At 34.7% G+C, this 72,089-nt stretch overlaps 5 protein-coding genes across 7 annotated transcripts; 1 reads left to right on the plus strand and 4 right to left on the minus strand.

Annotated features, from left to right (window-relative positions):
- Nucleotides 1-6,623: 6,623 nt before the first annotated feature.
- Nucleotides 6,624-8,830, minus strand: LOC144556003 (uncharacterized). Of its 2 annotated transcripts, none has more exons than XR_013512171.1 (4): nt 8,305-8,830; nt 7,737-7,806; nt 7,257-7,393; nt 6,624-6,905 (listed from the first exon to the last, which is right to left on the minus strand). XR_013512171.1 is itself a non-coding variant. In XM_078304472.1 (4 exons), the coding sequence occupies exons 1-3, from the start codon at nt 8,731-8,733 to the stop codon at nt 7,338-7,340; spliced, it is 555 nt and encodes a 184-aa protein (XP_078160598.1). In that variant the 5' UTR covers nt 8,734-8,830; the 3' UTR covers nt 6,624-6,905; nt 7,298-7,337. The 2 variants fall into 2 exon arrangements, 1 of the variants encoding a protein (XP_078160598.1); XM_078304472.1 differs by having other exon boundaries at nt 7,298-7,393.
- Nucleotides 8,831-9,741: 911 nt separating this feature from the next.
- Nucleotides 9,742-16,400, minus strand: LOC144555746 (uncharacterized). Its single transcript, XM_078304161.1, has 9 exons — nt 16,103-16,400; nt 14,989-15,149; nt 14,776-14,899; nt 14,563-14,689; nt 14,372-14,436; nt 11,031-14,295; nt 10,858-10,935; nt 10,644-10,754; nt 9,742-10,047 (listed from the first exon to the last, which is right to left on the minus strand). Exons 1-9 carry the CDS (start codon nt 16,255-16,257, stop codon nt 10,003-10,005), a joined length of 4,131 nt encoding a protein of 1,376 aa, XP_078160287.1. The 5' UTR covers nt 16,258-16,400; the 3' UTR covers nt 9,742-10,002.
- Nucleotides 16,401-18,027: 1,627 nt separating this feature from the next.
- Nucleotides 18,028-21,217, minus strand: LOC144555457 (U2 small nuclear ribonucleoprotein B''-like). Of its 2 annotated transcripts, none has more exons than XM_078303795.1 (6): nt 21,021-21,217; nt 20,610-20,782; nt 20,150-20,237; nt 19,569-19,636; nt 18,444-18,602; nt 18,028-18,348 (listed from the first exon to the last, which is right to left on the minus strand). In XM_078303795.1, the coding sequence occupies exons 1-6, from the start codon at nt 21,091-21,093 to the stop codon at nt 18,208-18,210; spliced, it is 702 nt and encodes a 233-aa protein (XP_078159921.1). In that variant the 5' UTR covers nt 21,094-21,217; the 3' UTR covers nt 18,028-18,207. The 2 variants fall into 2 exon arrangements, with proteins under 2 accessions (XP_078159921.1, XP_078159922.1); XM_078303796.1 differs by having other exon boundaries at nt 18,444-18,596; nt 21,021-21,208.
- An 11,350-nt stretch (nt 21,218-32,567) lies between these two features.
- SDR2 (NAD(P)-binding Rossmann-fold superfamily protein) lies at nt 32,568-34,498 on the plus strand. The gene is made up of 3 exons (XM_078304054.1): nt 32,568-32,894; nt 33,014-33,511; nt 33,940-34,498. Exons 1-3 carry the CDS (start codon nt 32,725-32,727, stop codon nt 34,277-34,279), a joined length of 1,008 nt encoding a protein of 335 aa, XP_078160180.1. The 5' UTR covers nt 32,568-32,724; the 3' UTR covers nt 34,280-34,498.
- A 30,346-nt stretch (nt 34,499-64,844) lies between these two features.
- On the minus strand, nt 64,845-67,583 carry LOC144555855 (TLR4 regulator/MIR-interacting MSAP protein). The gene is made up of 9 exons (XM_078304287.1): nt 67,369-67,583; nt 67,205-67,231; nt 66,813-66,892; nt 66,523-66,595; nt 66,200-66,257; nt 65,905-65,956; nt 65,514-65,538; nt 65,343-65,434; nt 64,845-65,132 (listed from the first exon to the last, which is right to left on the minus strand). Exons 1-9 carry the CDS (start codon nt 67,492-67,494, stop codon nt 65,099-65,101), a joined length of 567 nt encoding a protein of 188 aa, XP_078160413.1. The 5' UTR covers nt 67,495-67,583; the 3' UTR covers nt 64,845-65,098.
- Between the last annotated feature and the right edge of the window lie 4,506 nt (nt 67,584-72,089).

The raw sequence follows: 72,089 nt of genomic DNA on the forward strand, positions 1-72,089 counted from the left end.
AGAAAAAGAATACTATTACTAGCCTAGAGATAGACGGGGTGTCATGTACAGACCCAACAGTTCTGATGAGACATGTTACAACTTTTTACAAGAGTCTTATGAGTTCCTCTACTCCTAGACTCTTGCACCTCCAATCTAATTTATGGCATGATTCAGAGAATCTGAACTCAATTCAAATTGCTTTCTTAGATGCTCCATTTACTTTAGAAGAAATTAATAAAGTAGTGTTTAATTGTAATCCATCTAAAGCACCTGGTCCTGATGGGTTGCCATTTCAATTTTATCAATCCTTTTGGGATATATTGAAACCCGATCTTCTTAAACTATTTCAAGCTTTCTATGATCATAATTTAGATGTTTCTAAGTTTAATTTAGCCAGTATTTACTTGATTCCTAAAAAGACAATGCAGTTACAGTTAAGAATTTTAGACCAATTAGCTTAATTAACTGTAGTTTTAAATTAATTACAAAACTTCTAGCTGATAGACTGGCTTGTGTAATGGATACTTTGATTGATTCCTCTCAAACAACTTATGTTAAAGGGAGATTAATCTTAGATAATGTAGTCTGTGCTCATGAAGTGCTTCATCATGTTAAAATTAAAAAACAACAGGGAGTTCTGTTCAAATTGGATTTTGAGAAAGCATTTGACCATGTTAACTGGGACTTTCTGTTGGAAATTTTAGAATACAAAGGTTTTAGTCATAAATTTATTACTTAGATTAAATCAACATTAGAAGGTAGCAGAACTTGTGTGAATCTGAATGGTAATTTAGGTCCTTACTTTTCTTGTAAAAGAGGAGTGAGACAAGGAGACCCCCTGTCTCCTTTTCTTTTTATTCTTGTTACTGATGCCTTAAATAAGATCCTCACAAAGGCCATGGCTGAGGGTCTTGTTGTAGGACTTGGAAATTTTTCAAATGTGGGGAATGTTCTTAATCTCCATTTTGTAGATGACACTTTATTATTTTAAAAAGCAGACCCTCAGGTTTTGTTACATATTAAATGGTTACTTGTAGGCTTTGAAAATCTGTCAGGTCTCAAAATAAACTTCGACAAAAGTGAAATGTATCATCTCAATATACCTGAGGAGGAAATTAATGTACTTGCCTCAATATTGAGTTGTAAGGTTGCATCTTTACCTCTCACTTACTTAGGTGTGCCAATTAATAACTCTAAACTATCTGTTCTTGATTGGCAACTACTCATTGATAAAATAGAGAAACAATTACAGGGTTGGAAGGGTTCCTTACTCTCATTGGGAGGAAGAGTGACCCTTTTTAAATTATGTGATATCTGCAATACCATTGTATTGGTTATCCATTTATAAGATGCCAGCTAATATTAGGCATAAGATAGATAAAATTAGAAGAAAGTTTTTGTGGCATGGTGGTAATTCCACCAAAAGAAAATACTCTTTAGTAGCCTGGAAGGTGGTATGTAAAAGTAAAGATCAAGGAGGTCTCGGTATTCTTGATTTAAAGTTAATGAATCAATCTCTTTTAGCTAAATGGTGGATTAGATTTAATGATAATTCAGTTCATGGCAGATGGAAGGATATTCTTCTAAGCAAATATGGTGGTAGAACTTCTCCTTCCATTTGCTCACCATTCTGGAAATCAATTCTTAAAGATTATATGGTTATTAATTTGGGTATCAATAAAGAAATAGGCAATGGTCTTATCACGGCCTTTTGGCTTGATAGATGACATTCTGAGAATGCATTGCAGCATCTCTTTCCCAATCTGTTTTCTATAGCTATTGATAGATTCATATCTGTTGTTGAGGCTTTTGCCTCCTCTTACCTATCTTTGTCTTTCAGGAGACAGCTGACAGGAATTTATTTGGAAGAATGGAAAGCTTTGCACCATGTGTTTCAACACTTTACCCTTTCTTCTAATTTAGAAGATAGGTTAATTTGGAGATGGTCCCAAAATGATTCATTTACAGTTCATTCTTTCTATAAATGGATGGAATTTGGAGGTTTTCCAAATTTTGAATATAAACATATATGGGCATCCCAGATACCTCTGAAAATTAAAGTCTTCTTATGGTTGTTAAAAAGAGATAAACTTCTCACCAAAACCAACTTAAGGAAAAAAGGTTGGCCTGGTGAGGTTACCTGTGCATTCTGTTCTGCACCTGAGAGTGTAGATCATTTGTTCGTAGAATGTTCCTATGTTCAATGCATCTGGAAATGGATTGCTTCTCATAATAATTTTGTCTTTAATGGTGTTAGTTTAGATGACCTTTGGTTAATTGAGGCTTGTATACCGTTGAAAGATAAACATACCCTAGCCTTACTGCTTGCCTCTGTCCTTTGGACAATATGGTTAGAGAGAAATAGGGTTTGTTTTAATCCTGTAGCCCCCTTACCTATTAAATCAATTGGTGCTAAGGTTATATCCTTAGCACATTTATGGTGCACTTCTATTCCAAAAAACTCTTTACTTAAATTAAGCCTAATGATGCCGTCTGATCTTAAGGATCTCCCAGACCAAGTTCCGGTGGAAGATTCAAGCAGCCTGGACACTGCTCACACAGTGGACCTGCTGCTGTCTCTGGCAGATGCACCCAACAATACACCTCGGGGTGGTGGCAGTGGCAACCACCTAAGTCCAACGTCTAGAAAAGACCAAAATGAAGACGATGGCGTAGATTGGGAAGCCTTGGAGTAGTTTCTGTTACTAGTTTATAGTTTGTATGTTTGGATAGTTTTTCTGCTTTTCTATATCTGGTTTGTATGCACGGTCTGTTTTTACTTTCAATATTACTGTCTTTTTGTATGACTCTATACTTCTAAATTTGATATCCATTTTGGGTACCATGTTAAGAAGTATTTTTGGTTTCATATATGAAATCGGTGGTAATCCACTACTTTTCAAAAAATGTAGTTAGTATAATTTTATTCGACGAAATAAAAATTATAAAGTATAAAAGATAAAATTGCTAATTTTTAGTTTATGAGGGTGGTTGGGTATAAACTTAAATTTAAATTTGAAATTAATTGCATGGCGTATATTTCTTTAGAACAAACTTACATGGCATATAAGCATATTTGTTTATTTGGTTGAGTGTATGAGAAAGGCATAATGGTTTGCAAGAAAGGCAACTGATTATGTGAATTGTTTTCATAAATTATTTATTGGTTTAATTATATTATCAAAAATTAAAGAGCAGGAAAAGATGAGACTTTTAAACTCGGATATGTAGCATACATTTAATTATAAAGTTTTAATCGAAACATTTTCAATAACAAAAGTATTAATAGGCATGTGCTCAATTATTTCAATATTTTTGGTGAAAACTAGTTAACATAAGATATTGCGTATAGAGAGAGAGATGGGCTATGGTGAGTTACGAAGTAAAGGTTCTGTTTTACTTCACGCGCATATTTTTTATATTTGAAATTTCAAATAAATGATTTGAACCGCTCAACATAATTTCCATATTGAAATGTGCTAAAAGACCAAATTTTACATTTTTTTTTCAAAATTGTTTACTTTTTTTTTTAGAATATTTCAAAATCACTGTTTTTTATGGTCTAGAATCCGTCCAAAAATAACGGTTTTCTTCCTATCTAAAAAATAGTAACAAATTTTCCAAAAAAAAATTAAAATTTAGTCTCCAAGCACATTTCAATATAGATATTATGTTGAACGGTTCAAATCGACTATTTGGTCTTAAAAGCGAAGATATGAACATGAAGTAAAACAAGATATTTAATTCGTAACTTACCATGGCCTATCTCTCTCTATATATTATCTAATTTGCAAGAAAATTTTCTCCTGACAATTTGAGCTATAGATCGTCACTTGTTCTGATTAATAAGTTAAATTGCATATATAGATAAATAGATTGGCATCTTGACGTATGAGATCGATTGCCCATGAGTTACATATCTTATTTTATTAATTCAAACCATAAAATATTTGAATTCAGTAATAAATAAAAATGATTTTACTCAAAAAAAAAAAAAAATGATGTTAGGCCAGGTCAAGTCAGATCTGCTGACTGAGTAATGTTTTGCATTGTTGATCTTGAACAACGGAAGGCATGCATGATGATGAGGCTCGTCTAGAAGCAACTTTTCGACCGCGGATTCTAGATGAAGATCAATTTTGTCTCAACGCTCACACGGTTTACCTCGAATTCACATCCATAAAATAATATTGCTCTCCACGCTAATCCGAATCAATCTCTAAGCGACTAAAAAGGATACTAAAAGTAAACCTCAAATTGTAAAGTGAAGAGAATCTTTTACACATTGGAGAGGATACTTCTGTTTAATTAGCTCGTGTACTGCTGGATCTGGATGAACAGATATAATGACGTAATTTAGCACTGAGAACTCTTGGCAACTGATTTTGGAGTAAAGATCAGAGGTTAAGTTATCCAACGGTTTAATATTTACAGAGAATTTTTTTTATTTAGATTTTGAATATGTAATCTCTCATACGAAGATAAAATTTGATGCTAATTTAATTATTCATCGAGTATCTTAAAATTATTTAACAATCTTTTATAAAATATCAAATAATATTCAATTTATATAAATAATAAATTCGATTCATGGCCAATATCTAAAACAGTGGAATTTTCATGCATGTCCCACAAAATTCTTGAAATTACGTATTTTTCTATGTAAAATTTATAATATCATATTTTTTTCTTTTAAATTTACAAATTTCACAAATTTATTAAATTTATTCTTTTCTATTAAAATTTATTTTGGATTTATGAAGTTTCCATTTTTTCTTTATTAGTAAAATAGAAAAATATGTAACGTGTGTAAGATTTGTTTCGTCTTCTAATTGGTCGGTATGTAAAAACAAATAAATTTATTTTTCTATTTGTGACGCACACACAAGCATATACTTAAATGTCATTGTTTATGCATCAAAATGATTCTCTCATAAACAAGCAATTATATTTGTAATGCATGCTTACATATTTTTATTTTTTTAATGAGTAAAATAAAAACTTTATAAATTTAAAATGAGTTTTAATAAAACAGATAAAAAAAAGTTGGATAAATTTGTGAGATTTTGAGGGTAAATATGATATAATGAATTTTACAAGGGAAAATACACAATTTCAAGATTTTTGAGAGGTACATATGACCAGTGTTTTAATAAACGGTTCTTATTCGGTATTCGGAAAGCCATCGAATACTGCATATATAGTATGCGGCCGAATATTCGGATTTTTATTCGGATTTATATATTCGGATTTTCAAATGAAAAATCATAGGCATTAACTCTAATAAACATAGATAAACATAGATAAATATTACAAATAAACATAAATAAAACATAATACAAGTTAGAACAAGTTAACAACCCATAGTACAAATTACAAAACTACAAATAAACATAAATAAAAACATAAGTTCAAACTTAAATAAATGAAATTATAACTTATTCGGTTCTTATTCGGATTCTTATTCTCTATTCGGAAATATTCGGCCGAATATGCGGCCAAATATTCGAAACCAAATATTGGACCGAATACTCATTTCCTATTCAGTTTCCAACCGAATACAAATATTCGGCCGAATAGACCGAATATTAAAACACTGCATATGACAAAAAACAAACAACATATCTATAAGTCTCTTTTACATTTTATTATGAGTGAGTCTATGGTACTATGCATATTACGATTTGTTACCGTGCTACGGCTCTATATTCGAGTTTTCAAATCCTAACGGTTGATCCGAACCGTTCATCTTGTTCTCCATATTAATATGTGTTTGGAGACCAAATTTTACATTTTTTGAAATTTTTTTACTATTTTTTTAGATTTATTAAAAATCACTGTTTTTGGATGGTCCAGAATTTTCAGATCAAGTGATTTTCTAAATATCTAAAAAAATAGTAATTTTTTTTCAAAAAATGTAAAATTTGGTCTCCAAACACATATTAATATGGAAAACAAGATGAACGGTTCGGATTGACCGTTAGGATTTGAAAACTCGAATATAGAGCCGTAGCAGGATAACGACCCATGATATGCATAGTACCATAGACTCACTCTTTTATTATTATTATTATTATTATTATTATTTTTTTTTTTACTTTATTTAAAAATATTAATATAACTGTTAACTTAACCCATTGACACTGGATCGCAATCCATCCTTAAACCTTAATTAAGTAATATTTACCTAAAATATGATTAAGAAGTTAAAAACTCCAAAAATAAGCCTGTCGTAAAATAATGAATAGAATAATGCGAGTCAAACAAGAGCACGGTCCACAGAATCAATGAAACGCGACTAAAACTGGTGAATGTTGAGATATGGATCAGTTTGGCCTTTGTTGAATTGAGATATCAAAGGTAGTTTTCAGATCAGAGAGCAAGAAGAGAGAGACGGAAATAAATCTGCTGTTATTCTGATTCCAACCGTTAATCTTCATTGCGATTCGGACATGAAAAACTTGTTTCTTTGAGATACGTACATGGAAAAGTTTGAAAGATTAGGATTAGAATAACAGCAGATTTATTTCCGAGAGATACGGAAGGTACTTCAACCAATTACTAGAAATAACCCTCATTCTCAATTTTCAGCGTGTACTTTGGTATAAATTATAAAAAAACAGTCATAACTGGCTTAATAATAGATAAATCCAAAGAATAAAACTAATAAATAAGTTAGATTACAAAGCTCAAGGTCGCATGAATTAACTTTTGAGTTGCCGAAAATTCAGTGAAAGCCAATTGTTTAAAGAAAAAGGGGCAAAACTTTACAATTGCTCAAACACAAATGGATGGTTACATCAAAACATCAAAATTGTGCTGTTATTGAAGATCATACAAAATTGTATGTTATTTGAGAAAAAGCCACAGCCATGTTATTCCCTCAAGGGGGAAGAATTGAATCTGCTGCAGGATGTGAAAATCTGAACATATAAGCAGAGAAATGCTATTAAATGACAAAACATAAATAACTCTAGATGGAATTATTAAGGGCAGACCGCCAGACATGCTACTCCAGTAACGGGTAAAAAAAAGCGACCAATCCGAAACCCACCTTATAACTTGCTCCTTCAGACCAAAACTACTGACCTAAACCCAGCCAATCCATGACCTGACCCAAAACCAACATCCAAGCAACCCAAACTGGATGTTCTAGTTTTCTCATCATTTTTCTTTTGTGTGTGTGTGTGTGTTGGGGTGGGGTGGGGGTAAAAAGGGGAGAACGGGTATTTTCTTGTTTGAGAACAGGTAGATAACTCAAGATTAGAACATACTTGTGTGAAATTGAGATCAGATGTAATGGTAGTATGTTTACCTAAGCAAAATTATTTTGCAAGCCCTTAATTTGCACCTGGTTATTGCTTGTCATTGTCCTCCACCTTGTCAGAATCTGAGTCACTACCATTGTATCCTATTCAAGCATACAAAAAAAAATGCTTTAAACTATAAGCCCTACTAAGTATAGTTGTTTTTTTCCCTTTAAAAAATACCCTATTCTGGTTTTACCAAAGTAGTATCATCAGATGTCTCCAGTTGGGACCAATTCAGCACAAGCAGGCATATACTGGTCTCAACACTACCCATGCCAGTATGACCAAAATTTTAACCATGTTTTGGATTTTTGTTTGAATTTTAGTTGTAATCAGGAATAAATTGGCGCATAAATGAAAACCACAGAGACAATGTTAACCAACCAACTCTTCTTGAATAAACATATACACTTAAACATCTGCATATAAGCAAAGTAAACTGACCTGGATGCTTGTCACTATCCTTCAAAGCCGAAGATCTATACTTGGATGCTTCCCTAATCCATTTCTTTGCCTGTCAACAATAATTGAATTATCAAGCGCTATTAAGATGAAAGATTACATCCAAGAACAATATAGATCAGAGAAAAGATATAGAGATCCGACATACAGCTTCATATTCTCAGTACAAACTTCACAGTAAATTGGTTCCAGTAAGATGCACATTTACAGCGCATTCTATATTCACTTGAATTAAGCTAAGAAAACATATACCTAAGAGTGTCCAGAATACAAAGAAAATTCAAGATATATTTTCCATCTGAAGAAAGTATCACTAATCATAAAATTGAGGATTTCATGAAAACTCCTAAGAACATATTTTTGGGATATTTAACAAATTCCAATCGTTAAACCATGGCTATTGTGCAATGCAGTAAAATGTTACCCCTCCAATTACCCATGAAGAACATATTACCCCTCCAATTACCCATGAAGAACATATTACCCCTCCAATTACCCATAAAGACAAAATAGAAAAGAATAATGCAAAACATTAATCGAAGATTCCCACCTGTAGCTCGTTTTTGGCGATGCCATATCCGCTTTGATACATCTGAGCTACCAAAATTTGCATGGAGATATCTCCAGCCGACGCTGCCTTCAGAGTCTCTTGAAACCATCGCTTGACACAGTCAGACACCACAACCGACAGCGGCACGCGCTCAGCACGTGCGACCAGATTCTCCATTCTCCTCCCGCGCAATCCAGCCGACGAAGCGGCGGGCGGTTGAGAAGGGAGGGAGATAACGGGTTTGGATTTGGGTTTGGAAGGCGAATTCTTTCGAGCGTGGTAGATCCGCGGCGCGACGGCGCGAGCGTAGGTCGCGAAGCTTGGCGCACAGGTCCTTCTGCCCATAAAAGGAGAGGAAGGGTGTATTTGTTGTGATTTTCGGAAAAATGGAGTGCTTCGCACGAAATAATTTGTCAGTGCGGAACTCATAGCTTTTGCTCTTTGTTTGCTGCCTTGCTGGAGCTGCCGAGAAATGCCGGAACAGGGAGGAAACAGCTTCCCCCGCTACTTGTCCAGAGACTAGAGATTTTTATATTTCCTGTCTTATTTAATTATTTTCCCTTGCTTCTTTTAATTTATTCTTTTATCTTGCTCGAATTTATTGCTAATAAAAAAATTATATCTTTCCAATTTGCAATTTTTTAATGAATTGATATCAACTATCCCAAATGCGATTCTTCTCATTAGTCCAAAATCCAAACAGAAAACACAGATATTAAATAACTTTAAAGCTATAATGTAAACAGCGAACACTGATAATTAAAATTATTTTTGAAGTTGTAATCAAAATTGAGATTTGAGAGGCACTGCACCCTGCATGAGAGAAGCTTACTTTTATTTAATTTAATTAATTGATCAATTATTAATGTAATAAACTTACTATCATGGAATATAAAAAAATAAACTTACTATCATTGTTCGAGTATTTCCTAGTTATAACATGGGGCTAATGGGCTGATATTGGGCCCAGCAGTCCTCCTCCATTGGGCATACAAGCCCTGATCCCACACCTCAAATCCAGGCGATCGGAAACAGGTAGGGGTAGCGTCGATGAAGTCATGGTCACATAAAGACGGGAAGAGTAGCCAGTGCAGATAAGAAGAGAAATTAGAGGCAAAGCAACGCGAATGAATGGGAACTTATTTCGATTCTTTCTCTGTGAGGAATAGTTTAGTACGTGGGCTTTTAACTATTGCGAATCTCTTTCTTTCATTTCCTCCTCTTTTGCTATTGCCAGTAGTCACTGATTTCTGTATTTATTCCATCCGGATTCAAATCCACCGAAACCATTGTTTGATATATCAAGAACAGAGAAAACCTTGCTAATATAATAGGATCTATGAGCACTACAGTTTGATATAGAACTTAATTGGAAAGCATTAAAAGTAGCTCTTTTTTATTCTGGCATGGACTTTTTTCTTCCCTCAGATTTACACTCTGAACTTGTACAATATTATTTCCAACAAAACAACTAGTCTATCATATACAAATCTCTGGCTGAATCTTGTGCCTCTCATTAGAGCTGATTACAAGTAGATCCATTTCAGAAACTCAGAAACAGAAATAAAAATATACAGTAGAGAGGAAGGGGAAAAGGAGAACGAGTAGATCCATTTCCTGCTAGTAGTTTAAATATTTTCTCAATTGCATTCTTCTTCTATAATCCCAAAAAATTTCAGGAGATCTTCCTTTGATTGTTCACTCGCTCCAGCTGTCATTGTCACTGTCATCGCTTCCCACAGCCTGCATTTTATATAAGTTGAGTTATTACATGATTAATGTAAGGCTTTGATACCTTTCCAAACATTAAATTTTATAATCTGCCAACTGACTCAAACTTTTAGTTTTTATAATTATCCTATAATGTTTCACAGTTATGACTGAATTCTAGTTTCTTGAAGTATCAAATAGCATGACTGAAGTATACCTTTAGTTCTCCTCTTTTTATTTTTCAGTTTAGTATGATTGAAATAGTGTTGCTAATTTCACAATGTGTCTATTTTGTACTTTTGCAACTAAAGTAAGCAATATTATTTAAATTTGTAACTGCTTGGTTGGTTGCTGATTTCTTGAATACATGGCCCCCTATTATTAATTGAAATTTGGGTTATTCAAGTCATTTATCTCATAAGAAGTTAACAGTCAAAGAAGCTCTAATGGAAGTTGCATTACAAAGTGATTGTCAAAAAATTAAAAGTTTGTGTGTTGACTAAAAACTAAATTGAGCTTTCTTGGTTAATTGTCAAAACTGTAAATTTCCGGTGTTGTGGCAATGATGCTCCTAATTATAGAGGAGTTAAATTAAATGATATTATTTAATTGTAATTACAATGACCAACCTGACGGATTGCATTAGCTTTCTCCAACATGGCGGCCACCTTCAAATTTGTTCTATTGTATGGTGCCATGAAATTTGGCTTCCTCACCATAACTGGTTTCAGACTACATGACTGCCACAGAAATAACCAAAATAAAAGAGAAGAAAAGTTGAAAGATCATATATATATTTTGAAAGTCAAAATCTAATAAGAGTAAATTATTTTCTATACTTGCCTTGTTTTTTATCTCTTCTAACATTGAAGGTGTGATCAATCGGCTAGCAGGTTGAATCAATGTGGGTGCTTTCTTCAGCTGTAACCCATTAGAAATATAAAAATATAAATAAACAAATTGTTATAGGCAAAATGAAATAACTTGTGAGATGGCAAAAGAAAGATGTTCCTAACCATGCTGCTATCATGAGATGTAACTTGAAACAATGGATACTTCGGTGGTATTGGAACAGAGGGTGCCTTCTTCCGTGGTTCTTCCTTCATTTCTCGTTCTAACTTGTCATCTCCAGTTGACAAGGGTTCATCTTTCAATGGTAATTCTTTAACCAGCGCTTCTTCACATCTTAGGATTGTTTCATTACATATTGTCTTTTCTACACTAGCAAACCCCTTCCTTGATGTATCTTTTTCCAAACTTGGCAACATAACTCTGCTATGGAGTTCTTTTGTATCAGATATCATCATGAAGTTTTCTTTAATCTGTTCATTTTCAACCTCGTGCAACTTTTTCTCCCTAGCTGCTACCCTTGACGATTTCGGCCTTGGTGGCCGGCCCATATTGCTAAAATTGGGAAGGGGGGGGAATTGGCTGGAAGGGGGAGGTGGGGCCATTGGGCCAAGACTGGGGAGAGGGCCCATTGGAGGCTTTCCCATTCGCCACTGCATTGGTGGAAGTGGAGGGAGTGCTGGGACGATATCTCCTTGTTCTGGTGCTGCATGGCTTGTTGGTGCAATGCTTTGAACAGGTGGAAAAATCATTACTCTATCTGGAATTACCTCAGAGTTGCATTCAACCGCAGTTACCGCCTCATCTTGAAGTTCAGTTTCCAAATCTGTTACTGGGTCTACAGGAACTGTAATTACCTCAGAGTTGCATGCAACTGGAGTTATCTCCCAATCCACAATTTCATTATCCAAATCTGTTACTGGGTCTACAGGAACTGAAATTACCTCAGAGTTGCATGCAACTGGAGTTACCGCCCCATCTTCAATTTCAGTACCCAACACTGTCACTGGGTCGTTGTTACTTTGTAGAGCTTCTAGAAGAATGTCATCGTTGTTACTTTGTAGAGCTTCTTCTTCTTCTTCTTCTGATTCTGAAGGCTCGTTGTTACTTTGTAGAGCTTCTAGAAGAATGTCATCGTTGATTAGAGGTCGAGGCAAAACTGTTGTGATCTCAGTAGCTCGTATCTCTTCTTCTAGAAGCTTGTAGCGATCAACTAAAGCCTCGACAGATAAACCAACCGCTACGTGCAAGTCCCACGGTTCAGTTTGGTGGTCGGATAAGGTTCCCTCTTCATCTAAATAATATTCACTTTCCGGAATTTCAGTTTCATCTCCATGAAAATCATCTTGTTCTTGTAACAAATTTTCTGGCATTGGATCTGCTGTGACTAAATTCTCATCAACTGCACCCATTGTCGGTATCTCGTCAGGTTCCTTACCATGTTGCATGTCATCTGATAATACGTCCATCTCATTTTCAAGAAATTCTTCTCCATTTTTGATGGAGTTTTCAATTTGGAACTCTGCAATGCCAGAATCAAAATCTTCTTCCACCTCAATCAGATTCCTAGTTTCTGTACCATCAACTGGTAACTCATATGTTTCAACAGTTTTGCCATCCAATCCTGCATACATCTCACTTTCGTACAGTTCTTTTTCATTTGGGTTTAGGCTTTCAGGTTCTGACACATCACTACCAGACACCTCTTCATTGATTAACTCCTCAGCATTTTTCTTCACATTTTGCAGCCTATCTGAACCTAAATACATTTCACTTTCACAAAATTCCTCCCCTTCTCCTGGGCTTAGATTCTGATTGTCTGGCATGTCATTAAAAATCACTTCTTCCTGATACGTTTTCTCACCATGTTGCATAACATGGGAACCTAAATATGCCTCACTATCAACCAGTTCTTGTTCTTTTTCGACCAAGGCTAGATTTTGGGTCTCAGCCATCTCAGTTTTGTGCAGTTTTCTCATTAAATTGTGACCCGCCACACTGTCCATCGCTGTTTCATATGTTTCCTCAGCATTTTCCATGTTATTCAACTCTACACTGGTCTCATCTGCATGCAATTCTTCTCCAGAATCTACCTTTTCCGTCTTGATTGAGTGTCGGTTTTCAGCCTCAGATATTTCATTATCAGATACTCTGTCCTTAGTTATGTACCTGGTAACTGTGCCATCTATTGACATCTCATCTTGTTTCTCACCATCTTCTGTGACATCTGAACTTATATGCACCTCATGTTCACCAAATTCTTTTCTTGTAAATGACTGTTCAGTTTCAATAGAATCTATATTCTGCAACCCATGCAGCTCATTTTCATGAGAAGTTAAATCGGCTTGATCTTCTCCGAAACAAGCCACAATACGGTTGATTTTGGTTTCAGTTGTTTCCATATCCTCTCCAATCAGATCGTTAGATTGCACATTTTCAATTAGATGCTCACCATTTTCAACAATACCAGACTGCCGGACATCGGCTCTGTCAAATAAAAGCTCATCCTCATTTTCTTCCAAATCTTGTGAATCTACTTCTTCTTCTTCATCTTCAGTTAATTCATGCTTTAATTCAAGAAGTTGCTTCGCCATGTGGCGAAGAGAGAGCGAAAATGAATCCTTTTGAAGTTTTGGGGTTGGTTTTGCTCCATTTTCATTTGTTGGGACTCGATTAAATTCATTCTCTTCATAACTCACCTTCTTTGAGGCAACTTTCTTAAAATAAACTGCTACATAATGCGGTTCTGTTTCATGCATGTTTTTGCCAAAATCTCCATCGGAAATAGGAGCACTGGCATCTTGAATTCCAGCAACTGGTTTTTTGGTAACTTGCTCAGTTTTATCTCCATTATTTCTTTCCTCTTTTCTTTCAGAAGAGAACCTTCTAGATTCTTCGCCAACAAATGAGGGGTTATTTTTCTCTTTGACCTCAGTGTCTGTTTCCATCTCAGAGTCCACTATGGCTGTCAGAGCATCCAGGAACTCAACCTCACTAGCAGTTGCATCAGAAATGTACTTGTCAGAGTTATCACCAGATTCAGTATACTGGTCGGGTGGAGAACCCATTTGATATTGTTGAGTGGTTGAAGAGTTCGAAAGGAGTTCACTGGAGGGGGAATCATCCTTTTCGTCAGAACTGGATGTATCCTGTCCATCTCGGTTGCTGTTTATGAGAGAACCTAGGCTTTTCAATCGCTTGTGAAACTTATTGGTGCTGATTTTTTCAACTGAGGTGAAAGATCCGTTTGGTTTTTTGAGTTCTGTGCTTGTGTAAGAGATGCTTCCGGAAAAACTTCCATGAGCTGGTGAATCAATTTCGAGGAGATTTTGCATGTGGCCCATTAAAGAGCCATTAAATTGCTTCGGTTTCAATTTTGCACGCCCAAGATGAATTTCATCCAAGTCTTGGTCTGTTGTGCTTATCTCTGGTCTGTATGAAGTGTATCTTGGCTTTAAGAAAATTGAGCAGAACAAAAGTATGATATGAGAAGTGAGAAGAGGATTACCTGGAGCCATTCTGTTGCATCTTTAGTGACCTTGCAATATCAGTGCTGATTGGATTTAGTTTCCTCTGGAACAAAAAAATCAATATGTTCAGTTGCTTTCAGAAGAAACAGTACAAGCAAAGGTAATTGTGGTACATGCAACGACATAATTTTCTTTTTACCGTGGTTAATTAGTTAAATAGACCAATTACCGTTACTTTAAGTGTTCTGGGTTCTCTACGGTATCCTTGCGTTATGCCATAGGTTGATAAATTAACTTTATAAAAGGATGGATCTGTGTGTCTCTTCAAGCACGCTCCAGCTCCGGCCTTATCAAATCTACAACAAGGTAATATATGTATGAATATTACATTTATACACACATGAATATAGCTATAGTTCAAGCAGTGATATTGTTCTCTTACTTATCTAGCCTGAACAATTGGGGCGGGCCTCGGCTTTGTTTGTAATATTCCATGACATATGATGGCATTTCTTCTTTAGTGACAATATTTGAATCTGTTTCGAGATTGGGGTGCCATCTTATTCCTACATAATTACAAAAAGAATGATCATATAATCAAGCTCTTAATGAGAATCGGAGCTGAGACATTATTCTAATCATTTTGCAGACTGACCCTCCATCAATGCATAATCGGTGTATCTGTCGTGAAAGAGATCTTTCTCGACCATGGGAAGGTCAGCTTCCAACTGCTGAACCCGATGCATGATGTTTTGGCTTCTTGAAGCAGTGTTTGTTATTTCTTCATGCAACCCGTGAAATATCTCGGCCGCAAACCTGTTTTATCAGATTGGAGGAAAATTAGAACTCCATGTTATTTATTTATTTTTTAGGAGTTAACTGAAATTTTATGTAATGTTTTATGAAGACAATTAATGATAATATTTTGTTGTCTATTATAGCCGATCAAATCTCAACGGCTCATGCGTATCTATGTATTGACCTGCCACAATAATTACACATTGTGCAATATGTACCCTATGCTAATGTTTAATTCTGTAGATGACATTTATGAAAGAGTAATAATTTATTAATTTGGCGAATTAATGTTCATAATTGTCATGAGAAGCCCAACACAGAAAAGAGAAAAACACTTTAAACAGGAGAATATTAATACCAAAATGGTATAGCGGACCGAGGATAAGAATCTTTCAATTTGTGCTGATAAGTTTGAATAATTGTGTAATATTAAGTTCTAATGGAAGTTGCTCAGTTATAAAGCCATGTTCACTTTAATTGTTTGTCGTTGAAGGTTGGAAGTCTCTTCTAATTCAAACATTCATTTAGCATTACAAAATATACCTTTTTAATTAAAAAACCATTTAATAATAAACTTTATAAGCGAAAGTGGCTATAGGCTATAGACAATTGATATCCTGATTACAAACATTAGCCTAGAAAAGCTAATCAAAGTATTCAAAGTATTCCTCTTTTTTGCCCTCTTCTTTATTTTTGTAAGATATAATTTGTCTTATACAGAGACAAGCAACCAAGGCCTCAATTTTCTTAAACTTTTATCATAGAAACAAAACAATCCAATCGTAACAAAAACCATATCCTACCTAAGAAACAAAACAGAGTCGGTAATGGCTACACAAGGGGCAAAAGGGTATGCTATACCAGAAAGGATACATTGCTGACTGTTTGGTGATGGATTGTTTTGCACTCAAAATTCATAATTTTTTTAAAAAGGAGCAAAAGGAATGCAAACATAGGAGAAATGGACATACTCGGCAAGGTCGCCAAGCTGGCGCAAAAAGCCTACAAGGCCGGCAACGGCAACTCCTTCGAGAATGGCCTCTGGGTCGTCTTGGTACACCGTTTTGTACAGCTCAGCTGCACCCAATCCATACTCGTTTCGTATCTCGTACCCATACATTGTCATCTCTTCTTTAACAAATATATCTCAACTTTTCTTCAAAAAATATGTATCTGAACTTCTCTTTCTATCACCCTTCTGCCATTTTGGCATTAGAGATTAAAGTCTACGACGTAGTTGGATTTGAGAGAGGGAGAGAGAGAAAGAGACCAAGTCATTAAAGAACTGTTAAATTATGAGAGTTAATGTGTATCAGATTGGGTCCCACCAACAACTTATTGAAGTTAAAGGCTCATTGAAAAATCAGAAAAAAATAATTACAAGGGGGAGAAAGAAAGAAACTTTAGGAGGAATTAAAGAGTTGGATGAGAAGTGGCTCTTTCATGTACGGCTACAGATGGTACCTAACTTTGAATTGGGCCCACATGTAAGAGGTTTGGGGTATCATAGTATTGGTGATGCTTGATACTTGGTTAAATGCTCCATTTCATAGCTTGCATTATGTAATGTTTTGATGTTCTAACAACTGTAGCAAAGCAGATATATAACTAATTAAAGTACTTGTTAGGTTTAGGTTGAGTATAGCTATGGATATCTAAATACAAGAAATAAATAAATATCCGAACATGAGATTCTGCTAAATTGGTCCCAAGATATATTAATGGCAAGAGCTGGTAATTAACCAAGTCTTGCTTCCCTCTGACATCATTCATTTCCTTGTGAACTCTGGACCAGACAGAACCAGAGGGGGAGAATATTGCCAATCAAGTCTTCCCAGAAAGAATCAAAAACAAAATTGATCAAAAGAGAACAAAATTACATGAACCAAGATGCCAAAATACTGCGTCCTGTTATCTGGACCTGATAGGGATAGATGAAGTATAGTTTGCACGAGGTAAAAGCTAGTCTGGTAGTTGGCTACATGCCAACCATATAATGCCACATCATGCCTTTTATGCATTACCCCAGTTATTTTTTTAAAACCTGTGTGTGAAAATATCACCTAATTTATATTAAAAGATTCAGGAAAAAGTGAGGATCGTCTAAATATGGGACAACACAGGAGCAATCATCTATCACAAATTTTAGTTTGATTTCATAATCATAGTAACTACCATTCAACCACTTTATGCCTCATCGCCTAGAACAAAAAACGAATCTGGTAGCAAGTATGCAGGGGGCCAGGGCCCATATTATTAGTAATATATACTGGCAGGTGAATTTTTCAAAAATAGAAATTATAGAACACCCCCAATAACAATTGTGTTTCTGCGTATTGTGATTCGCCATACAGTATAGAGATGATATTTGCCACATAAAAATTAGACTTCTCATTCCGACTAATAAAAACAAATCAAATTATAAATATAACGAATGACACCCGTGTACTCTGAAAACAATCATGGCAGCAACTACTTAGGCTCTAACCCGTGATTATCTAAATTTTATATTCCTTAGTGGAGAGAAAATACATTATTTTTCTTTGCCTTCAAGCGAAGGCTACGATTATGCGTTCCCTATTCTCCTACCACCACTTCAAAAGCATGCTAACCATACCTAGGATTAGCCAAACATTGACATCAGCACCTCCTTATCTCTTCTCATCATATCATTTATACTTGCATGTCAATTCCTAATTCTTCAATACCAACCTCCCTGTATTTACTTTCGAGATAGGAGGTATTGGAAAAATAAATTGCAAGCCTATTCAATCAGCCTTCATGAAATAGGTAATTGCATACTAAAGACGAGACAAAACATTGTTTAATTGGAAGGCTTCGGTAATATTCTCAAAAAATATAGTTAGAAGCCTCTAACACCTCGTATACTGCGCAAAAATATTAATGTAATAAATTAAAGCAGAATCTATCTTTCCCTATGATTAAGCTAATACAAACATAATTACCAAATGCATTATATCAATTAAAATGTCAACAATCACAACACTACAACTTGCAAAGGTGCCAACTCAAAAGGTCTCTCCACCATCTCAAAATGAATCAAGAAAGTAGGCATCTACTTCTTGGCAAAAGAAATAGACATGGGGAACTGTGGAGTGATTTTGAAGCCTTGTAAAGCTTGCATGGCGACTGCTGACTGGGAGTCATCCGTGAACTCAACAAAGGCAATGCCGGGCTTTGCTGGGATCATGCGCACCTTATTTTCACAAGTATCACAATCAATGACACTGACATAACAAACTTGATTGTTGATAATATATTGTAAATAATATAAGAAGTTATGATGCGCACCTCTCTGAAGCCGGGGTACTGCTGGAAGAGGATCTGAAGCATCATGCTCGTGGTCTCATGCGGAAGGTTCTCTACGAACAAAACATTGTTTGGAGGTGCCCCTGAATCCTCCCCCGTGGGCCCTGATGTTGGTGCTTGCTTTGTACCTTGGTTCTGACCCTGTTTCCAGAGAAAAATAAGATAGTCAGAAATAATTTGACTAGTTAGTAACTTGTAGGGTACATAAAGGCTGGGATAATATTGAATCAAGCTCTGCCACTTGATTGTTTTTTAGTTAACTACACTTGGGATAAAATTAAATCATGCTCTACCAATTATTGCTTTTTCAATGTTCCAGGTGGAACTGGGAACATCTTACACAAAAGTCCAAACTTGCTTTTAGGAATAAAAACAAGTCATTACAAGTTAAATCTTTTTCTTGGCACTGGTCAAATAGAAAACAAATAAATCGAATCATTTTGTTAGATATGGGATGTCCAATTCCAAGTCAATTGTTGTGAACCAGATGCAACCATTGCATTTGCAGGTAAAAGAGTGATTGAAGAGATCTCTCTCTTTCTAGCCAAATCAAATCCTCTAAAAGACAATAAAATTCCTCCTACGTTATTGTAGAAATCAAGCACTCCATTAAAGAAAATTGGTTGTCAAATGAAACTATATATTTTGACAAATGAAAACAAAACTTTGTTAAACAGTATAGTTGGCTTTTTGCATATTGCTACCTAAAAGTTTCAACTATTTACCACAGTGCCTTACATCAATTGCATTTCAAACTATTCCAAGTAAATTTATATATATCCAGCAAGCTCATAAGAAAACATGTTCCATATAATAATAGAAAATCATGGAATTAGCTCGGAAAAACTTCTTCTCCCCACCAGCTACTGCAGAAACTAGGACAGTTGATTGAAGAATCAAATTTTACAGAGAGAGAAATGGAACAACTAGTATTATTTTAGAACATTTCAGAAAGTTCTATTAATTAACGATAAAAGAGGCTCTCATTTGTCAAGATCAGGGTTAATACAATTTTGAAGTTTTTCCTTCTTACATTATTTTCTTCTCTTTTTTCACACAGGAGGTAACAAAAATAATTTCCAAATTAGGAAAAACAAAAAAGCTTACAGTGGCTCCATTAGATTGAGAACTTGCGGCACTAGGTTTAGAATCTTCAGCCTTGCGCTTTCTCTCTCCTACCAAAAAATGGTATACATTAAAGGGGAAAAAAGATGATGCAAATGCAATTTTAGCCAAACACAGAAAATATTTCTTATCTACAGCGACAAACAAAATTAACTAATGTGACAGAGATGTCACGGTATTACATTAAATATGTATACATTTCTATAATTAAGTATTGCATTTATTACCATACGGTATGGCTGGCAAGGTATGAAGTAGGTACAAGACTAAAAGGACTAGGTACCAAAACTAACAGTCAACAGGAAAAGGAAAGGATGAAAAAAGGGGAGAACAATGGCTTGCTAGAAAATGGTTTCACTTCTAACAAAAAAGATGGCACCCTCACTTCGGCATCCACATTTAAAATTACAAATTGTCAGAAGTCCACAAAAGATTTACCAAATTTTACTATGGCTAAAATATTTTTCTTTCTCAGTAAGATACCTTCAAGCATTGCCTTGTATCATTTTTCAATAAATCTAATTGCCTAACAATAACAGAATAGTTATAATTATAATTATCACCTTTTTCTTCTTGCTTCTTCTTCTTCTTATCAAATGTCCCGTCAGCCTTTGCCACACAATCTGATTTCTCCTTTGCATATTGTAGCCTCTATACGGATTAACCAACAAAGCACAAAGCATATCAAACTTAACTCGCAAACCATATCCAATTTTAACAAATAAAAAAGTGTAAGATTGCAATATATACTGTTGTCTATAACACTCATATTTCTTATACTATAACTAGCGATTCAAAATTTTTAACTTATGTTTCTGGCAAAGGGTTTGTTCAAGGAGTAGGGGGCAAAATCGTGGAAACTTGTCATGGCATTACCATTTCAACTATACCAGCCTTATCGTTGGATACTGCTACAGAAAACTCATTATGTTTATAATAATGGGAAAATAATTGGTGTAACTTGTAAACAAAATCTACAAATATTCACAGAAGGTAAAACAAGCTTAAGTTCAGAAGATTTACAATGGGTTTGTCGTAAAAAGGGAAGTTTTGCATCTGACGGAAGGCATTACTAGCAGCTGTGATTTCACTGAATACAACCCATGCTTGGCCTCTTAGCTTTGGTGTCTTCAGTGCCACAACATCCAAAATTCTTCCAAACTGAGAGAATAAAGCGTAAAGTGATCGTCTCAACTCTACAAGTACAAGCAGAAAGACAAAAATAAAATAAAATTTTATTAGCCCAATTTTAGTTAAACCCTGACCATTCAGTAGAGAACAAATCATTATTCACTCATCCTGTACTTAAACCAAGACTTAACTTTGCGAAACAGGGAGATACGTACATCCGGACAAAAAGAACCCTAGTTTTGAGTAACAAGTCTCCCGTATCAAGCAAAAAGAAAATTAGTGGTAAAACCAAAGAAAAATCACCTTCTTTCTTGACCTTATCATTGAGGTTTTTGATGTAAATCGTCTGATTTGGGGGTATATCGCCAGACAGCATTGCCACCGCGACCACTAACAAGAGAGGAGGATTTCTCGGCGCGAGGGAGAGAGAGAGAGAGAGAGACAGGAGGGATTTACAGTGAGAACATGCGGATACTTGAAAATTCTAATATAACCACTAAGGCCCAATCAACTCTATATATCGTACGGGCCCAATAAGTTTTTGAAGGCCCAAATAAGTTCGACATTTTGTTTATGCGACCAATTATGTTCAGATCTTTGATACTGGACCAATGGAACCAACCTGAATAAACCCGACAATCCAATTAAGGGTCGGGCCTGAATGTTCTGTTTTTTGGATTAGATGTGCTGTCCCAATAAATCCAGATCGATTAGAAATTCATATCCTCTGCAATGTGCATTATAGTCATCTGCCGAATTAGTCCAGATTCTGATCGGACGGTTCGAAGCTAAAATCAAACGGTACATACGATTATGAAGAGGGTGAGGACTCATCGATTACCCACGTTGAGAACCATAGAACTGAGCAAGCATGGAATTTTTGCAATATCCTATTTTATTTTATTTTTTTGAGAAAAAGGCCCAAGCCCGTTTCAATATATTGAAACTTAAAAGGGCTACAAAAGGTCACAGTTCAAATACCAGTATCAGGATACTGATCACTAGCATCATATCCAAAACAGCAGAAGTAAATCCATACCACAGTAATTGTGCACGCAGGCACCAAAAGATCATAAACCAGCAGCATAAGAAAGTTACCAACTAAGATAAGTATGTAAGCCACATCTCTGGCTGAGGATAGTATATAGTTAATAACAAAAAACACAAAGCATCTTGTAAGCTTATTGATTATCTTCAGTCACCCAATCAAGCATCAGCTGATCCTCTGGACTAACCACTTGCAGTGGGATTGCTTCGAAGTCTTGGGGCATCCATGCAGAAGTCTGTTCCTGTATCTCTGTTGACAGAGCCCCTGTCCAATAAGCAACCAGAGACACAATAGTTAGAATTATATTGCGAGCAGAATGCACAATGGAGTTGTTAAAACAAACATCATTTCGATGTTTCCATATGGACCAAATCACAGCACATACAACAATTAAAAAAACAGTTCTTTTGGTTTTATTAAGTGTGCAAGTAAAATCAAAGAGATTTTTGCAATATCCTATGAACTGAGGATGGTGACTTATGTTTGCAATATCCTATGGCAATTGTGGAAGGCGCGCAATGAGCATTTGTTCTCGGAAAAAATACCAACACCACAAGCAATTTTGAGGGGAGCAGCTACCTTGAATTTTGAAGAAGCTATATCACCAAAAACAAGCCTTAGACCGGTACAGCAACTGGTACACAAAATTCAGGGAGAATGGCTGATCCTAGTGGATGTATCATGGGATATGAATCAAAGAGTGGCAACAGGTATGGTAATCTACAATCTCAAGGGGTACCTAGAGTATGTTCAGTATACCAAAGTGGAGGGTCAGATTCTTTTCAAACAGAAGCATTGGCATTGTGGCAGGCCTTGCAACACATGATCGGTACACATGTCAATCTCAGGTACGGTGTATTATCAGACTGTTATTGGTGGAAACGATAAATGATACACAGATTTTTTATATACCCTCTTGGCGAGCAGCTGAAACTGTAAACTGAGCACGAAATATTGTGAAAATAACCAACACAGGATAACAATGAAGCATATCCATGTAAATACTTTTCTTATTAATATATCCGTTTACGGTAATTGCCACCAACCTTAAAAAAATAAAAAAATAAATGAAGCATATCATGCGAAGGGCGCTCGAGACACCACACACCTTAGCAAACTGGGCACGAATGTCAGGGGAATCAGATGCTGGTACACATCCTCTAAACACAGTGGCACACCTACAAATTGAAACAACTCTAAACCAGGAATTTCTCCAAGTAGTTTAGCCGATGCTGCAAGGAAGGGATCTGCAACAGTAATAGGAATGAGTTTCATTTCCTGTTAGCTAGTGTTAGGCTGTTTATTTCCTATTTAGTTTCTATTTTACTTTTCCAGCTTCTGTTAGACTGTTGTAGTCTGTTTTATATTCTGGCAACAAACAATTGATGTAAGGATTATAAGTTTTCAGTTAATGCAACGATTAAGGACTTTTAATAAAAAAAAAATTGAAATTTTCTTTTTTTTTTTAACAAGAAACTTTATCAGAAGCCCAAAAAGTCGAAAATGGAGATTCCGGGACAAGAGGATGATTATATAAGGGTTTTTTAGATAAGAAATTATGTTCCGTTTAATATATATATATATATATATATATATATATATATATATATATTTTTTTTTTATGGGATCTTCCGTTTAATATAATTGATAGGGGCATGTGAGACCAATGACCGAGGGCACGTCTGATTGTCTGTCAACTAAGTTCCTGCTGTAAGGTCAACTGGAAGCATTAATCCCTGATATTTGAAGTTCTGCACATGACCTTAGAATTAGATTCTTGCTATTGCTTTTATCATTGATTTATATATGATTTTATATTAAACTAGGACGACCAAATTCGAGGTACTTGCGTTCGATATGTTATTCACTGTTTTATAAATATAGTGAATTATTCAAATGGTTTCAATTGTTGCGCAACTTTTTTTTAACTATATAATTATATATAAATGGTATACCAACTATACAAAATATTTTGTATAATAAAATCAATCTTTAATTTTGTGACAAAGACAAAATTCTATATTGGTCTCAATTTGAAATTCAATTGTAGAAATTTTTGGTAGATATTTAAGTTGGGAGGAGGGTTCAAATGCACCCTATCCTTTTTCTCCGTTTTCAAAGTCCGAATAGTCAATCCGAACCGTTAGATGCGATCTATATATTAAGATGTACTTGGAGACCAAACTTTAAATTTTTTGGAATTTTTTTACTATTTATTAAGCCACTTTGAAAAATCACTGATCCAATGGTCCAGAAAATGTAAAATCAGTGATTTTCAAAGTGGCTTAATAAATAGTAAAAAAATTTCAAAAAATATAAAATTTGGTCTCCAAGCACATCTTAATATATAGATTGCATCTAACGGTTTGGATTGACTATTCGGACTTTGAAAACGGAGAAAAAAGATTTGAAAGATACGGTGCATTTGAACCCTCCTCTTAAGTTGGAATATTTGATCTCATCTTTATTGAAAATAATATTTGTACAACTTAAACGGTTGAATTAATAGAACAACTGAATAAAATATTCGTTCTCAAATGTTACAATTTATGATTTAATTCTTGCTCATTCTAAAAGCTATAATTCTAAAAGAACAATGGTAACCATGATATTTTATGAATCTTTAGATGATTGAAGCATTGATTGTTTTAATTTGATTAAATATACAAATTCTGATAATTCGTTTGGTTTAATATACAAATATACAAATTTGTTTGGTTATTACTGACAATTCGTTGGTTAAATATACAAATATAGGAACCTGCTAGCATGCTACACGTAGTATAGAGGGCCTCCGTGCAACGGCTCAATATCCGACTTTTTAAAATCCTAACAGTCAATCCGAACCGTTCATCTTGTTCTCCATATTAATATGTGCTTGGAGACCAAATTTTATATTTTTTGAAATTTTTTCACTATTTTTTTAGATTTATTGAAAATTGCTGTTTTTTTATGGTCCAGATTTGCTGAAAACAGTGATTTTCAATAAATCTAAAAAAATAGTAAACAAATTCGAAAAAATGTAAAATTTGGTCTCCAAACACATATTAATATGGATAACAAGATGAACGGTTCGGATCAACCGTTAGGATTTTGAAAAGTTGAATATTGAGCTGTTGCACGAAGGCCCTCTATGCTACGCATAACATATTAGCATATTCCTACAAATGGAACCTGCTAGCATGCTACGCATAGCATAGAGGGCCTCCGTGCAACGGCTCAATATTCAACTTTTAAAAATCCTAACGGTCGATCTGAACTATTCATCTTGTTCTCCATATTAATATGTGTTTCGAGACCAAATTATATATTTTTTGAAATTTTTTTACTATTTTTTTAGATTGATTGAAATTCGCTGTTTTTTTATGGTCCAGATTTACTGAAAATAGTGATTTTTAATAATTCTAAAAAAAAGTAAACAAATTCAAAAAAATGTAAAATTTGGTCTCCAAACACATATTAATATAGAGAACAAGATGAACGGTTCGGATCGACCGTTAAAATTTTGAAAAGTCGAATATTGAGCCGTTGCACGGAGGTCCTCTATGCTACGCATATTCCTACAAATGGAACCTGCTAGCATGCTACGCGTAGCATAGAGGGCCGCCGTGCAACGGCTCAATATTCGACTTTTCAAAATCCTAACGGTCGATCCGAACCGTTCATCTTGTTCTCCATATTAATATGTGTTTGGAGACCAAATTTTACATTTTTTGAATTTTCTTTTATTTATTTAGATTTATTGAAAATCGTTGTTTTCAGCAAATCTGGACCATAAAAAAACAGCAATTTTCAATAAATCTAAAAAAATAGTAAAAAAAATTTCAAAAAATGTAAAATTTGGTCTCCAAACACATATTAATATGGAGAACAAGATGAGCGGTTCGGATCGACCGTTAGGATTTTGAAAAGTCGAATATTGAGCCGTTGCACGGCGGCCCTCTATGCCATAGTGACAAGGTACCCGAATTATACCCGTTTAATTCTTTTTTGAGGTGATGCCGAACCGAACACCGAATTATTCGGTTGACCGAACTTTGACCGAATTAAACCCGAATAATTCCCGAATTTTACGAACTTTTCCTGAATTTTACGAATTATTCACGAATTTTTCCTGGATTTTTCTAAGAACAATTATTTTTTTGGTTTTTTATTTTTTTGCTCCCTTGCAGGACTGAGATTTCTGATCCGGATAATTCTGAATCATTCCCGAATTATACCCAAATCACGAATTTTTGATCTCGCCGAACCGAACCCGAATAATTCATTTGTCAGTATGCTCAATGCTACGTATAGCATAACATATTCCTACAAATATACATAGATATCACTACAATTCGGTTCCTTCAGAATGACCACATGGGTACTACTAACCCAATTCCAAGCAAAAATCTGCAGAAACTTTAATGGGAAAAATCTTTGAAGGAAGTATAGAGATCAATATAAATGTTCCTTAATTTTCCGACTAGCCCTTCCATGCCTCTCTGTCTCTGAATATTGACCAATTTTTTTTTTTTTTTTGAGAATAGCCTTTAAAGTACACACACCTCCATACCTCAATCCTGTTCCACTGCAGAAATGAACCCCTACTCTACCGTGGGAGAGCCAATGCCTTAACTGGCTATACTAAACAGCGTTGACAATATTGACCAACTGGAACCCCCCTTTATTGAGGTTGTTGATTGTTGATATTGTGTTAACAACATCATCCAAATGTACGCAATGAATGACTCTCCAACGGTTCAACTATTGATCCGAGTCTTGACTTATTGATTGAGTATTTGTGTGTGTGTGTGTGGTGGGGGGGGGGGGGGGGGGGGGGGGGGGGGGGGGGGAATGGTGGAGCCGGCTCTGTTACAGAACGGCACGATTATAGTACGGAACGACATATTATGTATGTCAGTTACGTGCTGTGATTTGCACATTCTGTGTTGTGATTATTTGCATACCGTAATCATCTTTTAAAATTTTAGCACAACACTGCACGTCACACGAAAGATTTAGTAACGACATGGCATGACACGTGGTCACGCAAGTTACGTGTAATTAGAACCGTTAGATCTTGAATAAACTAACCTAAATTATGATTAAATGGTCACGCAAGTCACGTTTGGGCACTGCGTGACCATTCGCATGCTGTGACCACCCCTAGACATTTTGATCACAGTACATGAAACATTAACTTGATCACAACACAGTACATTACAACAACAACAACAACAACCAAGCCTTTAGTCCCAAACGAATTGGGGTAAGCTAGAAATGAAATCCAATCACACTCAAACAATAAAGATAAGTAATAATAAAGTAGTCATAAAATAAAAGTAATAAAAATAAAAGTAAAAGTGATCACAACACAGTACATTATGAGACCAAAATTACAGCATGTTAGTCACAACACGACACATTTTTTTAACTCTAATTATTGATATCCGATTCAATTTTAATAACATTAATGGCAACGATGATTATATTAATTATCTATCAATTTTCTTTTTACAAAAAGAATATTTTAAACAGTCGGTTTTGTAATATTTTGAGTGTGGTTATGGTAATTTGCAAAGTGCGAATTGGTCAGTGTTATGAATTTATATTTCTATTTTTAAAATTTAAATATTCGATTTGAACCGCTTAATATGATCTTTATATGAAAATGTACTTAAAGACTAAATTTTATATTTGTTAGATTTTTTTTTACTATTTTTTGAATAGGTATGTAGAAAATCACTACTTCGGATCATGGTTCAATATCTTTAGATCGGGTGATGTTCTACTTATCTAAAAAAATAGTAAAAAAATTCTAAAAAAGTAAAAGTTGTTCTCCAATTACATTTTTATGTAGAGGTCATTTTTAATGGTTCAGATTGATTGTTTGAACTTTTAAATAGATATATTAATTCAAAGCTTAAACTATTCTGCGTTTTGCAAAGTATTTTAGCCTCACTCTAATATATATATATTTTTTTTCTTTTTGAGAAAAACTAAAAGTCAAGTCCTTAGTTATATATTGATATTCATATGGATTCTCATCTCATTTGAGTTTTGGACCTACGATTTTCTACATAGAGAATATTATTAATAGTCACTAAATTAAATACTAATTTTTTGTAGTAAATTTTATTAAATAAAAAAGTTTACAAGAAAGAGAAAAAAAAATAAACAAAAAAGTAAACAGTAGATAGAAGATATAACTGCATATTAATTTTTTTTTTTAAGAAGCGGGGGATCCACCGATTTTCATTAATAGAAAATCCATGCAATGTTTAGCAACCGGTACTAACAATCTGGTACCAATTCAAAAGCAAAGAACTAAACAGCTAGGAATAAGCCATACTGCATATTCATAAAACGCTAATTAAAGAACTAATTACAGATACCACTTATTCGTTTTGGCAATTAATTAATGAGAAATCCTGCTATCTGATGACTCATTATTAGTCACATTAGTCAGCTGTACAAGCGAATCATCTGTTTACAAAACCGCTGCTCCGGGACTCAAATTCTCCCCAGCCATTGTTCAGGACTCAAAATAAGAGACTTTTGACTATGAAAATAGGTCTAGTTAAGACTTCACTTTCCAATAAATAAAGTGCTATTTTAAGTTTTGTATTTTTTTTTTGGGGGGGTTTATTGACTTCTCTTTCCATTCAAATGTCAAAAACAAGATATTTTTGAGAAGTCTGGGTGTCATTTCCAATAAATAAAGTACTATTTTAAGTTTTGTATTTTTTTTGTTTATTGACTTCTCTTTCCGTTCAAATGTCAAAAACAAGATATTTTTGAGAAGTCTGGGTGTCATTTCTCTTTAGTTCATACAGTATCTTCAACAAGCAAAGATTTTGAGTGGTCTGGTCTCCTTTTTACGCGGAAAAGGAAAACGTTACGTAGAAGTAATTACATAAGGAGGTAATATAAACGACCTCCAAAGTGCAAATAAATCAAATAAAAAGTAATATTCTTATATATACTTCTCTAATTAAGTTCTCAATTTTTAATCGCCCCACCCCAACCCACCCAGGCACCCACACACTCCGCCCACTGATTTTTCGTCTAACCTTTGAAAGAAATGAATATATGTAAGAATGTATTATATACTAACTAAATATGTATTATACAATAATTAAATATATTTTTATATCTAAGTATAACAGTCAAGTATAGTCAATAAATGAGTATATGTAAGAATGTATTATTTTTACATTTTATTTCCCAGCTATTTAAATTTTCTAGCTCTACCCTGACAAAAGTTATTTTGTACTTTGCATTCATGTCTTTGTTTTTTTAATTTTAAACGGTCGATCTGAACCGTTAACATAATCTCCATATAAAAATTTGTGTGGATACCAAATTTTGCATTTTTAGAATTTTTTTACTATGTTTTTAGATGGGTATATATCCCATTGATTCAGAAGATTCTCAACCATCCAAAAAGTAATATCTAAAAAAAAATGATAAAATAAACTAAAAGTATATAAAATTTGGTCTCCAAAAAAATTTAAAATAGAGATTATGTTGAACGGTTTAAATTGACTGTTTGAATTTCAACAATAAAAATATTGGGGTGAAGTAAAAAATGTCTTTACTTCATAATTACATTAACTAGTCCAACTCATATTTAATGATCAATACATACCATAGATTTATATCTTTATTTTTTAAGTTCAAATTGTCGATCAAACAGTTAAACATTATGTCTATATGAAAATATATTTGCATACCAAATTTTACATTTTTAAAATTATTTTTATTATTTTTTACATAATATATAAATCATTGCTTTTGAATCGTGGAGAATTTTCAAGTCAAGTATTTTTTTTTACCCATCTAACAAAAGGTTAAATTTTTAAAATATGTAAAATTTAAATTGAAATATGTTTTTACATGAAGGTTATAGTGAACGGTTTAGATCTACTATTTAAAACTTAAAAATAAAATAAAAATATGAGTAATACCGTTGTAATATCCATATTACCGTAACCTCCCTCTATATTTTGTTGAAAATTTATTTTAAAACTCAAAATATATGTAATTAAATATATTAATGTTTTTTAAGTTTATGAGTTATAGAGCTTAATTTCTTTGATGCATTGATGCACAATTAAATAGCATTCATTCTTTAATTGTTATTAATAAAAATAAACAGTAATAGCTATTCATTTGGTCCACATATTTTATTGACATGAATAGCAATTATTATTTGATCCGTTGATGCTATTCATGTAATAGCTATTTATTTGAGCATTCATTTTTAACGTTATATATATTTTTTGACAGTAAGAGAATGAATGAATATTTTAATTGTCATTAATTTACAATTGTGTATATGTTATTTGTCTATAAATAACACACAATATTTAGAGAGCAAATCATCTAATAATCTATTCAACAATTCACATTCTCTTGCTCTTCCTATTAGCTCTATAATTCATAAATTTAATTTCTATTTTTCCACAAATAAATATTTTCTTTATAGAAAACATATTATTCTGCTATCATTGTTAAAAGAAGCTACATCAACCTCTACCACGGTTGCGCCCGCAGGCAGAGGAATACCGGCATAATTTGGGGCAATCTTAACCGATTATTCCTGCACTTAGGACGAGAAGTTGCCTTAGGTCCGTATTTTGCAGTTCCGGGTAATAAAGTTTTAATTATATTCTTTATTATATTTTGTTATATAATTATTATTTATTTAGTGATCAAAATTCAGATTTAAAACTAGTTGGTCAATTCATATTTTTCCAACATATTTAATATTAAAATATAGAAAATACATGTTCCGTAACAACTCAGTGTATTGACCAAATTGACCAAATAAGTGCATATTATTTAATATAAATTTAAATAATCTAAAAATGTACTCTACTCTGCATAAAAGATAAAAAGGGGAAGAGACGAAGAGTATTTCGCGGGACGAGTAATTACTTTCGTGTCGTAAACGAGTCGAATTTGAATGAGGTAACTTCAATTTCTGCTCAACGCATTAATTAATTGGGATGATAATAATGTGATGTAAATGTAATTTGAGTTCAAATTATCATTAATTCGGATTGACTTATAACTCGTTTGATGCAATTAATTTTTCATTTTTGTATATTTTTACTGTTTTGTCATTCTATGCACCACAAATTTAAATTATCAATCAAATGGCAACAAATGGTCTAGAAAGAGTGTACATAAGCACAAACTCGTAATTTTTTTTGGAGTAACTCATAGTTATTTAGAATAGAGATTAGAGGGTTTGGTTAATTCTTATGTAATTCGAGTTATCAATAAGTGAGTTTGTTATATTTAAATTCAGCTCATTAATTAAATGAATCAATCAATTCGAATTAAATCCGACTCGAATTGCATACGAATCATAATTTTTTTTTTTACAGCTCTTGTACTTGATAGTTATCTGATTGGACATTAATAAATCTGAGAAATACCTAACAACAAATGCACATTTAGGTCTTGTATGGCAGCAAAATGCAACATTACTGTATATATTAAAAAAAAATTTCTACGTAAATAGTAATTTTTAGTTCAAAATTTTTAATTCATGTTCTCAACAGCTGCCGAACATGGCCTTAGTAAATTGTGACTGTGTAGTGTGTACAGCTCAAAGACAGACGTAACCAAACCACTTTGTATGAAAATAAAAAGGGAAGAAAGAAAGGTCCAACCGCTTATAGATATCCTAGCGACCTAGCCTACTATTTAAATATATATATTTTATGATCCTCCTATATACGGTCAGCGAGTTTAGCTATCTTCGAGCTGGTACGCATTGTCTTGTAGTACAACGTTTTGTCTATCATAAAAAAATAAAAAAGTTATGACAACGCAGGAAACGTCATCACTGGAAAAAAAAAAAATAATATACTTATCCAGAGTTCTAAAATATATATACGAGAGATTAAGTTATAATAATTTTTGAGTTACAATAACTATTTTTTACATTGTTAAAATTCAAATCGTCGATACAAACCGTTAGATGTGATATCTACAATAAAATGTGTTTGGAGATCAAATTTTATATTTTTTGAATTTCTTCTACTATTAATTAAGATGAGTACAAAAACTAGTCAAATTCAGACTATTGAATTTTGTACCCATCTTAATTAATAGTAAAAAAAAAAAAATTTCGAAAAATGTAAAATTTGGTCTCCAAGTATATTTTATTGTAGATATCACATCTAACAGTTTGGATCGATGATTTGGACTTTGAAAATGTAAAAAATAGTTGTTGTAATTTGTTGTAACTAAAAAATTATTGTAACTTGATCTCTCCTCATAATATATATAAGTTTCTAAAAATAAAAATGGTACTGTTGGAAATTAAACAAAACCCAACCTCTAACAAACCCAAAGAAATCCACCAAAAACTAGATTTGAGAATTTCCTATAGAAACCAATTATATGAAATCATTTAGTGGTCAGTTTATTCTCCTAATTTAAATTCATAGAAAATAAAATATAAAATAAACAGTGGCCTCGTGATACACGGTGCAGCAGGACCAGCTAATTTCATGTTTTTTTAATATCAGGCCTTCGTAGTTCAAACTTTCTAAAAGCTACATGAAGGAATTTATGCTTTTTAAAATGATCCCGTAAAATTAGAAAGAAAAAAAAAAGTAAGGAGAAAATTATTGCCGCTTCCCTGATCTAGCCGACTGTTCTTTATTTTATTCTACGTACCCTTTCTTTTTTTCTTTCTTTTATATTTTATGAAATCTCGAAGGGAACTTCATTTGATTAGAAAATACGAAATGGAGAACAGTCAAAAGCAAGGTCTTGGGAATTTCGTGGAATGCGTCTCTCCAAGAAAAGTTGAATGCTAATTTTTTTTTTCTCATACCGGCAACTCTACCATCTACCTCTCTATACATGTATATATTAGAGAGACTATGAAGCATAATGTACTACCTTATAGATGTATATATAGGCATTAGCTAGGAAGACTATATATATCCAATGCATTTCTGTACCTCCTCTAGTGATATAGGCCTCCCAGTTTCACTTCCATTTTCACCGGTATCTCCTACCACCACGCAAAGCATGCCGTCGGTTAATATCATGGCCGAAAAGAACCAACCGGCCTCACCGATATTGGGGTGGGACACCTCAATTCCAATCCACAAAAGGTATTGCACCAGTCCTTTTCTATTTTTCGTTTCTCATGTTTCCATTCAATTAATGAGCCTCTATCTCTATTAGCCCCCAACTGCATTGAATTTGACATATTAATTTTCACCTTCCACAGACTAGAAGGAAAAGTTGCGGTTGTAACCGGCGGGGCTCATGGCATCGGTGAAGCAATTGTGCGACTTTTCGTGCAGCATGGTGCACGAGTGGTCATAGCTGACATTGATGATTCAGCAGGAGAAGCTCTTTCTGCCTCTCTAGGTCCCCATGTCTCCTTTGTGCATTGCAATGTGTCAGAAGAATCTGACATAGAACATGTAGTTGGCCATGCCATCTCCTGTTACGGCAAGCTTGACATACTATGCAACAATGCGGGTGTGTTGGGACGTCAAACTCGTGTAGCCAAGAGCATAATGTCATTCGACGCTGATGAGTTTGATCGGGTTATGCGGGTCAATGTGAGAGGTTCTGCTCTGGGAATCAAGCATGCGGCTCGAGTCATGGTGCCTCGTGGGACTGGGTGTGTGATCTCTATGGCGAGCGTAGCTGGTGTGTTAGGTGGGCTTGGACCACATGCTTACACTGCGTCTAAGCATGCCGTAGTTGGTCTCACCAGGTACCGACGAACCACTTGATGTTTCTTTTCTTAGCCTTTTGTTTCTTTCCTTCAATTTGCATATATAGAAAGAACAGCGAAGCACTAACCATTGCAATTGCTCTTAAATTAATTCCATTTGTAGAAAACAATAGCGCAATTCTAAAAAAGATATTATTATTAAATGCAACTGAAGATAAGTAGGTGATTAGGTGACCTCAATCATTGTATTACAAGTATCAATATATATGGTACTCTATATATATGGTAGAGATAACATTACGGCAAAAGCTAGTCTGAAAAAAACAACATGTAAATAGGCATTGTAAATCTTCTTCATGCTAATTTTCACTTTTGTATTGCATAATATTGTAATTTAAAAGTAAAGATCTATTCAACAATTAATTTTGTTCTAAAACAGTATTTCTTACATCTTGCAAAAACAACAGGAATGCAGCATGCGAACTTGGCGCATACGGAATCCGGGTCAACTGCATTTCGCCATTCGGAGTGGCGACATCCATGCTTGTCAATGCATGGAAAGAGGCGGAGATTGAAGGAGACGACGGTCAGAGCATTTTAATGGTTAGCAAACCGAGCACTGAGGAGGTCATGAAGACGGAGGAAACCGTAAGGTGCCTCGCAACTCTTAAGGGTTCAACATTGCGGCCGCGAGACATTGCCGAGGCCGCACTTTACTTGGCAAGTGATGAGTCCAAGTATGTTAATGGACACAATTTGGTTGTTGATGGAGGGGCCACTTGCTCAAAAAACCTCATTGGTCTTTAGGTGTTGAATTAATCATTGGTTAATTTTGGAATTTTTGAAGAATGATTTTATCTTGTGAGTTGAAATTTGTTAGTTTTTTTTCCCCATAGGGTATAGGGATGGGAGGGATTGACATTTGGGTCCTTCCAATTGGATAGACCTTTTTTTTTTTTTTTAATTTGAATCTGTATTTGATAGCTTAGACTTGGTTTCCTTTAACGAAGCAACAATTAATGGGGTTCAATTTTTTTATTTTTACTATATAAGGCAACAGCTGACGTCGGAATCATATATTTTTTATTTTGTAAGTGTTCATGGCCCTAGGCATTGTGCAAATATTTTACCATCTTTTCTTCGAAATTGGGAATCATAATTTTTTTCCCAAAGCTCAGTTATATTTTGTATAGAGATTCGTGCAGATAGATTTAGTACCGCACAAATCTAAATTATTTTATAAATTTATAAAGTTCGCGCGAATTTTCAATACAGATCACAGTTCAAGTCGCGCTTAATTTGAATAAGACTGTCCAAAATTCTTTGGACAAGGTCACAAGAAACCTACTACTCTTTTCGCAAAGAAAGCATGCTGTTTATCACTTAACCATTCGATCGCTTTAATATTCACGCTATACTAATTTTAAAAATAAAATTAACAATATATTTACTCATGACTGGGAATAGTAGTCCATCCGTTTAATTAATGTATGTAATAGATGGTGGTGGAAGGCGACAATCCAAACTGATAGCTTGTGGTACTTGGTTATATGTATTATACGGAAATATCGATCGCAACAACTCAATCCTAAAATCTGATTGGTAAATGAAGTTTTATTTTGGAATCAATAGAAATAAGCTGTACGCACTATTACAATGGCGTATTCAGTGGACCGTAAGTAGTACTGGGGCAAACATCTCTTACTGGCAAGGGCGGATTTATGGAATTCACATCCTCTCCAATACCTGATAAGGGAATCTTTTACAATTACTAGATCTGAACCGTTCTTTTTAACTTGGCACGAATCTCAAAGCCCAAAAATACTGCCCGCCATTGCAGCCCGAATACCAAACCGGTTGAAATTGAATCTGAAACCGTAAAGTGAGGGTGATCCCCTGCAATACCGGAGATGATACGGATTCGGATTTATGTGTATGGTAAGGGATGCTAAGCCATCCTATGATTATAAAGTTAGTAATTATGTATATTAAAATTTTGTTCAACTAATGCAGAGGATACAAATTCTCTACAAAGATCGAGGAGTTGGGAGCGATGGGAGAAAAGCCATGGGCGAATGGAGAGGCGACAAAGAAGGCGATTTCACAGCAACGTATCGGAGATCGAACTCTACTCAGCTGGTTCGAAGAGGCAATGAAACAGAAAACTAGACCAATAGAAGACATATTCTTAACAACAAAAGGGCCTGGGATCAACCATTGTCTCATCAATGAAACACCAACCAACCAAAACTTCTCCAAGAACCAACTCCACCCTCCTCAAGCTACGAAACCCACCTATGCCACTGTCATAGCTAGACTCAATACACTTCAGAGAGACCTGCAAGCTCAGAAAAAAGCTCAACTGCCAACGAGCACACTGCTCCAGAAGAATAGAACAGCTCACACAGACAGAAATCTCAACCACACCTCATTTACTCCCATTAATGGTTCCACCAACAAAAATGAGAAGGTACATCAAAACGTTGCAAACGGCTATGATAATGTTCAAAGATAGGATGAGCACGGCTGGACAAGGGTGACAAGAAAGCACAAAACCAAAAACAAGCAACCAAAGGACACAAAACCCCTCAACCCTTACCTCAAGAAGAGACAACTGCAGCTGATAGCACAGGCCAGATGTTTCAAGTGCCTGGAAAAGGGACACAACAAGGCTCAATGCAGAAATGCATTCAAATGTCATAAATGCCAAGGTTTATGGCATCAGGCCAGGTACTGCACACAAGCAATCAGAACTACCACTACAAATAGAGCTGCCCAACAGGAGGTAAAACACAAAATTCACACCAACTGTTGTTCGTACAATAATCTTTTACGTCTATTTGACTAATTTGCAAAAACATACAATTATTGAATTTTACGATTTCTTCTATTTTAAGAACATATAGGTCCAAGAAGAGAAAGAACTGCGATGAAATATGCTTGGACTGAAGAAATCACGAAGACTTTTATCAAGAATATAAAATGTAAATTCAAAAGATTGATAAAGTATGTGTGAGGTTGATCAAAGTGGGATAAAACGTTATGAACGTTTACAAAACGTTGGTAACGTTTTATAATGATCAGAAGCTTCAAAAATATCAAAAGAAAACCAAGTTATAACGTTAGAACGTTTTATAAAACGTTGTAACGTTTTACAAACGTTATAACGGTTATGAAACGTTGTAACGTTTAACAGGCTCAGAACAACTGAAGAACAGGTGTTCAGTATAAACTAGAAACGTTGGAACGTTTAGAAAACGTTATAACGTTTATAAAACGTTGTAACGTTTTATAAAACGTTGAGCAACGTTTTACTAAGCTGTCAGAGAATTAAAACCCTAAATCGCATTTGAATAAAACGTTGGTAACGTTTTATATCAAACAGCTCATTTTTGAGCTGCCACTATAAATAGATTGAGGGGATCACTTTCAAAAGCACCTCAGCCGACCCTAATTATTTCAAAAGTGATTTTCTGAGAGCTTAGAATCCACCATTGTTGTGAGAGCCTATAACTTCAAAATCCCTCAAGCAACCTCAACCTACTTCACCAATCTAGCTATAGATTAGGTTAGAGTAAGCTATTGAGTGTTTCTCTTGTGTTCCTAGATAATCGAGACCTTGTTCTCACCTCTTTGAGTTGGCCGTTTGACTTCCCGCTTGGTGTGTAAGGGCTCAACGGTTCACAAGTTGTAATCCTTTCGTATTGGGTAATAGGAAGGCGCACCTCACAAGGTTGCGAAGCCCCGGAGACGTAGGCCTTTGTTTTGCCGAACTCCGTTATCACCCCGCGTGTCAAATTTCTCTAAACTCATCTCCTTACTTTCAATTGCAATTTAATTTCAGTTTTTGAGCAATTAGAGGTGCCCCTAAGTGTAACAAAGTGGTATCAGAGCAAGTTACTCGAATTAAGACACACTTAATTGGAGATTAGATCAACTTGACAAATGGCACCTTATAGATCCGTGAAAGAACCCCTAATTTTTGGTACTACTACCAAAAATTTCATGCATTGGAAGAAAACCATGATCAATTACTTGAATATCCTTGAGGTATGGTATGTGGTTGAATAAGGGTATACACCAACATACACAAGTGTAGCTACCGAGGGTTCAACCGATGCCAAAATTGAGACCATCGTTTCCAAACAAACCAAGAAAGACAATGATCTAGCAACCAATGCCATATTCAATTTGGTTAGTGAATCGGTAGCCTCACTCTTTGGTAGTGCATCAAGTGCGAAAGAAATGTGGGATGCTCTTGTAAACCGGTATGAAGGGAATACCCAAATCAAACGAACCAAAATAACCGGTTTAGAAGCAAAATTTGAAACCTTTAAGGTTGAAGATGGTGAAAGCATTGAGGATATGTATAATAGACTTATGCATATCCAAAATGAGTTTACCGAATTGGGAGAACCACTTTCTAACAATAAACTTGTAGGTAAGCTATTAAGGGTGATGCTCATGAGGGATAAATGGTCCGGGTTGGTGAGTGCTCTAGAGGCAATCCAAGGCACGCACGACACATTCACACCGGATGACCTCTATGCTCATTTTAGGAGTTTTGAAGAAAAACTTCGACAATCCGGTGATTTGAAGCAAAGCTCAAAGTCCAAAACCGTAGCTTTTCCGGCACAAAACCGAAACTTTCCAAGCTCCTCAAACACCCGTCTCTCAAATGATCAATTTATCAACAAAATTGATCATGAAACATCCAAGGATGCTCTTCTCTTATCCAAGATGTTTCAAGGAATGCTTGATTTTGAAAGAAAATACAACAAGGAACGAGAAAAGAAGAACAAAAGGGTAATGTGTTTCGCATGCCATAGAGAAGGGCATTCCATTCAAACATGTTTCAAGCTATTTCCACAGTTGAAGAACACGGATGGCGAAACACAACAAGATAGAAAACCAAGACAAAAGTATGACGGGTATAAGAAGAAGAAGGCCAAAGCTTTGCAAGCCTTGTTCTCGGATAGTGAGACGGAACAATCCGACACAGAATCGGATAATGAAGAGGAGATGAACCTTGCATTGATGGCAAGTGTAGATGAAGATTCCTCAAAGATTGACATAGACTCAATTATAGCTAGCAAGAACATCACCGATGAAACAACCATCAACTTTCTCATGGAGCTTGTTAAATCAAGGAATGCCAAGAAGGGAGATGAAGGAGTCAACACCTCAACAAACTTTGCTAGTGAGGTACATTCAACTCTTAGTCTTGATGGTTATGAGACCGAACTTGAATTTGTAAATGAAGGTGGTGAAGAATATAGTGGTGAAATTGATATTGAAAATTGTATCATCACAAATGAGACCAATAATGACTTGAATATGAATCGGTTAGATACCAATGATGCAAGCACTTTCAATAGTGAAATTCTAATGCACTATGATAATGAATCTAGGTTGAAATCACTCCTTGATGAGTCAAATAGAACCTTGGTTGAGAAGGAAGGTATTATCCAAAAATTAATTGCAAAAAATGACATGCTAGAACTTGAAAATAAAAAATTAAAAGTATCTCACTTAGGTGAAATAGGCATTTTAAAAGTTAAAGTTCAAACTTTGGAAACCGAAATTCGGGCATTGAAATCTCCAAGTGAATTATCAAAAGTCACTAGTCTAGATCCCTACTATGTGAGCAAATTGATAAATGATCAATCCTATTATAAAAATGATAGAGTTGGTCTTGGATTTGAGAAGGGTAAATCCTCACTTAAATCTAATCACATGCTAAGCCCTAAAGAAAAAGGGGAACATTCTCAAACTTCAAGTATTCCAAATGAAAAGCTAAAGTTTAATTGTGAACAATATTCAAATTATCAATTCTTTACCAAAAATGGTTTGACTCCCTTGAACAAGGAGTCATCCAAATTGAAGTCCTCTCATGCCTCAAATGCTAATCAAGATAAAAAGTCACCTAATTATGCATTTAGATATAAGTATAATAAAAGAAATTTCAAGAACAAAAATACTTTTCAAAATAGTGATAAGAACATGTTTAATCCAAAGGGGTCAAACAAAACTTATTTCAAAGGACCCGATGGATGGTTTTATGAACTTAAAAATAAAAATGCTTTACAAAACCAAACTCAAAGAAATGGTGTAGCTAGAGATGTTCCCCAACATCACAATAGATTTAATTCTAACAAAATCAAAAGTGTTGCATTCAAAGTTGCAAATAGGTCACATGATAGTAATAAGAGTAGTGTATGTGAAGTGAAGTACCAATCCATCCTCAAACAAGGTTCTACTACACTTAAGCAATCGACTACAATATGCAACTATTGTTGTAAATTTGGCCACACTTCCTTAGAATGTGGATTTAGGAATGTAAACAACAAACATAATGTTGTTTGGGTTCCTAAATCTATTCTATCTTAGGTTCACACTTAATCTCCCCTAAAAGTTTTAAAATTGCCAAATACAAAGGGGGAGATTAAAAGCAAGGTATATGTTAGTTACTAACTCAATAATAACTAATATATACTTTGTAGGTGTGTTTGATTTCATCTCAAAAGGAAAGTGCTTGGATCATTGATAGTGGATGCTCACACCATATGACCGGTGACAAATCAAACTTTAAATTCTTAGAACCATATGATGGAGGTACGGTTACCTTTGGAAACAATCAAAGGAAGAGCTCTATTATTGGTATAGGCCCAATTGGTAACCAACACTTGACCATATCCAATGTATATCTAGTTGATGGATTAGACTATAACTTACTTAGTGTAAGTAAGTTATGTGATTCGGGATACTATGCCAAATTTGATGCTAATGCTTGTCACTTAGTTAGATCTTCGGATGATGCTCTAATCTATTCGGGTAAACGAAAGAAAAATGTGTATTACTTGTATTTTACTCATTTTGATTCCGGTGAAACTTGTCTAAGTGCCGTATCTAGTGGATCATGGTTATGGCATCGTAGGTTAGGTCATGTTTCAATAGATACCATTAAGAAATTGATTAAACTAGACCTTGTGCGTGGTTTACCAACACATAAATTAGAACTTGAAGGATTATGTGATGCATGTGTTCAAGGTAAACAAACCAAGAGTAGTTTTAAATCCAAAGACATGGTTTCAACCGATCAACCTTTGCAATTGTTACATATGGATTTATTCGGACCAATTAGTGTACCAAGTTTGGCCAAAAAGAAATATGCATATGTAATTGTAGATGACTATAGTCGCTTTACTTGGGTTTTATTCCTACAACACAAGGATGATGCAATTAGCAACTTCATTGAATTTTGCAAACGTGTTGAAAATGAAAAGGGGTCAAAAATCATTAGGATTAGAAGCGACCATGGGGGGGAATTTGAAAATGCAAAATTTGATCAACTTTGCTCTAAAAGGGGATACAAACATGAGTATTCGGCTCCTCGCACACCTCAACAAAATGGGGTAGTTGAGAGGAAGAACCGAACCTTAGTTGAGCTTGCCCGAACCATGCTAAATGAATACTCCTTACCCAAACACTTGTGGGCCGAAGCGGTAAATACGGCATGCTACGTGGTAAATCGCGTAAGCATAAGGACCATATTGAATAAAACACCTTATGAGCTATGGAAAGGGTACAAGCCTAAGATATCTCATTTTAGAGTATTTGGTTCAAAATGCTTTGTTCTTGATGAATCTCCTAAAGTAACTAAATTTGATTCTAAATCTATTGAGGGAATGTTTGTAGGATATTCAAATTCAAGTAAAGCCTATAGAATTTACATTCCATCTCAAAGAATTGTAATTGAATCCTTGCATGTTAAATTTGATGAAAATGCTAATCAAAAGGTCGAGAAAGGTATTGAGATTGTAGGTGTTGAAGTGCCAATTCTTGATCAAGATGAAATTGAGACAAGAACCGATACAATTGAGGATCAACCCGAGCAAACTCAACCCGAAATGGATGCAACCAACATTGTCGAGATGGATCCAATAGTTGAAGGAATGCAAACCGAAGAGATGCAATCTTCACGAATTGAGTATCAAATTCCTCAAGACCTAAGGGAAGTATCTTCTCATCCTCTTTCTAATGTAATTGGTGATCCTAGGGAAAGAGTTAAAACAAGATCCGAGTTAAATCAAATGATTGGTCATTGTGCATTTGTATCTCATATAGAACCTAAAAATTTTAAAGATGCAAATATAGACCCAAATTGGATTTGTGCCATGCAAGATGAACTTGCTCAATTTGAAAGGAACAAAGTTTGGGAACTTGTACCTAAGCCAAATGATAGAATGATTATTGGAACCAAATGGGTCTTTAGAAATAAAAAGGATGAAGATGGAAATGTAATTCGCAACAAAGCTAGGTTGGTAGCTCAAGGGTACAAACAACAAGAGGGTATTGACTTTGAAGAAACCTTTGCACCTGTAGCTCGTCTTGAATCCATTAGAATGCTTTTAGCATATGCCTCAAACAAAAATTTCAAACTATTTCAAATGGATGTTAAAAGTGCATTTTTGAATGGATTCATAGATGAGGAGGTGTATGTTAATCAACCTCAAGGCTTTGTTGATCCAACATTTCCTAATCATGTATATAGATTCACCAAAGCTCTCTATGGACTCAAACAAGCCCCTAGGGCATGGTATGGTAGATTAAGTTCCTTTCTAATTGACAATGAATTCATTAGAGGCAATAATGATACAACTCTTTTCACTAAGAAAAGAGATGGATCACTTTTGGTGGTGCAAATCTATGTAGATGACATAATTTTTGGTTCACCTAATGCGGCACTTGCCGAGGAATTTTCTTCTCTTATGAGTAGTGAATTTGAGATGAGCATGATGGGTGAATTGAACTTCTTCTTGGGGCTTCAAATCAAGCAACTCATGGATGGCACATTTGTGAGCCAAACCAAGTATGCGAAGGAATTGATCAAGAAATTTGGGATGACCGAAAGCAATACAAGCAAAACTCCAATGGCTACGAATGCAAATCTTGACTCGGATCCAAATGGCACATCGGTGGACATCACTCAATACCGAGCTATGATAGGTAGCCTACTCTATTTAACTGCTAGTAGACCCGATATAATGTTTGCGGTATGTCTATGTGCTAGGTATCAAGCAAATCCCAAAGAATTGCACTTGAAAGCCGTTAAAAGAATTCTTAAATATGTCAAGGGTAGTTTAAATTTGGGATTATGGTATGGCAAACAATCGGATTTAGACTTGATAGGATATGCCGATGCCGATTTTGCCGGAGACCGTATGGATAGAAAAAGCACAAGTGGTACATGCCAATTTCTTGGTGGTTCACTTGTATCTTGGTCAAGTCGCAAACAAACCTCGGTTGCCCTTTCCACAACGGAAGCCGAGTATGTAGCGGCCGGTAGTTGTTGCACACAAATTCTTTGGATGATTCAATCCCTAAATGATTATGAAATTCGCTTCCGCAACGTACCAATTATGTGTGACAATACTAGTGCCATTATGATATCCAAAAATCCGGTCCTTCATTCTAGAACCAAGCACATAGAGATAAGGCATCATTTTATTAGGGATCATATAGAAAAAGGTGAAATTGAACTCATACATATCGACACCAAAGAACAAATTGCCGATATATTCACAAAACCCCTAAATACACAACAACACAATGAATTGAGATTTAAATTAGGCATGCTTGAACTTAGAGAATAGTCATATTCATAACTTATTTCAAAATTATTATTTGCAATCAAAATAGGTCATTTAAGGAGTGTTTTAAAGAAACAAAACGTTATAACGTTTCTGAAAACGTCCCTAACGTTTTGTGAAACTTCAAAAAGTCCGAAAGCATTATAAAAACGTTACATAACGTTTTATAAACGTTCTAAACGTTTTTACTTCCAATACTTAGCCAAAATATTGACAAATTACAATATAAACGTTGTAAACGTTTTGAAAACGTTGGTAACGTTTTATTAGACTTCAAAAAGTCCGAAAGCTTCACAAAAACGTTGGACAAACGTTGCACAAACGTTCCAACGCTTTCAAAACGTCACAACGTTTATACAAACGTTGCAACGTTTGTCTGACAAGGGACCAAAAGTGCAAAAATTACAAGTGAAAACGTTGGTAACGTTTTATGAGACTTCAAAAAGTCCGAAAGCTTCACAAAAACGTTGAACAAACGTTACACAAACGTTATAACGTTTTAGGTAAAAACAATGTATTTTAAACAAACGTTGGTAACGTTTTATAAACGTTGGTAACGTTTTATAAACGTTGGTAACGTTTTATAAACGTTGGTAACGTTTTATAGCGAAAAATGGTTTTAAAGCCTTCAAACCCGTCCCTTCCTCTCTATTCTTTCTTTCTTCCTTCAAACCTCTCCTTCTTCCTCTACTCCGACTCTCTCTCTCTCTCTCTACCCATTCTAGCCATCTACTTCACCAAATCAAGAAATTCTTCTTGATTTCTCTTCTCCTCTCTTCTCACTACTCAATTCTCTTCTCCAAATCTCCTTTCCCTCTCTCAATCTCTCTCTCTCCAAAACCCTAACCAAAACCCTAGGAGCAAATCCGGCGATCCGACCGTTGGATTGACGATCCGGCTTCACCACTGCACTTCTAGGGCTCTCCTCTTCTCGGTTTAGCACTTCACCTCTCAATCGGTAAACTTTCTCTTTAACCCTAATCTAATGGCTCCAAAGAAAGATGCAGTGCCTAAGGGTAGTAAGAAAAGACGTGTGGACTCGGAGGTTGGTCAAGGAAGTGGGGGAAATTTGGAACCAAATTGGAACATTCACCGGTCAAATAGATACCTATTCCGGGATATTGTGGCCTATGAGAATTATGTGGGTTCTTTTATGAATAGGAAAATAACCGATTGCTACTGGTTTAACAAAGCCGCGGTTACCTTCTCCCAACCCGAGGATGACAAGATAATTGCTTATGTGAATCATTGGGGATGGGAACCTATTGTCACTTGTTATGAACCCTACAATGACCTTCTTACCCGCACGTTCTATGCAAACATCCAAACTAGTGATGAACCCTTCAGGATCATCTCTTGGGTAGGTGGGAAAGAAATTGTCCTATCTCTGGATACTGTGGCACAATGGCTTGGGGTTGAGAATGACGGGGAGGAAACCTACCCCTTGAGAAGTTGGCCTCTTTATGCCGATGGAACTTCACTTGACTATAAGAAATGGTTTGACCGCAACTACATATCCGGGGCTAAAATCTATGCTTCTCACCTTCCATCTCTACATCGATTGCTCTTTCTCTTCATCAACAACATCCTTATGCCCAAAGCCACAATCAAAACCAATCTTGAGTGGGGACCCATGTACTTTCTTCGTCATCTCATTCAAATGGATGAAAAGAGGATTAATATACCCTACTTCTTTCTTCGTCACATTAATGGTGCATTTACAACCTCGGTCCACTCTCTGCCTTATGCCCACCTCATTCACAAAATCATCCGTCTCAACGGTATCCAACTACCTGAAGATGCAGAAGTATCCTTCCCGACAAATTTGGTTGACCACCTGACAAGAATCGGGTGGGTCTATGGTCATTCAGAATCGGGTCTGAGGCGCTATGAACCCGATGCAAGAGCCATCAACCAATGGATAAACCATCAAGAGGCACTACCCAATCAATACTGGGATCCGGAAGAACAAGTTGCACCGGCTCAACCTCCACCTCAACCACAATTTGTGCCACAAGCTGGTGCGTTTGTCCCTCCAGAAGGTCAAGAAGCACAAATGATGTGGCTTTGTCAACAAATGCACAACCAACGTCTTGAGATTCAACAGAATCATCAAGCCATGAATAGGAGGTTCGACAAGCTTGAAAAGGGGCAAATGAAGATAAGGCAACAACTGCGAGCACATGCTCGAGCTCTCAATACGCTTGATGAAGCACAATCAAGCCTCTCCAATCGCTTTATCAAGCAATATGGTCCCTCTGGAAGCCCGGCACGAGCACGTGAGCGTCTGGTTGAGGAAGAAGACCTGGATGATGAAGAAGAAGACATCCCAGTTGAAAGTCAAGAAGAAATGGCCGAAGAACCAAACGACCCCATGAATGACGAATAGATCGTATTTTTTTATAACTTAAATTGTGTGTTATTTGCATGAATTGTTTGTTGATTGCATGTTTAATTTGAATTGTTTGAATTGCTTTGATTTAGGTTATGTTAGTTGAATTGTTGTTTTGTTATGTTAGTTCAATTGTTGTTTTGAAATGTTTTGAATTGTTAAATTGGTGAATTTCAACTAGTTTAAATTGATTGAATTGCATGATTTGATTGAATTGTGGTATTTGAAATTTGGTGTAGATATGTATGAGATATTGATATCTTAAAAATGGTGTATGAATTGCTAACTTGTAAGGGGCTACATTGCAAAATTGCAAAAATTGGATATCTTGGCGCCTTGACAAGTTTTATTGAATTACTTGGATTGCATGAGTTGAAATGTTGTATATGCATGAGCTATGCACATGGATATATACAACTTGATATGGTGAATTGAAATTGAATTGTTTTTGCATGTAAAAGTTATGCCCTCAACTTTATTTTTGTTTGTAAATTATTGTTGCTATATTACTAAATTGAGGGGGAGTGCATAATTTGAGGGGGAGCACTTTAAATTAGTGCTAATTTTCAACCCTTTCGTCGATTTCCAAAAGGGGGAGAAATTGGTACAAATGGATTGAAATGCAAAATCAAAACTGGATTAACTAATTTCTGAAAAATTTTCGATTTATGCACTTACTCACATTGTATGTTTTTGCAAATCGCCAAAAGGGGGAGATTGTTGTTCGTACAATAATCTTTTACGTCTATTTGACTAATTTGCAAAAACATACAATTATTGAATTTTACGATTTCTTCTATTTTAAGAACATATAGGTCCAAGAAGAGAAAGAACTGCGATGAAATATGCTTGGACTGAAGAAATCACGAAGACTTTTATCAAGAATATAAAATGTAAATTCAAAAGATTGATAAAGTATGTGTGAGGTTGATCAAAGTGGGATAAAACGTTATGAACGTTTACAAAACGTTGGTAACGTTTTATAATAATCAGAAGCTTCAAAAATATCAAAAGAAAACCAAGTTATAACGTTAGAACGTTTTATAAAACGTTGTAACGTTTTACAAACGTTATAACGGTTATGAAACGTTGTAACGTTTAACAGGCTCAGAACAACTGAAGAACAGGTGTTCAGTATAAACTAGAAACGTTGGAACGTTTAGAAAACGTTATAACGTTTATAAAACGTTGTAACGTTTTATAAAACGTTGAGCAACGTTTTACTAAGCTGTCAGAGAATTAAAACCCTAAATCGCATTTGAATAAAACGTTGGTAACGTTTTATAAAACGTTGGTAACGTTTTATATCAAACAGCTCATTTTTGAGCTGCCACTATAAATAGATTGAGGGGATCACTTTCAAAAGCACCTCAGCCGACCCTAATTATTTCAAAAGTGATTTTCTGAGAGCTTAGAATCCACCATTGTTGTGAGAGCCTATAACTTCAAAATCCCTCAAGCAACCTCAACCTACTTCACCAATCTAGCTATAGATTAGGTTAGAGTAAGCTATTGAGTGTTTCTCTTGTGTTCCTAGATAATCGAGACCTTGTTCTCACCTCTTTGAGTTGGCCGTTTGACTTCCCGCTTGGTGTGTAAGGGCTCAACGGTTCACAAGTTGTAATCCTTTCGTATTGGGTAATAGGAAGGCGCACCTCACAAGGTTGCGAAGCCCCGGAGACGTAGGCCTTTGTTTTGCCGAACTCCGTTATCACCCCGCGTGTCAAATTTCTCTAAACTCATCTCCTTACTTTCAATTGCAATTTAATTTCAGTTTTTGAGCAATTAGAGGTGCCCCTAAGTGTAACACCAACACCATACGAAAAGTAGAGATAATACACAACAACAAAAAAATGGAACTCCAAAACTGGGAGACCATGGAAATGCTCAGTCCAGAGTACATCAACAGTGCTAGGGAAGATGACGTTAGAGTCTTCATGCCCTCAACTGATAAGCTGCGTCCCTCAAATGAGGCATTGTCTAGAGCAGCAGTGGTAATGACAGGCCCTCACGTTGAACAGAGAACCTTACCCCAACGTTTGGCAGCTAACCTAGGGATGTACTTTAACCGTCATCCTCGCGACTTCTCCATCCGCACGGTTGAACCAACAACAGGGGATTTCATAGCAATCTTCCCAACGGTGAGTATGCGTAATGAGGCAGTGCAAGTGGGAATCTTTGTCATAGACCAAACCACTGATGTGCAACTGGCAAAGTGGACTCCAGCGAGAGGAATGACTAGAGTGCCGGTTTCACACAGAGCCCGGATCAAAATGATCAATGTCCCACTTGGGTTTTGGAACTTCGAGGACCTCGATCACATTATCTCGGGGTTTGGATACATGTTACGTATGAACAAAGTTCAAGAAGAAAATGGCAACTATGATGATCTCAAAATTTTCATAGCATGCCACAACCCAAGCACGATACCGAGAACCATGCTCCTCTCAAAATCAATAAGAGGAGTAACACACACAACATGGATCACTCTCGAGTTGGAGGGTTGGCTACACATGACCACTAATCCAAACCCACCGAAGGTAAATGAAGAAGAAGTAGACGAGGCACTAACGCACAACCGTAACCGAATAGCCGAGAGGAGAAGGCGGAGAGGCCAAGCTTCACCTAGGCGGGCAAGAAGATAGAGAAACGACTACCAAACGGATGGGTCCAGTTCAGGTTATTCCTGGAGAGCAATACATCAGGTAAAGGGGGCCCCACAAGTGAAAGAACAAACCATACCTGTTATTTTGCAGAGAAAGGACGCACGAAAACCGTTTACAACTGTGCAAGTACAAGAATGTCAAACCACTATTCAAACGACTATTGTGTCAGACAAGGACAACATTAAAAACCCACTCAGAGGCGTGCCTATCCTCACAAAGTACCGGACAAAAGGTAACACTCAAGGTAGCTATCAAAAAGTGAAGTTCTTTGATTTTTTACACGCCACAGTCACTCTGCCACACGTGACTATCTAAGTGCTTTTGTTCAACCCAACCATCACACTTACAGAAAACAAGGCACCGTCATTCCAGTTTGAGAAACTGGAAATGGATGGGTTTAAACCAACAAGCCCAGCAATACAACAGCCCATTAGCTTTGAGGAACTATACTACCAACCAAGCATAGGCCCGAAATCATCCAGGTTGAGCTTAGACCAACAGCCCATTTGTTAGTGTAATAATCTAGAAGTCAATAATACGATAATTTATCATAAAGCTTTGTTCATGAATTGGATGATTAATATCATTTTGTTGCCTTGAGTATTATTGAATTTATGGATCATTTCGAGTTCATGACTGAAATTATGAAACTCCATAATATAGATAATATATACTCTTAAAAAGTCACTGACCAAGAAAATTAGCAGGAACACTAATTACCGCGATAAGGTTAGTATGTGGATTAAAAGATGGTTAAGTTTTACAAACCACCTGACACGAGATGTCATTTTAATCACATAGATACATGTTCTAGGAACATGGTATTTGACAGACCCCGAATGAAACATTAAATAGAATTGTGTTTGTGTCATTTATGTTTTCATTCAGTGTCAAGTTCTACAGTATGAGGTATTCATCTTTCCTACTAAGAAATGTATATGTGTGATTGTTATCAAACGATGTCGGTAAAATGCAGTTATAACGGTAGCTCTTCGGTATACATGGCTTAGCTGAGGTAGTGATGGTTTACCAAGAATACTATTTGTCCCTCATATCTCTATACGAGCTATAGCATCACTGGGCCCCTTGATAGAGTAAGATTATCTGCTAGCGGTATAATTACAAGAGTAATTATATTTGATAATCTGCTCAAGATCAAGAAAAGATTCAGTTAGCAAGGATGACACACATCTACCTTGAAACTAATCTGATAGCTATGAGACAGAAGAACAGACACAAGTAAATTGTTTACTGGATCGTGATATTGTACAGTACAGCATCATCTGTGTAATTGGATGGTCATGATGTGTTGCCAGATGCCGCTCATGATTATAGAAGTTAAAACAATTTTAACTCTATTTACCAACATAACACAGATCCTATTGGGTCACACCATATAGGAGTTAATCGGAGAATCTTATTGTGATTGATTATAAATTGGTTATGATCAATAGTAAGATGGTTATAATTAATTATACGTGTTATAATTAAATTATAAATGTTATGTAAAAATAACAAGCAAAAACATTGGTTAATTTATAAACGTGTGTGACACGTTGTATAAAATTTAACCGGTTAATTTATAAATGTGCAAGACACATTGTATAAATTATCGAAACAACAACCGCAAGAAAAATATATATAATTGTTCAGAATAATTATACGAGCATTATTTGTGTTCGGGCCGAGGGCATTCGAGTCTTTTCAGATTCGTCCTTATCCGCATGACATGTCATCGATCCTATCCAGATGACACGTCATCAATCTTATCCACATGACATGTCATCCTTATGCATTCAATGGCATATCTTGTAAATAGGCCGAACTTGGAGGGCATTTTGGTCTTTTGGCAACCGACCCTAAACCCTATAAATAGGGGTGGAGGGGTAGAGAGAAAAATCGCTAATTCACTCATACCGTTTCGTATCGAAACAGATCGGTATTTTCTCTCTTTCTCGGTTTCTCTCCCAAATAGTGTTTCGGTTGAGAAAAGAAAGTTATACGTAGTTGACGTATAATCTTGCGAGTTGTTGTGAAGTATATTTACGGGATTGATGAATAGTGTTTTATCGAATTTCACGGTATGTCAGTTTTGCATATTGATGAAACTGAGCAACCGAAAATTCGTGTTTACGGGTTTTCATCTTTTTCCTGTGAATAGTGTTTTTGCAGAATTCTGCGGTTTACGGTATTTCTGGCAGAAGAAATAAACCGCTCTCCGGTTAGTCCTGGTGGATAACCGATAGCGGTATCACACGTGTGATACTCCGAGTCGATTCCTTCCCTGGTGAGGCTCTACTCGCTCGGTCTGCATTCCAACTGTGAATTGGAAACAAGGTATAAATATGCTATATTAATTTATTTAATTGGTAAGTAGATTAAAGTTTTAGAAATCAATCATGGAGTAGATCTGTAAAATGATTAAATTGGGTTTTGATGCCAAAGGAATACTGAAGGTGGACCGCCTTGGAAAGTTTCCTGACATACCCTGTTTAATCCTGAGCTTAAGTTGGCTGTAGAAATTTTTGTTCTATGGTCATTCCGCAACTTAAGCCTAAACGGGTTTTGGTTACAGCACCGTGAAACCCAACACCATTAACTTTGAGGAACTATACTACCAACAGCTCAATAAAGAGCCTACTCAACTGGGCCAGTCACAAATTGAGTTCGACTTGGGCCTAGCGCCAATGGAATCCCAACAGAACACCACTCCCCTTAGCGGATTCAATAAACACCAACCCGAAATAGAAATGGAAAGGGAGGAAGCTCCTCCAGGCTTTCCACTCAAGCTGTACTCCTCCAATACAATTGAGAAGAATCAAAAATCCACAACAACACAGTCCGAAATCACCCTGAGGCGCAGCAACCGCCTCTTTGAGAAGAACACCGGGACCTACATCTCAACAATAGAGAAAGCTCAAATCACACAAGGATACACCATGGCACAGCCACTGCCAACCGGCGCAAAAACCAGGGCAAAGGCAACACCGGTCAAGCTCACTTACCAGGAAACTCAAGACCCCCTGAGTGCGACACAGGCAGAAGCAGTGGTTTACACGGCGGGCATTGAATTGAGCACAGAACTGGCAGCCAAGATTCTGACTCTCACTGAACTGGGTCAGATCGTACCCATCAATGAGGAGATCTAGAAAGACTTAAGCATAAGGGAAACAAGATGGTAGCTCAAGTTTTTTTAATGTATCACAACTTACTGCTTTCTTTAATTTCTTGCAATTTAGGGATTTTTTGTTTTTGGGGACAGAGGCAAAGCAAAAATAGGTTAGAAGTTGGATGGTGTTCGATCCCCCCCTCAGTTAAGATGACTGTATTGTATCAACTGTATCGGGTTCCCAGACCCATTGTTTTAATGAATTTCGAAGTTTTTATTGGTTATCAATGACACACACAATCAAACTAAACTTCTTATCATGGAATGTACGTGGTCTAAACGAGAAAGACAAGAGGATAGCGGTGAGACAAACAGTCTTATTGGAGAGACCTCACATTATTTGTTTTCAAGAAACAAAAATGAGCCTCATGAGTGATAAAATTATTAAGGAAACATGTGATAGAAATTGAATCAATTCACCATCTTACCGGCAATAGGCACTAGAGGAGGGATTCTTCTAGCATGGTCTTCCACAAATTTCACAAAGTTACAGGAAAACAGTGGCACTTTCTGTATTTCTGTTCTACTCAAAAATATACTAAACAATTCACAATTTTGGCTAACAGGAACATATGGCCCCTCAACAAGAGATGGCAGAGAGCAATACTATGAGGAACTCTCATCAATCAAACCAACAGATGGAACACCATGGATAATCTGCGGTGATTTTAACATCACCATTCAACCAGAAGATAGAACCAATAATCAAAGAACTTGGAGGGAATCGATTCACTTTGCATCTCTGATTTCGGACTTGGGTCTGTTGAACCTATCTATGCAGGGTAGAAGATTTACATGGTCAAGTGAAAGAGAAAATCCACACATGGCCCGATTGGATAGATTTCTCATCTCGGGAGAATGGAATACAATCTTTCCTAATTCAAAACAACAAGCACTTCCAAACACTTCATCGGACCACTGTCCGATTCTCTTCACAGCCCGCACATCCTATAAGGTATCAAAATTATTTCGCTTTGAGAACTTTTGGTTGAGCTTTGATGATTTCAAAGAAATGGTGAGAGAAGAATGGCAAACTCTACCACATGCACAAAACCCGATTGAACTGCATGAGAAGTTGACTAAAATACAAAGCAAAATTAAAGAGTGGTCTAATAACAAGATTGGAAATATAAAAAAACAAATAACCACTTGTAGAGATTTTCTTGGTTGGCTAGACAAAGTCAAAGAAACTAGAAAGGCAACAGCACTTGAAAAGATGATTGCTTGCCTTATCAAGCAGAGATATACAAACTTAGCCAATTTGGAAGAGCAAATTTGGAGACAGAGAGCAAAAATAAAATGAGAACTAGAAGGAGATAAGGGCACCAGGTACTTCCACGCGATAGCAACTAACAACAAAAGGAGAAATGTTATTCCACAAATAGAATATCAGGGGGTACAACACTCGGATCACAGAACCAAATCTGAGGCATTCTTTAACTTCTACAAGGATTTAATGGGTACAGCTTCTAAAGAAATGCCACCGATTTTTTGGGAAAATCTGTACCCGGCAAGTCATGATTTAAATGAGATGGGATCACCAATTCTGGAAAAAGAAATACAGGAAGCAATAAAAAGCTGGCCTAACAATAAAAGTCCGGGTCCGGACGGATTCACCGAGGAATTTTACAAAACTCTCCTTCCTCTAATTTTACCTGATCTCCTCAATACTTTCAAAAGTATTACAACACATCAAAATTCATTGGCACCACTAAACAAATCCTACATAATCCTCCTGCCTAAACAAGAAGCACCATCCACTCCTTCAGATTTTCGCCCTATCAGCCTCCTACACGGGGTTCAGAAGATATTTTCAAAAATTTTGGCAACTCGTCTCCAAGGCCGACTACAAAACCTGATACAAGAAACACAAACAGGTTTTCTCAAAAACTGAACAATCACAGAAAACTTCATCTATGCACAGCACATACTACACCATGCGAAGAAGGTCAAAACACCAATTGCATTTTTCAAAGCAGACATACGAAAAGCATTTGACACGGTTAGTTGGGAATTCATTTTGAAAGTTCTACAAAAAATCGGTTTCCCTACTCAATGGCTATCATAGATCAAGAATACCATTCTGACAGGTTCTTCTCAGATCATGATTAATGGATTGTTGGGCAAAAATATTATCTTGAAAAGGGGGGGTCCGTCAAGGAGACCCCCTCTCACCGCTCCTATTTATAGTGGCGATGGACTTGCTAGCAAGGTATTTTCAGAAATTGACCTTAACGGGAGCGATAAGATTGCCATTTGAAGGAATGAAACCTTGCTTGTTATATGCAGACGATGTGCTATTCTTCATAAAACCAGAAATTCAACAAATACAGGCGTTAACAGTGGCTTTGACAGCCTTTCAACAAGTCTCGGGATTGCAACTAAATGCCCAAAAATCTGAATTGATCCTGACAAAGGATGACCGTGGAGAAGGATTGACACTGGCTAACATAATTGGATGCAAGCTGGGATCACTACCTTTCACTTATCTTGGTCTGCCATTGTCGAATAAGACACTCCAAAAATCAACATTCCTCCCTTTAATTCAAAGATTCAATAATCGATTGGCCGGCTGGGCAGCAAACCATCTTTCCATCGCAGGGAGACTCATTTTGCTCAATGCGGTACTCTCTTCATTACCTACCTACTACATGATAGTGATGAGATTGCCACAATGGGTAATAAAAGCGATAGACAAAATCAGAAGGCAATTCTTGTGGCATGGAGTCACAGAACAATCTAAGAAAATTCACCTTGCAAATTGGGAATTGGTAACAACACCAAAACACCTTGGTGGCCTGGGGGTACCAGATTTGAGAACATTCAACTCGGCATTGCTCATGAAATGACAATGGAACTGGCAGAAACCAACTCAGGCACTATGGAAACCCATCATACATAGCACAGTAACAACCATCAATTTGGTACCACAGGCAATGCTATTTACCAATTCCTTAGCACACATACAGGACTTCTACAACCACTCAACAGAGCACAAATTAGGCACAGGTAATAACATAGCCTTCTGGAAACATGATTGGGGATGGGGATTTTTAGAAGAAAAATTCCCAAACTTATACACACACACAGTAAATGGATATGCCACAGTGCAACAGATGCTCACATCCGATCCACTGTCAACCATGTTCAAGCCAATACTCACAGTAGAAGCAACGCAGGAACTCACATCTTTGCAAGACCGGTTAAGTCAAGTGGTACTGCTACCGAACAAACAAGATGACGTGCGGTGGAGATGGTCACAAACAGGACAGTTCACAGTTAAATCAGCTTACAGGGCAATGAAATTTGCACCAAGAATCATGTCAGAAACACATGCGATTTGGAAAATATTGGCACCACCGAGAATAAGAGTTTTCGGTTGGCTAATGACCAACAACAGGATACTGACTATTGATAACCTGGCACGAAGGGGTTGGCAACTGGTAAACCGCTGCATAATGTGCAAGAGCAACATGGAAACAGTGGAGCACATGTTCTGTCACTGCCCCTTCACACTAGCGATATACTCAACAGCGGTACCAGACTGGTACAGGGTACAGAATTCAAATTCGTTGCAGTTGCTCTTAGAAGAAAAGGTTAAACAAGAAACCAGACCGTCACTTCTAATAGCACAGTTCATTATATGGCGAGAAAGATGCTCTCGGACTTTCAGGGATACTTGCAAGGAGATGGAGGAATTAATTGGCAAAATACAACAACAGGAGCAATACTTGGTCGAAAAATAGCAGCCAAATACAACCACTATCAAAATAAATTAGATTTTATTTTCAAGATTTATTTTCTTTTTTCACATTTCTTCATTTCTTAATTTCTTTAGATTTCAGCTCAAATGTTTTGAGCACATTTCCTTTACTTTCACAGTTACAAACTCTTTTGTAACAAAAACTATCAATCAAATATGGGCATAGACCCCTATTTTTCCTCAAAAAAATTTTTGTTCAACTTTTGAATTTTTTGAACTTTTATATAGTCTAGCTTTCCTCATAAATTAATGAAAATGTATTAATAGTCTAGTGGTTTGTGCTCTAGTTGGTGTGTACAAGCTCATGAGTTCAATTCTCATTAATTATATTTTTTTTTTGTCTTTTTCACATATTACATTTTATAGATTAGCCTCCCTATTCAAATTTTTTAGTTCCACCTCTGCTTACTGGTATGACTGTTGGGAACGAATACCATAAAGGCGGATGAAGGATGGCTTGCCAAGGCCGATCTCTCAACACATCTCGCTACAGCAAGATTTTTCAGATGGTTCATGTGTTGTTTCTTCCTTTACTGGTACGGTACCGGTCTTTACTGATTTGGAGGATGTACTGGTATGGCGGTGGTCAGTTAATGGAGAGTACTCCGCAGCTTCAGTTTAAAATGTGATAATAGATGAAGAATTAAATGGAGTTTTATGGAGATTTGGAAAGCAACGACTCTTTTAAAAGTTAAGGTATTCTCGCATATGTTCTTACAAGATATGTTGCTGACTTGAGAGAGGTTACATAAAATAGGCATAAATTGCGAGGTTCATTGCGTGATGTGTGATAATTTCACGATGAAAGCCTCAAAACACCTCTTCTTTCGGTGTCCGAATGCAAAGGATGTGTGGGATCAATTTGTTAATCTCATGCAAAATGGTGACACATGAGAGGCATGCATCAAATAATTTATATTATCAAAACCATGGGGAGGCAAAGAAATGTTTGGATCATTAATTAACTTCATGTTTGTGCTATGGTCGATATGAAAATAGCGCAATGAGGTAATCTTTTGAGATAAGAAACTTCCACCTTGGTTAGTTACAAACTGAGCTGCTGAGGATACAAAACCGTGACTGAAGTTTTGTGGTAAAGGGAGTCAAACTGTAACAGGGGTTGTTTTGGGCACAAGTGCTTTAAATGTGAGAAGTGATGTTATAGATAACGTATTATTGTTATAGATTTGAATCTGATGTTGTAAACAACTTTATCAAGACTATTAGTCTTGGTAGTTAGTAGTCACTATTAAGTTTTCAAAATAAAATATATATATGAGGAGGGATCAAGTTATAATAATTTTTGAGTTACAACAAGCATTTTCTATATTTTCAAAGTCTAAATCGTCGATCCAAACCGTTAGATGTGATCTTTACAATAAAATGTGTTTGGAGGCCAAATTTTACATTTTTTGGAATTTTTTTACTATTTATTAAGATGGGTACAAAATTCAATGGTCTGAATTTGACTAGTTTTTGTACCCATCTTAATAAATAGTAAAAAAATTTCAAAAAAAATGTAAAATTTGATCTCCAAGCACATTTTATTGTAAAGATCACATCTAACAGTTTGGATCGACGATTTGGACTTTGAAAATGTAGAAAATGCTTGTTGTAACTCAAAAATTATTGTAACTTGTTCCCTCCTCTATATATATACATATATATATATAGTTTTATAAAATGTCGGTTAATTTGAGATCCGAAATAAACAATCTGAATATTATTATTCACTTGCAATTAATTGTCAACTTTTCTCAATGTACAAAAAAATTTAGATATGATTGTTCGTAGAAAGCAGCTGAGGTCGAGTAAGCTAATTTTGTACAATTGTATTTAATAAATAAGACCATAAGTATTAATTACCATGGAAGCATAAAACGTGCATTCCAGTTAAATCCTGACATGGATATTATTAACCATGTCATGTATTTATGATCATTAATAATCATAATATTGATCTGATTAATCTATCATAATTGGAATGCGTGGTGATTTTGTAATTAATTGTTGAAGTACATATGGCTTGATTATAGAAGCAAGTAATAGGACGGCTGACGGAGTCCGCATCGTCTCCATTAACTCAAAAGAGCATTAACACATCTCAATCGTCTTAATCCGGCCACATGTAAGACTTACATGCAAATCCACTTTATTATTTTAATTCAAACAAAAACTCCTAATAGTAAGAAAATTATTTGAAGGACAATATTAGACACATTTTTCTTTGGAAGTCGCTTGCTTAATATCCAAAAAAACAGTTTAAATTAACGTGCCGCAAAGAAAACCTAAAAAAGTTTGAAACTAATATTAGAGCTGAGAAAGGGGAGGTAGCACAATTGGCTAGAAAAATATCCTAGAGTTGTTATACCCAAAGGTCGAGAGTTTGATTTCCCCTCACGAACCTTGGTAGCTACTACCAAGTTTTCAAAAAAAAAAAAAAAAAACTAATATTAGAGCTATTTAGAAGTAATTTTATATCTTATTTAGAGCGTGATTGGATCAGCAATGAAATGATATATTATAAGAATACAGCTTAGGATTAATTAACGGTTCTAATACGAGAAAAAAATAATTCAAATACTATTCAGAAAAGTGTTAATTTATGCTATTTGGATTTTGACATAGTGGAGATGATGTTTGAATTATATTATTGTAATAATATTATTAATATGGAGAAAAAGAATAAAGTAATAGTGTGTAGTCTAATCCTTAATTATTATAATAAAAGTTGGATTAGTGAAATGACACTTAACACTATTCTTAATTTTTTATTGAGTGTTTGAGTTATAAATAATTTGCTAATCTAGCACTATTCTCAACTCTTAATTAAACGTTTGGATTACTAATAGAACATAATAGTAATACAATTTTCAAAATAAAATTATTCTTCATAATCCAAATTAACGTACCCTTACCATCACTACTACTTGAGTTTGACTCTCTTTTTTTTTTCTAAAAAGGTTTTTTTTATCATGCATGTTAATTAGCCTCTGCTAAGTTTAAAAAAAATATATATGCATGTTAAGTTTTTTTATATAAAAATATTGTAGAGAAATTTAAGTTTGATATCTGAAATTCTTATCATAATTGTAAGCAAGTAATCTCATATTTAACAAATAATTTAATTTTAAATAATGATAACATGGGTTCCATCTCTCTTGCACATGTAGCTGTCATGTGACATCAAAAGGATCTTAAGATCTTATGTTGACCTACAAAACAAGATTAATTTTCAACCTAAAACAAGAAATTATGGGTCATGTTTGGTTGTGGAGTAAAATTATTCCGGATTAAATTTCTTACTCAAGCTAAGGTGGATTAAAATAATCATGTTTGGTTGGAGTTTGATTGAAGTTTGGTGGAGTAAACTCATGAAAAGAGAGAAAATTATAACATTGGATTACTTTAATTGCGGGACTTACAAGTGGAGTAACTTAATCCGGATTAACTCAAATGTTACTCCATCTTACTCCTTCAAATTTACTCATTGTTTGACTCCTTAAAAGTAGAGGAGAGGATTTACTCCACCACTTACTCCACAACCAAACATGACCACGAAGACTAAAGCTTAAAATAATAAAATTAAAAATATATGTTCAACTTGCATATATGAATTTAAAATTTCAAAGGACTCAAGTTGTACTTCTTAAAAGTGTACACCTAAGTCAGAACTAACCCGACAAAAACGTTTATTGCATTGGCCCTCTTGGTTTTATTATAGAGAAATGTTCTGATCTCCCGAATCATTATACCCAGTGGTGAAGTCAAGATTTTTGTCAGAGGTAGACAAAAATATTTATAATACAACCAAATAGGAAATATATATGTAATTCAATCAAAATAAATAAAAAGTCAAAATAATAGAAATGAACATAAAAAATTGTAACTCAATCAAATATTTATAACAAATATTATTTTACATATCACAAATCAATGTCAAATTTAAATTAAACAACAGAGCCACAATAGCATTACAATAAATTGGATATTTTTCAAATGGTTCTGTAATTTATAACTCATCTATAATTTAGACTAGATGAAAAAAAATATAGAGTGAGTCTATGGTACTATGCATATCACGGGTTGTTACCGTGCTACGGCTCTATATTCAAATTTTCAAATTCTAACGGTCGATCCGAACCGTTCATCTTGTTCTCCATATTAATATATGTTTGGAGACCAAATTTTACATTTTTTGAAATTTTTTTACTATTTTTTTAGATATTTAGAAAATCACTTGATCTGAAAATTCTGGACCATCCAAAAACAGTGATTTTCAATAAATCTAAAAAAATAGTAAAAAAATTTCAAAAAATGTAAAATTTGGTCTCCAAACACATATTAATATGGAGAACAAGATGAACGGTTCAGATCGACCGTTAGGATTTGAAAACTCAAATATAGAGCCGTAGCACAGTGCCAAATCGTAATATGCATAGTACCATAGACTCACTCAAATATATATATATATCCTTCTTTTATAAAAGAGATATATTTATCCATTGTAAACAACTAATTTGAAGTTAATTCATATCTAAACCCCTCTTTAATATGCTGTCATATGCAGTAATATGCAGTATATCCAACGTAACAAGTATGTGGTAATATGCGGCCATATGCAGTAATATGCGGTAATATGTGGTATACGGTAATATATGCAGTAATATGAGGTATCGTACAAACAAATGCACTGTAATATGCAGCTGATTATGCGATAATAATATGCGGCCGATTATGCGGTAGTAATATACTGCCGAATATGAGGCCGCATATGCGGAACTATATATCTTGACCGCATACATGTTTCTATGCGGATTACAACCGAATATCGCTAATTAAAATTAAAAGGGTAGCAGACTAGCGAGTTGGTTAAGTTAGCGAGTTAGAACTTAAAAGAGTAGCAAATAGCGCTAATTAAAATTTCTAAATAGACAAATTTAATTGAGCTGGACTAATTAGAGATAGGCAAATTTAATTTTTCAGAGGTAGGCAAGATTTGTTTTTTAACCTGATCTAAATTATTATTTTTTTCAGGGGTAGGCAACTGCCTACTCTATTATATGCTACATTCGCTACTGATTATACTCGAGCGCGTCCCCCAAGTAGTTTAACAGAAAAACCTTCCAATGTTGTCTAACTTTCATTTCCAGCGCTAATATTCATACATTTAAAGCTATGTTTATAACCTTTTAAAATGTTACTCACAAGCATTTAAACCTCTATCTAAAAGTATTTCTAGATAATTTTAACTCTTAACTACTTTTGTATTTAAGCCACAAAAAAAAAATTTCTTTTCACTCACTCTTTTTTTTATTTTCTCTGATCATTCTAATCCATTTTTTCAACGATATGTGATGAATTTTATGAATCTAAAAATATGAACGTTTTCTATTCGATTTTATCTTTCAAATAAGATCCATGAAGAAATATTTTTGAGCAATTTTGAAGTAAATTGGTTTTTTTTTTAAAGCAAAACTCATGAGCACTTTAAATTTTCAAGTTTTTAAATCACAGTCTACAACCATTAAAATTTTCAAGACTTTGTACAAGAGGTTTATATGCTTTGTACATTAGGTTTGTACATGCACTGCAATGTTATTGTTGAGAGGGGAGTTTGAATAATTTGACTTTTACCAATTAAACCAATAATTTGTACAAAAATAGTTAAGAGTATGCAGACAAAGATTTAAGAGTCTTTCATTTTTTTTTGGCTATTACCAATTGTTGTAAACCTTAAGAATCTTTCTTTTTTTGATTTGAAGACAAAAATTGTTAAAAGTTAAAACTATCTAGAAATGCTTTCAGATAGAGGTTTAAATGCTTGTGAGTAACATTTTAAAATGTTATAAACAGAGTTTTAAATGTTTGTATATTAGCGTTAGAAATGAAAGTTAGATAATATTGAAAGTTTTTTCTGTTAGATTACTTGGGGAACACACTCGGAGATTTTGTTTGGGGTACAATTATCAGGCTCCTTTATTATATTATTCATATTCGAGGCTACATGTAATATATATTTTTGACAGCTATCTCCTCTTTCTTATCTTCCCTTTATTCTTCTTCTGCAATATTCTTCTTTTCCTGTCAGGAAAATTTATCATTGATGGAACGTTCTTTCTCAAAAGGGGTAATGTATTAATGCTTTGATAGTGATTAACACTAATCTTAGTTTATTTTCGAATAATGATTTGTAGCTTCTTTTTCATCAAGCACGATTATTACACAATAATATTTATGTTCTGACGAATGTATATTTTTTTGAGAGAATAATTCTAGCATATATCTAACTTTTAGATACATCTAATTCTTATGGTATACATATTTACAAATATTATTCAAAATAAATAAAAAATTATAATGTATTCTTAATTGTTTAAATAGGTCATGTATCAAATTTGAGTCAATTAAAATTTTATGAGCATTAATTATAGAGTCACTAACAATCCATCTTTAATTATTTAATTGTTTGATGGAAGGCTAAATGTCTTACAAAACAATCCCAAATTAATACACATTATATCTAAATAATTGAGAGCATATTTACTTTTTTTATTTTGTAATTTGAAAAAAAATAGACTAAATTTTTTTGTGAACAAGGCTAAATGTTTCTCAAAAAGGCTATTTTTGTTGTTGTTTATCTTATCAGTGACTTATATTGTGTTTTCAGTTCTCAAATGTTGTATTTAAAATATCCCTCTTGTTTTTCTTCTAGTTTAATAGTGCGCAATTAAAGTTTTACTACAAAAGTATGAGTGAGTCTATGGTACTATGCATATCACGGATTGTTGCCGTGCTACGGCTCTATATTCGAGTTTTCAAATCCTAACGGTCGATCCGAACCGTTCATCTTGTTCTCCATATTAATATGTGTTTGGAGACCAAATTTTACATTTTTTGAAAAAAATTTACTATTTTTTTTAGATATTTAGAAAATCACTTAATCTGAAAATTCTGGACCATCCAAAAACAGTGATTTTCAATAAATCTAAAAAAATAGTAAAAAAATTTCAAAAAATGTAAAATTTGGTCTTCAAACACATATTAGTATGGAGAATAAGATGAATGGTTCGGATCGACCGTTAGGATTTGAAAACTCGAATATAGAGCCGTAGCACAGTAACAAATCGTAATATGCATAGTACCATAGACTCACTCCAAAAGTATTTTTCATGACTTCTTTTGATAAAGTTCGGTACTAAAATAAATCTTTTCAAATAAATTTATCAAAGTGTTTGATGGAATCCTCGAATATAACAAACAATATCTAAGAAGTTCAATACAGAGCTCAATTGTAAATGAATGACGCAATTGCATACATAACACTGTCGTAAATCAAAAATAAGGATGAGAAGACAAATGGCGTATGTAAATCAGTTCGTCTCTATAATTTAGTATCATTGAGCAAAAAAAAAAAACACATACGGACTAAAACCTCAAACATGAGATTTCAAAAAATAATATTTATTTTAAAATATATAATTTTTTTATAATTATAATTAAGAAAAATCTAACAAAAATAAATTTTAGATGTAAATAAATAATTTTTCAAAACTCGAAAAACAATAATAAAAAAGCAACGCAATTAACTGGATGAAATTTTGTACAAAAATGGTGCAAACATATGCTCTTGCTTAAACGATGAAAGAAGGCGTTTCAAAATATGAGTTATCCAATTATTTTAAACATGAAGATAGGATAAAATGGAATGGATGAGGATACTGATGGTGTGAAATAGATTAAATAATTTGAAACTTAATATCTTTTGTGGTGTATAGTTTTAAGAAGAGATCACTGTATATTTTAGGGTAAGGCTAAGGTGCTATGGATTGCATAGAGGGCTATGGTGCTATGGCTCAATATTCTAGTTTTCAAAATTCAAACAGTCGATCCAAATCGTTCATCTTGTTCTCCATATTAATATGCGTTTGGAGACCAAATTTTACATTTTTGTGGAAATTTTTTACTATTTTTTTAGATAAGTTGAAAATCAAATATCTTAATGGTGCAGAATTTTTTAGATCAACTGATTTTCTACCTATCTTAAAAAATAGTAACAAATTTGCAAAAAATGTAAAATTTGGTCTCCAAACACATATTAATATGGAGAACAAGATGAACGGTTCGGATCGACTGTTTGAAATTTGAAAACTCAAATATTGAACCGTAGCATCGTAGCCCTCTATGCAACCCATAGCACCTTAGCCTTACCCGTATATTTTATGATAGAGAGAGAGATGATTGTCATTTGTAGGCAAAGTTATATTATTGCTTTGATTCACCCTGTATTAATAATGAAGATATTCATTTAAAATACTATGAAAATATTCATTTATAATAAACAAATATTTTTTAAAGAAGACAAGTTTTAAAAGTACAAGCATATTTACTTTGGTAAACAAATTGTTGAATTTGGAAGTTGCTGAAATTTTTACAAAGAAATTCAGGTGATCAATTCTATGTTTGCTAAAAATGGTCACAGACACAATGTATGTGCCGATAGTGTTTAAAAGGCTTCTGTATTTCTGAAAGTTCCCAGGCATGCAACTTCAAACCTGCACGATCATCTCATGTATATTTCCTCTGTTTATTTTTTGAAGAATATTTCATATATCATATTTAATTTTCCGACCATATAATGTACCTTCTTTTTTATGTTCTGTTCCGATATGGTTTGTTAATTTATGACAGGAAAATATAGTGCTCCTAACAATCAATGCCTTCCACTCACATATTGGTCCCATATGCAGCGAGATCCGGTGAAATATGGAGGCAGTGCAGCGGCAGTATATTACTACTTAAAAAGGTTCACCATCCATGGAGAAAGGTGTTAGTTACTAAAGAATGTTGAGGCATGGGGAATATCTAGTCCATTCCACAATGAGTTAATTAAATTAGAGAGGAAGAATCAACAAATTGGTCACTAACGCAATTAAAGTTCCAAGGAACAATGGAACATAGATAAACAATTTTTCTTTTTAGTTCACTTCACTTCATAAGAACCGTTAGTCCGTTACAGAATATGGCTGGCTAAGCTTGATCTAAAAATTAACACGTTTTCAATTCTTAATTTATTTCTGTAGTTAATTTGAAAATATGGATGTTGGACCTGTGACTGTGAACCTCCATCGTTTAGTCCAAAAAAAGGAAAAAGAAAAAAATATATAAGTTCATCCCAAGGCCACCAATGGGTCACTTTTGTGGAGATGGGCTCAGTTCCAATCGACCTTCCAGGATTCCACTGTGCTTAAGAAATTTGGTAAAAGGAAAAAAAAAACATATGTTCACGCATCGCCACATTCTCTGCCAAATTGGAATTCAAATTCTCTGGGACCTGGCAAATTCCAGATGGCTATTTAAAAAACAAAAAGAAGAACGAGGGAATTTCATGTGCGCCGCCCATGCAAAACATCAGTCTTACATGTTTAATTTTAGTGGAGCTTTCTAAAGTAAACCATTTTTTACTGTATGGATTCGAATGAAGAAATGTTTATAGCTAAGCCATTTAGATTAAATTAGACTCATAACTAAGAAAAATAGTGTCTGGCAGATAAATAAATAAGGGTTAAACTTTATAAGGATGACTAAGTCATAAGTCCAGCCATTCAAGGTCTATGATACAACAAGTATGAATTCGTTTTAAGACCAATAAAGCCTAGTATTTAAGACTTTAAAAATTGTAGAGAGGAGGGGCCTATACAGTGTCTACCAAAAATTGTAATATTCCAACATTAATAAGCAGCAGTAAAATTATGACAGTATGTGAAAGTTCGAAAATACATAAACAAATAGATATGCAAAATTAGTTCAGTAAAATGTCGAGATATGCAAAATTTGTCAATTGTAAATTTTTTTTTTCTCTTATACAAGTAAAATATTAATAAAACAAGAATACTACATGAGATGCTGGTTACCTATTTCCAGCCCCTTTGATGTTTATGCCAATATTTCTAACTAGTTCTTCTAGAAATCTATCTGTCCCTTCATAATTCTCCATCATCTGCCCGTTTGGAATTTCTGAAAAACCATCGACAACAAAAACAAAGAAGCAGAATTAAATTTTTAATTAAAAGGAAAACAGTAGGATAATTTTTTTTTGACCAAAATGTGTGGTGCAGTATAGGCATTAGTGTGAACCAATAAAGTTTGAAAAGAAACTTAAAACTTTCTCTGGTCTTAGGATATTTAATTTCATGGAAAACAAGATTGCAAGTTTTTTAGTTGTACCCAAGAGGATTGCAATAATTGGTAAGATCCTGGCAAAGAGCCTTGCCGACACCTCCTACTTGTATTGACCCTCCTTTTATCCTCTCAGATAGCTGAAAAAAATAAAAATCTGTAAGAGAATACACACACGGGGGGGAGGGGGGGGGGGGGGGGGGGGGGGGGCCGTAGTACCTCATCTTCTGTTTCCTCCAATAACCTGCATGATAAAGAACAATATAAAAAATAAGTATATATAACTAAAAAATTAGCCACATTATGATACTGAGTTAAGGTCTCTGACTGGTAGTCCTTGATTGATAAACTCAAATCTGATTCAATCGAGCCTCAACCATCTATAGTTTGTCCTTGATTTAGGATTCCCCAAGTCCATATCTATAGTTTGTCCTTGATTTAGGATTCCCAAAGTCCATTGAGCCAATTCGTAAGGTCAGATGAAGTCAGTCCAATGGTTTGGCAACACCAAAATATTTAGTGCTTAAAGTACTTGATGGAAAGAATATATCAATTTTCTGAGTAGCCAAAGGGAGATATACTACAGAAAGACAGAAAAACAAAGAGTAACCTGCCACAGAATGAAGAGATGGCCTTTGAATGTGCTTTTGCTGCTTGCTTATCTACAGAAAACATCGAAAACAGAAGTTTGGCTTCAATTCAACAAGGTCAAAACTAAATAAAAGATTGCAATACATAGCCAGGCCGCTTTGGTATCAGCTCAGTTCAGTAGAAGCCAATTGGTGTTTTTAGTTAGGCCAGAAGTTGATGCTCGCTCAAAAGCCTAAATACTTTGACTGGCCATCCCATTACAAACACACTAAAACAATGGTGCTGGTTGATTGAAACAGGAGGTATGGTATTACCGGTTTTGAGATTGTCCCAGTTTCTGACTTTTATCCATCCTTCTTTGCCGGAATCAAGCTGAAAAGTAAGAACAATGTAAGTTAATTCAAGCATAATGGAAGATTTAGTTGGATTGATTTAGAACAATTTAATTTAATTTAGGCAAATTGGGTCATATTGAGGATTTGCTTTACAAGCAACTTAACCTGCAGTTAGTGGGTTTTAGGAATTGCTTGCATTATGAGGGAACCGGTACCATATCGGTTTTGTTCATTCTGTACTAGCCAATATTGATAACCCTTTTACTTTCTTACTGTTAGACAAAAGAAAAGGAAAAAAATACCTCCTCTAATGTATAATCTTGCATTTTATCACAGAGTCCATCAATAAGATCTATAACTCTAAGCTCACTGACTCTGAAGTAACAAATTACAAATTGGCAACAAAATCTTGTTAACTAAAAATTAGAATATTTATAAGCCAATATGATGCATCACTACAAAACAAAACATATCTTGTATGCCCCTGCAAAATGAGAAATATTTCATATATACTGTAAAATATGGGAATTCTAAGCAACAATAACTTTCATCCGAAATATATTGACTCTTATTTGTCTTTTAGTTTGCTAACCTGTAATCTATGACTTTCCCTTCACGTTGGCCTTTAGAATTCAATCGGTAACGCATGTCCAAGTCATTTTTTGGTTTCTCCTACAACATAAATTAAACATAGGAAAAAAAAAACAGAGGAATAGAAAATTACAATAAGGTAATGGACTATACAACTTGATTAGATCTTTAGCAAAATACTTCGAAAAAGAAATATCCTCCAGTTTCCTTATCTTTTTCTCTATTTTTTGGTAACAGTCACTCAACTAGTATGGAAACAGAACTCAAATAGACAATTTGAATTCTTAAAAGAGTATATTTCAGGTCTATTGTAGTACATTGTTACGGTATTATCTCACAACCCCACTTTATAATGGAAACCAGTACCAGATAACAGGAATTGAAGAAACTCACATTGGAAAGGCCGATTTCGAGCTCACCCTGAGAGAAATCATAGACAAATCAGATCAGATGCGCAGTTTAATAAGGAAACCAATAACCTCTAACCTAAATTGACAAAAAAAAGTTCACAAAATCGGTTTGACTAAAGAATTTGAGGAGAAGGGGAGAAAGCGTACAGCGACAGCTTTGCAAGCGCCGCATTTGTCATCAATCGAAGAGACGACTGGAGCGAAGGTCATAGTTGTCAGTAACAAAATCCACAAAGCGGATCTAAGGTTTCCATTTTTGTCTTTCGTCTCCATTAGTTGTTTCAGTACCAAATTACCAATCGACTCCGGGATCTTAGGAAGCAGGTAGGGATCGGAAACAGTGGCGAGCGCTGGAGCGGGGAGCTGGAAACAATTGGATCGGGTTTAACTGCGAGGTCAACCCGAGTGTAGATTAGAGCCTTTCCCCGATCCAACAATGGACCAGAAAATCAGCATGTGGAACTCCCACTGTTGGACTTGGGCCTCAACATGTATTAGTAATTACATCTGACAATGGTAAACTAGTTTATGGGCTATTATTATTATGCTTTGAGGGACAATATGGTCAATTCAAACTACTGTGTCTAGTGGGCTTAGTGGGCTTAGTGGGCTTAATGGGCTAACATGTCTTATGCTATTGGATTAGAGGCTTGCCCAAATTGTACAAGCAAATAATTCCGTGGAGAAATTTTCCAAAAACAATGTAGCACAGAAAAAAAAAAAAAAAAAAAAAAAAAGGTATCTCCTCCCGTTCATAGAATTCATATCCCCTAAGGTAAGAAAATATATCTATTTAGATCCGAATTGTCTGATCAGAATTCACACAAATATTCAAGCATTAATTTGGATTCAGATCGGACGGTCCAGATCTCAACGGAAACATGATTTCATCAGATATGGGCTCCTGTTCCCATTATACAGCTGTTGTTAACATGTTGAGTTCTCCTGCTGTCAAACACAGTTACCTACACTAGTATTATTTATCTATCATCTATGCCAGGACCAAAGTTAAAGGAACGAAACACCCGAGAACTGATTATAGATCCGTCCTTGGAGAAGGCAGCGAGCCAATAACAACAGTCCAACACACCGATTATTGAACAGCATCTTGAGACAAAACAAGCTGGCATTGTACAATCCTGCAACAGTGCTGTTGCTGTCTGACTTTATTATAGCTTAATTTATGTTACAAAATGCTTATTTTTTATAATAAGAAAATGATTGATAATGGATATCAAGCACTTACTTTCATTGGTTGTTATCTATCTCAACCAATGTGCCAGCAGAGGTATCAGATGACCCTGGCCTGGAATAGCTTTCTAATAAATCTAAAAAAGGATTTTCTTTTTCTTTTTTTGTTGGTGATATATCTAACATGTAGATGATCTTTCTGAGTAATTTGATGGCATTTAGATTTGGTGATAAATTTGTAGGCCGCAACATATTCCAGCAAGGATTTGGGTTTAGTCCAAGGGCTTTAGACAAAATTTATCTAAAGTCTGGTCTGATCTGCGTCGAGTTTGTGTGAACGGTTTAAAACTTGATAATATAACCAAACCGGTGGTGTATTTCGAATACTACCTAAATCGGTTAGCACCAATTACCGGAAATTTTTTTTCCGAAAATTCATGCCTAAAACCGGAAAAAGAAAAATTCCGGTATCCAATTCCGGAAAAAACATTTCCGATTTTTAATTCCAAAACCGGAATTTTTTTTTCCAAAAATGGAATTTCCCTTTTTTTTTATAAACTCATTTACATATATACATATACATATATTATGAGATGGGTTATGGTGCATTGCAATACATAAATATTCTTGTGCATTGGACCATAAATCACCGATTCAAAGTCCAAATGACCGATCCAAACCGTTCACCTTGTTATCCATATTAATATGTACTTGGAGACCAAATTTTACATTTTTTGGAATTTTTTTACTATTTATTAAGCCACTTTGAAAATCGCTGATCCGGTGGTTCAGAAATTTTTACTGTTTTTACTGTTCACCCATATTTTCAGATTTTCAAATTGGCTTAATAAATAGTAAAAAAATTCCAAAAAATGTAAAATTTGGTCTCCAAGTACATATTAATATGGAGAACAAGATGAACGGTTTGGATCGGTCATTTGGACTTTGAATCAGTGATTTATGGTCTAATGCACCACAGCCCATCTCCATATATTATAAAAAAATGAGTTTATAAAAAAAAAAAAACCCAAACGACGTTCATAAACAAAATACCAATCGTTGTATACCTACCGAAAAATTAAACTGGATTTTTGAGGCACTAAACAATGTTTTTTTTAAATTCTGATACTTTGGATGTCGATATTCGAATACGTCTCGTCCCCCTTTTTAAAAAGTGGTCATACGCCCAAATCCGACTTTCCTAGCCAAAGTTATGGCTGTTTAAAGTTTTTTTGAAAGCTGAAGTTTGGAAATTCATAACTAACTGTAGAAAAATCCAAATAAATTGAAATTTGTGTCAATTATGTGTATTTTTGAATGCTTTACATGTTGGTGTAATCACTTTTATAGTTTGGTCCCTGTATCAGTCCAGACTTGCTGATTTACCAGCAGATGTCAAATTTGATATACATATATTATACATATAAATTTTTTATTTATATCCAAAGAATTTGTTTTTAAAAAAATAACCAAACATAGGCTGGAATTTTAAAAGTATCCAAACCGGCAAAAAAAATTTCGATCTTAACACCAATTACCGAAAAAATTTAGTTTAAGTTTTCGGTCAACTGTAGGCATACAACGATGATTATTTTGTTTATAAACGTCATTTGATTTTTTTTTTATAAACTCATATTTTTATAATATATGTATATATAATATAATATATGCATATGCATATGTATATATAATATAATATATGTATATCCCAAGCTTCTAAATAGCTAGCTATAGCTAAGCTATAGCGGTTTTGGACCCAAAAAGCTAAGCTACGGGCTAAAACTGCGCTAATCAAGCTACGACCGCTATAGCGGTAATAGCGGTCCGCTATAGCGCGTAGCGCGTAGCGGCAATAGCGGCAATAGCGGTCCGCTATGCTACATGGGTTATAATTTTGCAATTTTTTTTTCTGAAAACATGATTTTGCAATTTTAATGGGCCTTAATATCTAGATTGGTTTTTTTTTTTACTTTATTAAGCTATATCAATACAATGGAACATGTGCGGGCTATACCGCTATATCAATTAAATTTTGTATCATGCATTAATATATGGTAGTGGTATATTTTGAATATAAAATATATCGATAGTTTTTGAATTAGGGATATTTTGAATGACAATTTGAACTTTGTATTGGTTTAATATGAATAATATTAGAACTTCTTAATTAATTTGATATTTTTTTTCTTGATGAGACATTTTTACTAGGCAAAGCCTTCTATGGACATAAGGACCTATTTGTAAAATGAACATATTTTTATTTTTAAAGTTCAAACAGTCGATCCGAACCATTCATCTTGTTCTCCATATTAATATGTGCTTGGAGACCAAATTTTACATTTTTCTGATTTTTTTTACTATTTATTAAGATGGGTACAAAATTCAATGGTCTGAATTTGATATTTTTTATACCCATCTTAATAAATAGTAAATAAATTCAGAAAAATGTAAAATTTGGTCTCCAGAGATATATTAATATGGAGAACAAGATGAACGGTTCGGATCGGCTGTTTGAACTTTGAAAATAAAAATATATTCATTTTACAAATAGGCCCTTATGTCCATAGAAGCATCACTCTTTTTACTATTAGTAGAAATATAAAATATAATTTTTGAAATAAAAAAACGCTATTTATAATAGCTTTCGCTATAGCTCCGCTATTCGCTAAAGCTTTTTTTTTTGTCTCCCCGCTACACCGCTATAAACGCTATTTAGAAGCTTGGTATATCCATATGTATATATAATATAATATATGTATATGTATATATAATGAGGAGGGTTCCAATGCCTCATTTTTTTCATACCTCATTATATCTCATATTTTATATTTTCATTTTCAAAGTCTAAATTATCGATCCGAACCATTTAACAAAATATTTATACTAAAATATGCATAGAGATGAAATTTTATAATTTTTAAAAAAAATTTGCTATTTTTTAAGATAGGTACAAAATCACTGTTTTTGAACCGTTCAAAAAACAGTGATTTTCTACCCATCTTAAAAAATAGTAAACAAATTTCAAAAATTATAAAATTTTATTCCTAACCATATTTTAGTATGGATATTATGTTGAACGGTTCGGATCGACAATTTAGACTTTGAATATGAAGAAAATGAAGATATAAAATATGAGGTATGATGAGTTATAAAAAAAATGAGGCATTGGAACCCTCCTCTTTATTTATATATATATGTTTCTTGTGAGAATAGAACTTCCATTTCTCTGTAAACTAGACGAGACACATCACTATCTGTAAACAGTCGAGACTTGTCACATAAGAAAATTGACGAGCAGAATTTTCAAATAGAAGAATCTAGAAATTTTACGAAATGCTTGATTCCCAGAATTTAGATCTCATACCTCACGTTAAATGTTAATTTAACGGTTAGAGAAAATTGATTTTCTCTAGGTCTCTTGAAAACCTTCACATTGTTACCTCTAAGTGTTCACCTTGAACTAAACAATGATTAGTTCTAGATTTTGCTAGAGATCCACTAATCTAAGCTTAGTATAAAGTTAGTAACCTCTTGTTAGCCTCCAAAATTAATTTCTTAATTAAATAACTAACCTAATTAATAGATCTAGAATTAATGCAAGAGATGAGGGAGAGCTCTTTTACTCTTTTGTGTAGCCACCACAAAGTGAGGAGAGAGAAAGATGGATGAGAGTCACG

Source organism: Carex rostrata, chromosome 6 (assembly GCF_964058835.1).
Source record: "Carex rostrata chromosome 6, lpCarRost1.2, whole genome shotgun sequence".
Classification (NCBI taxonomy): Eukaryota; Viridiplantae; Streptophyta; class Magnoliopsida; order Poales; family Cyperaceae; genus Carex; species Carex rostrata.

Excerpts from the sequence above, each read along its gene's own strand:
- LOC144556003 (XM_078304472.1), bottom strand. The coding sequence starts at position 8,733 with ATGAGTTCCGCACTGACAAATTATTTCGTGCGAAGCACTCCATTTTTC. Across the intron at positions 7,807-8,304 it reads TCGCCAAAAACGAGCTACAG|GCAAAGAAATGGATTAGGGA; the intron begins GTGGGAATCTTC and ends TATTGTTGACAG. Across the intron at positions 7,394-7,736 it reads GGATAGTGACAAGCATCCAG|GATACAATGGTAGTGACTCA; the intron begins GTCAGTTTACTT and ends ATGCTTGAATAG.
- LOC144555746 (XM_078304161.1), bottom strand. The coding sequence starts at position 16,257 with ATGACAATGTATGGGTACGAGATACGAAACGAGTATGGATTGGGTGCA. Across the intron at positions 10,936-11,030 it reads CATCTCATGATAGCAGCATG|CTGAAGAAAGCACCCACATT; the intron begins GTTAGGAACATC and ends AATGGGTTACAG. Across the intron at positions 10,048-10,643 it reads AAGCTAATGCAATCCGTCAG|GCTGTGGGAAGCGATGACAG; the intron begins GTTGGTCATTGT and ends TATAAAATGCAG.
- LOC144555457 (XM_078303795.1), bottom strand. The coding sequence starts at position 21,093 with ATGCTGTCTGGCGATATACCCCCAAATCAGACGATTTACATCAAAAAC. Across the intron at positions 20,238-20,609 it reads CTTTTTACGACAAACCCATT|AGGCTACAATATGCAAAGGA; the intron begins GTAAATCTTCTG and ends TAATCCGTATAG. Across the intron at positions 18,349-18,443 it reads AGTACCCCGGCTTCAGAGAG|GTGCGCATGATCCCAGCAAA; the intron begins GTGCGCATCATA and ends TGTGAAAATAAG.
- SDR2 (XM_078304054.1), top strand. The coding sequence starts at position 32,725 with ATGCATTTCTGTACCTCCTCTAGTGATATAGGCCTCCCAGTTTCACTT. Across the intron at positions 32,895-33,013 it reads TCAATTCCAATCCACAAAAG|ACTAGAAGGAAAAGTTGCGG; the intron begins GTATTGCACCAG and ends CACCTTCCACAG. Across the intron at positions 33,512-33,939 it reads GCCGTAGTTGGTCTCACCAG|GAATGCAGCATGCGAACTTG; the intron begins GTACCGACGAAC and ends CAAAAACAACAG.
- LOC144555855 (XM_078304287.1), bottom strand. The coding sequence starts at position 67,494 with ATGGAGACGAAAGACAAAAATGGAAACCTTAGATCCGCTTTGTGGATT. Across the intron at positions 67,232-67,368 it reads GCGCTTGCAAAGCTGTCGCT|GGTGAGCTCGAAATCGGCCT; the intron begins GTACGCTTTCTC and ends GATTTCTCTCAG. Across the intron at positions 65,435-65,513 it reads TGGAGGAAACAGAAGATGAG|CTATCTGAGAGGATAAAAGG; the intron begins GTACTACGGCCC and ends TATTTTTTTCAG.